The sequence below is a fragment of the Aegilops tauschii genome, chromosome 7 (genome assembly GCF_002575655.3).
Source record: "Aegilops tauschii subsp. strangulata cultivar AL8/78 chromosome 7, Aet v6.0, whole genome shotgun sequence".
Lineage (NCBI taxonomy): Eukaryota > Viridiplantae > Streptophyta > Magnoliopsida > Poales > Poaceae > Aegilops > Aegilops tauschii.
The window spans coordinates 331,857,462-331,929,550 of NC_053041.3; the positions used below are offsets into that span (position 1 = coordinate 331,857,462).

The following is a 72,089-nucleotide window of genomic DNA, read 5'->3' on the forward strand; positions in this document are numbered from 1 at the left end:
CATCCTTACTACATCCAATGGTTCAACAACAACGGCAAGGTTAAGGTAACACGTACTGTTCATGTGCATTTTAGTATCTCTACATATGCTGATTATGTTGATTGTGATGTGGTACCTATGCAAGCATGTTCCTTATTACTTGGTAGACCATGGCAATTTGATAAAAATTATGTACACCATGGTAGAAACAATCAGTATACTCTTGTTCATAAGGATAAAAATATTACTTTGCTTCCTATGACTCCTGATTCCATTTTGAAAGATGATATTAATAGAGCTAATAAAGCAAAACAGGAGAAAAAATAAGAGTGAAAATCAGATTGTGGCAAAAGAATTTGAGCAACAAATGAAGCCTAATAATAAACCATCTAGTGTTGCTTCTGAAATTAAATTGAAAAGTGCATGTTTACTTGCCACCAAGTCTGATATTGATCAGCTAGATTTTAGCAAATCTGTTTGCTATGCTTTTGTGTGCAAAGAGGCATTATTTTCATTCGAGGATGTGCCTTCCTCTTTGCCCCCTGTTGTCAGTAACATTTTGCAGGAGTTCGCTGACGTCTTCCCACAAGACGTGCCACCGGGATTACCACCTATTCGAGGGATTGAGCATCAAATTGAGTTAATTCCCGGTGCATCGCTACCCAACCGTGCACCATACCGTACCAATCCAGAGGAGACGAAGGAGATTATGCGTCAAGTACAAGAGCTGCTCGACAAAGGTTATATACGCGAATCTCTTAGTCCTTGTGTTGTTCCTATTATACTAGTGCCTAAAAAAGATGGTACGTCGCGTATGTGTGTTGATTGTAGAGGCATTAATAATATTACTATTCATTATCGTCATCCTATTCCTCGGCTAGATGATATGCTTGATGAATTGAGTGGCTCTACAATAATCTCCAAAGTTGATTTGCGTAGTGGATACCATCAAATTCGTATGAAATTGGGAGATGAATGGAAAACAACATTTAAAACTATGTTTGGTTTATATGAGTAGTTATTCATGCCTTTTGGGTTAACTAATGCACCTAGTACTTTCATGAGACTAATGAACGAAGTTTTACGTGCTTTCATTGGACGATTTGTGGTAATCTATTTTGATGATATACTGATTTATAGCAAATCTTTGGAAGAACATTTGGAACATTTACGTGCTGTTTTTATTGCTCTACATGATGCACGTTTGTTTGGTAACCTTGGGAAGTGCACCTTTTTCACCGACCGAGTGTCTTTTCTTGGCTATGTTGTTACTCCACAGGGAATTGAAGTTGATAAGGCCAAGATTGAAGCTATTGAGAGTTGGCCGCAGCCCAAAACAGTCACACAAGTGAGGAGTTTTCTTGGACTCGCTGGTTTCTATAGGCGTTTTGTGAGAGATTTTAGCACCATTGTTGCACCTCTCAATGAGCTTACAAAGAAGGATGTGCCTTTTGTTTGGGGTACCGCACAGGAAGAAGCCTTCATGGTGTTGAAAGATAAGTTGACACATGCTCCTTTACTCCAACTTCCTGATTTTAATAAGACTTTTGAGCTTGAATGTGACGCTAGTGGAATTGGATTAGGAGGCGTGCTATTACAAGATTGCAAACCTGTTGCATACTTTTCTGAAAAATTGAGTGGGCCTAGTCTGAACTATTCTACTTATGATAAAGAATTATATGCTCTTGTTCGGACCTTAGAAACATGGCAACATTATTTATGGCCCAAAGAATTTGTTATACATTCTGATCATGAATCTTTGAAACACATTAAAAGTCAAGCAAAACTGAACCGTAGACATGCTAAATGGGTTGAATTCATTGAGACTTTCCCTTATGTCATTAAACACAAGAAGGGTAAAGAAAATGTTATTGCTGATGCATTGTCTCGTCGTTATACTATGCTTTCACAACTTGACTTTAAAATATTTGGTTTGGAGACCATCAAAGATCAATATGTGCATGATGCTTAATTTAAAGATGTATTGCAGAATTGTAAAGAAGGTAGAACATGGAACAAGTTCGTCATTAACGATGGGTTTGTGTTTCGTGCTAACAAGCTATGCATTCCAGCTAGCTCCATTCGTCTTTTGTTGTTGCAGGAGGCGCATGGAGGAGGACTAATGGGACACTTTGGCGTGAAGAAGACGGAGGATATACTTGCTACACATCTCTTTTGGCCAAAGATGAGACGGGATGTTGAGCGTTTTGTTACTCGCTACACTACATGTCAAAAAGCTAAGTCACGACTCAATCCTCATGGTTTATATATGCCTTTGCCTGTACCTAGTGTTCCTTGGGAGGATATATCTATGGACTTTGTTTTAGGTTTACCTCGAACAAAGAAGGGGAGGGATAGCATATTTGTTGTCGTGGATAGATTCTCTAAAATGGCACACTTTATACCATGTCATAAAAGCGATGATGCTATTAATGTTGCTGATTTGTTCTTTCGTGAAATTATTCGCTTGCATGGTGTGTCAAATACTCTCGTTTCAGTTCGTGATACTAAATTTCTTAGCCACTTTTGGAGATGTTTATGGGCTAAGTTGGGGACTAAACTGCTTTTTAGTACTACATGTCACCCCCCAACTGTTGGACAAACTGAAGTAGTCAATAGAACATTGTCTACTATGCTTAGGGTTGTTTTGAAGAATAATAAGAAAATGTGGGAAGAATGCTTGCCTCATATTGAATTTTCTTATAATTGTTCTTTGCATTCTACTACTAAGATGTGCCCTTTTGAAATTGTGTATGGTTTCCTACCTCGTGCACCTATTGATTTGTTGCCTCTTCCATCTTCGGAGAAGGTTAATTTTGATGCTAAACAACGTGCTGAATTGATTTTAAAAATGCATGAGTTAACTAAGGAAAACATTGAGCGTATGAATGCTAGATATAAACTTGCGGGAGATAAGGGTAGTAAACATGTTGTGTTTGCACCTGGAGATCTTGTTTGGTTAAATTTGCGTAAGGATAGATTTCTCGATTTGCGCAAATCAAAGCTAATGCCACGTGCTGCTAGTCCTTTTAAGGTGTTAAAGAAAATCAATGATAATGCATATAAATTTGAGCTACCTGCAGATTTTGGGGTTAGTCCCACTTTTAACATTGCAGATTTGAAGCCTTATTTGGGTGAGGAAGATGAGCTTCTGTCGAGGACGACTTCATTTCAAGAAGGGGAGGATGATGAGGACATCAATACCATTGTTACCCCCACAACCCCTACTGTTACATATACCGGACCAATTACTAGAGCTCGCGCATGCCAATTAAATTACCAGGTACTTTCGTTTCTTGGCAATGATTCTAATGTTCATGAGAATATGATGCTGCCTAAATTGGATACATTTGTTTTGCTTACAAATGAAGGGCCTAGCTTGGAGAAGGATGAACATTGGAGCAAGAACAAGCATGGAGTTGATGGCATGCGCAAGGGGAACAAGAACGGAGTTACAAGTGATGATTTCAGGACTTTGAAGCCACCATAAGGAGTGCATGAAGCCTTGGACGAAATATACAAGATCCCACTTCATAAATTTCGTCTAGATGCTATTCTAGGTGTTGTGTCACCTTATTATTGGGCCAGGCCCATGTAATTTCGAAATACATAAGTATAGGCTGTTTTTAGAGTCCGTATGTGTGGGGAAACAAGAGATAGGGTTGGTTACGGACCCCTTCCCCAGGGGCCACGAAATTTCCCCCTCTTCCTCCATATATACAGCCCTTAGGGCACCGTTTAGACTTTGGGTTTTGTTTAGATTAAAGTTCTCCATAGCTGCAACTTCGCGTACTTCGTTTGTGTTCAACGACCAGACAAAGGCGTCACAGAACCCCACCTTGATCAATAAAGCTTTCCTCTTCTATTCGCAATATCCAGATTGCAATCTTAGTTTCTTGCTTGTTCTTCGTTTGCCTGCAGGAAACAGACCTTCGTGGTCAGGTTGATCGTGCTCCAGCGTGGTCAATAACCTGTCGGAGCTGGTTTAGCGATTGCTAAGGCACGACGTCCTCGCACATTCATAGTCGAATCGTCAAAGTCGAGTTCCTCCAAAACGATAGCCACCATCTCATCAAAAGACGGGACACCTTTGCCTCTATCAGTTTCACAGCACAAATTTGTATTCCTGTCAGGAATTTTAGGAATTAGCTTTTGAGTTTTATATAGACAGATTCTCTTGTTGCAGCAGCAGAATGGTCGTTGCCATTGACACGCAAAGAGAAAACTTGAGAAGTGTAATTGTACTCAAGTGTGGAGCACACATCATCATTATTTTGAGCTGGTTGAACCTTTGTTTTAGACTATCTTTTTTCTGGTTTTATTCCATGACGCTACTGTTTGTGTCGTTCCGTTATCTTTTGATAGTGAAACCATATACACTCTAGGTCATACAAAAAAAACACAGCATCATCAGTTTGGACTAAGATGAGCAATACAAATCTTTCATGAGATCGTGTGCTGCTCAAACAAATGTACATACATCAGACAACAACATTGGGTACTCATACAGGCATACACCATGTGTAACTATTAACAAATGGGAGTGTAGTGCTCCAATTCCGTAAGAAGCGAAGGCTGTAAGTTACAGAAAGTTGGCAGTGATTTAGTCCAATCATCCAGAAATGAACTAAATCATTATTAGGTACATATAATGAGAAGAACAAAAAAAATTGTAACAATTAAGTATTAACACGAGGGTATAAAAATCCAAGAACTAACAGCTCTCTTGGGCCATTGCCAGATTATTAGTTTGTTCTAGAGTATTTTCAGATTTGTCGGCACGACCTTGGGCCATTATCATATCCTGACCTTGTTGTGTTTAATGCCTACATTTAGGTTATCGTCTGAAATCAGTCACCAGCAACAAGGCTACAAAAGGCTCTGCATTGGGGTATCATCAATTTTCACAAGAAAACCTAGAAAAAATAGAGTTTGTAAACAGAGCAGTCTGTCGATAAATGTTCGATAGTGATCAAGAATGCATAGTTAGGAGAGTTCCAAGAGGAAACAGAGTCCTGGAAATTTGCAAGGCTCTCTGTAGTTTGGGACAACAAAAACAAAACATATGCCTCTCATATAATTTGTTTTGTTCAATTTAAAAATGTTTCTTCAATCATGGAAATAGATAAACTGTCATAGGCATACTCCCAAACTATGTGTGCCCCACAGAAAAGGCTCGAGAGAAGTCAAAACATATGAATAACGATGACCGGAGCATCTGCATGATTTTAATAGAAGGCACGAGAATAGAAAGTATAGCTCTGCATTTACCATGCATGATGATGCCACACAATTAATACAAATTAACTGAATTATAAAAATCAAGGCAACATATTTCTTTCAGTGGTTGTAGCATACACATTGGGGTTGGTCTCTAACAGAGCACGTGAACTGAACTAACAAAGTTGAAATAAGATGAAGTCAATTAGCAAAACCATGTTTTATTAGGGTGATAATAAAGATACAAATTTGACCTCAACGATGATGTAAGCCCTCACATATTTTTTATGGTAGTTTAGTATTATGTTTCCCTTCTGGGATAATGGCAGGTAAATATCTTGTCCCGGTATTATGCATACATCCAGTATGACTCTCAGCCATGCTTTTCTCATGAACAGATTGTTGCTAGATAATATCCAAGTCTAGACTCTAGATTTAGGAGATGAAACAGAGGTAGAAGTTGTCAGGACCCCAATCCTAAGTCACACCGATCTAGCATGTAACACATCATATCACTTTGCGGCCTCACGCACGGTATTCCCACGGGTGCCACCTTACCTGGCCCGGGACCGTTTGCGCCTTTTGGCTCACGTATATGATAGTGTCGCTAGCATCCATATGACAAAGAACCCGGGCCGACATGACTAGTCGTAAACCCAAAGTGGCACTAACTTACAGGGACAGGCATACATGACCCAGCAACGAACGTGTCGGTCATCAGCGAGTGAATCCGGGCTGTAGCAGCTGGGCTAACAGGACTCCGGAGAATCCGGGCTGTAGCAGGCTAACAGGACTCTGGTAGACACCGCGTGACATTTCCCCGAAGGGTCAGACACAGGAACGAAGAAGGACACATGCCGGCCAGCCTAGGTGTTCCGGAGCAGTAGCAAGCTACCATGGCTCAGTGGAAGCACTAGGAGACATTTCCCAGTAAGAGAGGCTACCAAGGATAAACAACTAGGTTGCCGGATCCCACACATACCAAGCATTTCAAATCATACACACAATATGCTCGATATGTGCAAATACAACATGGAATCACAACAAAACTCTACAACTCAAAGTATTTATTCGTTAGGCTCCGAGGAGCCAAGTATTACAAACATGGGTCTCATGACCCAACATACAGAGCATACAAGCAACAAGTGGAAGCATAACATGTCTGAGTACAGACACCTACAAATGAAAAAGGCCGAGAAGCCTGACTATCTACAAGACCCTGCCGAGGGCACAAGATCGTAGCTGAGGTAACCAGCTAAACGTTAAAGTCCACGCGGAACTACTAGCAAGACTGAAGTCTCTCTGCAAAAACATAAATTAAGCAAATGTGAGTACAAATGTACCCATCAAGACTTACATCAGAACAAACTACATATGCATCGGTATCAACAACGGGGGTGGTGGAGTTTAACTGCAGCAAGCCAGCTTTGACTCGGTGGCTATCCTAAACTACGACTGCAAGTAACTCTTTTGAGGTGGCGCACACGAGTCCACATATTCACCATATCAATACACCACTATGGATCCGCTCCTGTCTCCCTACGAGAATGCCATCCATAGCACTCACGCTTATCTTGCGCATTTTAGAGTATCCACTTTCACTTGTCTATGAACTGTATAGGCAACCCAGAGGTCCTTTACCGCGGACGCGGCTATTCGAATAGATGATGTTAACCCTGCAGGGGTGTACTTCTTCACACATGCTCTCACCACTTATCGCCGTCTACACGACATGTACTCGGCAACCTTCAAGCGGAAGCCCAGCGAGGGTGTCGGCCACGACTTGACTAACCACACAAGTCCCTAGTCCAGGTTTATCGCCTATTCAGGTTACATCCGTAGGGAGTCCGGCCGAGGTTTCCACATACGGCCCCGAACGATGTGTGCAGGGTTCCCGAGACACCAAACGGGCGCTCGGTACACCATGCACGAGCCTACCGCGTCACAGCCCAGCCCTCGGGTCAGCGCTGCGCACGGCCTCCAGCATAGTACAAACACTAGAAACTACTTGCAACTCCCGGACAGAGGACAGGGGCGGTTAATAAGTCGAGAGGGTCCATTGGTTTCGGGCCCAACGCGTGGTAGTAGATGTTCATGGATCACAAACACAGAACTCAGTTCCTGAGGACGGTTTCAATGAGACAACCCACCATGTACTCCTACATGGCCGCCCACCGCTACCTTTACCAAATCGTGTTCACAAACTTAGCTCACACACAGTAAGACATGTTCATCACCATTTCAATTCATCCCCGATTAATTAGACCTGACTCAACTCTAAGCAGTAGCAGGCATGAAAAACAAGCATGAATGAGTAGGCACATCAGGGCTCAAACAACTCCTACTCATGCTAGTGGGTTTCATCTATTTACTGTGGCAATGACAGGTCATGCAGAGGAAAGGGGTTCAACTACCGCATCATGTAACAGTTGAATCGTTGTTGTCCTAATGCAGTAAAAGAGAGCAGGAGCGAGAGAGTGGGATTGTATCGGAATGAACAAGGGTGTTTTGCTTGCCTGGCACTTCTGAAGATAGTATAGCTCTTCATCGGTGTCATCGAACTCATCGTCAGAACACGTCTTCTCGAGAGGGAACAACCACCAGCAACAGAGAAGGAACACAATCAATGCAATGCCACAATATGATGCATGAATGTGACATGGCAAAATGCTGTTATTTGAGCTAATGTAGTTAGCAACGATTTAAATGGAGGTGGTTTGAACACTAGATTCAAATTCAAACTGTCTTATACAAATTGTCTTATACAGTAACTTTAAGTTGTTCAAACATGCATGAAAATGGTACATATGGATAGATTGGGTTTTTCTGATCATTTTTCATATATGATTTATTTCATTTGGAGTTACAGATTATTTTCTATGATTTTTAGAAGTTTTGGATATTTTCTGAAATAAATAAATCATTTCTGATTTATTATAAATCCCAGAGAATATCTACTGCGTCAGCTTGACGTCACTGTGATGTCAGCAGGTGAACGGGGCGGTCCAGGTCAAACTGACCAGTGGGTCCCGTGTGTCAGATTCTAACTAAACTAACCTAATTTAGTTAGCAGGGCGGCCCCACCTGTCACTGACCCAGGGGAGGTCAAACCCCTGGTCAACCGAGGCTAAATGGCCGGCGGCTCGACGCCGGTGAAGCCAGACGCGGCGGCGAGGTGCGGGATTCCTCCTACGATGACCAAATGGCCGGCGGAGGGCATCTACGTGACGCGGGCACTCGTCCGCGTCGAGTGGTGGCGGTGGTTGGGCCTGGGGTGGCCGGAGTCGTCGCTGGCGTCGACCTTGGCGGTCGCCGGAGCTCGGGTGAGCTCGGGGTCGACGCTACGGCGGCCGGGGCAGCTCGTGCGGGGCACCTACATGCTCTACGTGGCGCGGGGAGGAAGCTGAGCACGGCGGCGGCGAGCACAGGCGGCGGCGCATGCGGGCGAGCAAGATGCGGTGGCTATGGCGCACGAGAGCGAGAACGGAGAGGGGGAGAAGGGTCAGTGGCTCATGGCGAGTGCAGGGGAGCGAACGGCGAGCTCGGGGACGGGCTGGAGACATGGTGAGGTCGCAGGCGATCTCGGCGGCCGAGCGGGGAAGAAGTCGCCGGGGCGGCGATGCAGGACGAACGAGCGCTCGGGGCTCGGTCGAGGCGAAGCGGCAGACGACGGCGGAGATCGTGGTAACACGGGGAGGCGAGGGGAGCATGGTAGGCGCGGGTTCGATGGCAGCGAGCGAACGGCGGCTTCGGCCATGGCGGGGAGAGGGCGAGGGAGAAAGCAGGGGAGGAAAAGAGAGGGCCGGATCGATCGGGACGGCACCGAGGAGAGGATCCACGGCGTCGCGCTGTCCCGGGGCTGCAGGCAGGCAGCTCACGTGGCGCGCTGTGCGTGCGCGCGCGTCGGGCACGCGCTCGGTGTCACATCCTAGCTAGTTCATGCATTAGAGTGTTGCATCATGTCTCTTTTCCAGAAACTTGAAATGGGGAAGACAGAAACCCCCAGCACCCCCTCTGAAAACAACTAGGGTTTAGTAAAATTATCTGAAATGCCCTTCTAAAAAGTCCACCCTTTTTGTCTTGGGTTAGGACCTCTGACAAAATGGGTTCACAATTTTCTACGACACATAAGGTCACTGGATTAATTCTTTATCTATTTGCATTTGGGCATTTAAATGCTATAAAATAATTCAAATGCCCAAATAATTCTGGATTTAAGTGAGGGCTGTTAGGAATAATCCCAACAGAGCCCACAATTATTTGCAGGATTTTTGGAAACGTTTTAGTATTTTTAATAAAGCCTCGCAGTTACAGAAAAAAATAGGAAAAACAAAACAGAATAAAGAGAGGGAGAGAATCTTACCTGGCAGCCCACTGGCCGGCCCAGCACTGTGCTGGCCCGCGCCAGTCAGCTGCTTCCTCTCGCCAGAGCAGGCAGAGAGGTGACGCCGGTGTGCGCGAGCTCGCCATGGCGCCACCTGCTTGCCGCCCACGCCGCTGGACGCGCTGGTCGACCTCCACGTCGCCCGCTCGACCGCCCCGACACCCCCATTCGCCCGCTGCACCTCTCCCTCGCTCTCTCTCGCCATGGCCGAAGCAGCCGCCGTCGTCCCGCCGACGTAGCCGCGCCCACCGTCGTCCTCGCGCCGCTCCACCGTGTCCACAAGCTCCGCCTTCGTCCGCTGCGCCGAGCCAGCCGAGCCCCGAGCGCTTGCACGCTCTGCACCGCCTCCACCGACCCCGTCTTCGTCGATCACCGCCGGAGATCCATCTCGCCGTCGCCGCCGCAGCAGCTCGTCCCCGACCTCGCCGTCTGCTCCGTCGCAACCACTGTGAGCCTGGCCACCTCCCTATCCTCTCCATTCTCCCTCTCGAGCCCCGTAGCAACTGCACGTAGCTCACCCGCACGCGCCGCCGCCGAGCTCGTCGCCGACGAGGCTCCGGCCATCCAACGGTCGCACCACTATGGTCGTTAGCTTCACCGCATCGCCAGGAGCCCGTAGCACCATCGCACGCCCCTCGCCGCGCTCTCTAGCTACGGGTTCGACTACACCCGTACCCCGGCAGCCGCACAGCTCGTCGCCGGCGTCGATTCCGGCTACCCCGAGCTCCACCACCACCACCAATCGATGCGGCTCGTTCCCAGCTGCGTATAGATGCTCTCCGCCGCCCATTTGGTCGCCGGAGCACGGATCCCGCACCCCACTGCCGCGTCTGGCCTCGCCGGCGGCTAAACGCCGGCGAGTTGACCCCGTTTGACCCAGGCTGACCCCCTCCCCTGAGTCAATGACAAGTGGGGCCCGCCTGCTAACTAACCTGGATTAACTTTTAATTAATTCTAAATTAGTTAGTTAACTAATAGTGACACTGACGTGTGGACCCCACACGTCAGGTTTGACCTGGACGACCCCGCTGACCAGCTGACGTCACCCTGACGCAATGCTGACGCATTAATTTAATCACTGGAATTATTTTTATACAGGAAATTCCAGAAAATACCACAAACTTCAAAAAATCATAGAAAATAATCTATAGCTCAGAATGAAAATATTTATATATGAAATATGATCAGAAAAATCCAATCTATCCATCTGCACTGGTTTCATGCATGCTTAAGCAAATTAACCTGCTGTTTAGTGCAGAACAAGATAAAGCACTATTAAGGGCCATTTACGAGCTTGGAATTTGAATCTTTGATTCAAAATGGTTCAAACCCATCTGGTCTTAGTTGCATTAGCCCAATACATTCATTTTTCCATCTCTCATGCATGCATCATATTGTTGCACTTTGGTTGGTGTTGATTGTGTTTCGATGTGCTCTTCGTGGTAGGTTCTGCCTCCGGGGATATTCGTGAGTATCCAACTGAAGGGCAGTATTCCACTACCACTCCGTCAGGCAAGCAACCCACTGATCATTTTGATACAAACCCAACTTCTCGCTTCTGCTCTCGTTTACTGCATTAAGACAACGCGTTTCAAACTGCTGTGTGTTGCGGTAGTTGAACCCACTTCCTCTGCATGACCTATCATTGCCACAGTAACTAGATGAAACCCACTAGCATGTGTAGGAGTTGATTGAGCCATGTTTGTCTTTCCTACCATGCTATGCTTGCTATGCTTAGAGTCGTGTCAGGTCTGGCTCATCGGGGTGATGAACTAGAGTGAAAGGTTGTGTCGGCAATGAGAGTGAAGTGTTGAATACAATTTGGTAAAGGTATCGATGAGAGGCCATGTAGGAGTACATGGTGGGTTGTTTCATTGACCGTCCTTAAGAACTGAGATCTGTATGTGTGATTTAAGATCAGCTACTACCACGCATTGGGCCCGAAACCAATGGACCCTCTCGGCTTCTTAATCACCCTTGTCCTCTGTCCAGGAGTTGCAAGTAGTTTCTGGTGTTTGTAGTAAGCTGGAGGCCGTGGACAGCGCTGACCCGAGGGGTGGGCTGTGATGCGGTAGGCTCGTGGCCCGGTGTACCGAGTCGCCCGTTTGGTGTCTCGGGAACCCTGCACACATCGTTCGGGGCCGTATGTGGAAACCTCGGCCGGACTCCCTGCGGGTGGAACCTGAATAGGCGATAAACCTGGACTAGAGACTTGAGTGTTTAGGTAGGCTATGGCCGACACCCTCGCTGGGCTTCCGCTTGAAGGTTGCCGAGTACATGTCGTATAAACGACGGTAAGTGGTGAGAGCGTGTGTGACGAAGTACACCCCTGCAGGGTATTGAACTATTCAAATAGTCGCGTCCGCGGTAAAGGACTACTTGGTCGCTTATGCAGTTCATAGACAAGTTAATGGTTACTACTAAAAGACTCAAGATAAGTGTGAGTACCGCGGATGGCCCTCTCGTGGGATGACGAGGGAGGATCCACGGTGGGGTATTGAGATGGTGATTAGTGGACTCGTGTGCGAAAACTATTTTACAAGTGGTGTCTCGTAGGATAGCTTAGCCAAGAGTCAAAGCTGGCTTGCTGCAATAACTCCACTACCTTCTTGAGAATGTGCATGTATAATAGGATATGTTGTAAGACTTGCTGAGTACCTTTGTACTCATGTTGCTTTAATTACTGTTTTCGGACGACAACACCGCCCCCTCCGATGGGTTCTATGTAGATCTCGACGTTGACGAGTGATTTGCCACCCAGGTGGTGATCTGAGCTTGTGAAGGGCCTATGTAGATAGACAGGCTTCGTCAAGCCTTCTTTCTTTCTAGTTGTCTGTACTCAAACAAGTTTGCTTCCGCATGTGCTTGTATGTTTGTATGACTCGAGTGTTGGGTCATGTGACCCCTATCTGTATGAACATGTTATGTATGGCTCTCCGGAGCCTTTAAATAAAGTACTTTGAGTTGTAGAGTTTTGTTGTGATGCCATGTTGTATTTACACATATCGAGCATATTGTGTGTATGATTGAAATGCTTGGTATGTGTGGGATCCGACAATCTAGTTGTTTATCCTTGGCAGCCTCTCTTATGGGGAAATGTAGTCTATGGCTTCCATGAGCCATAGTAGTCCGCTACAGCCCGGTTCACCGGAGTCCTGCTAGCCCAGCACTACTGCTCCGGACACTTGACTAGCCGGCATGTGTTTCACTTCGTTCCTGTGTCTGTCCCTTCGGGGAAATGTCACGCGGTGACATCCGGAGTCCTGCCTAGCCTGCTACAGCCCAGTTCACCGGAGTCCTGTTAGCCCAGTGCTACAGCCCGGATTCACACGCTGCTGACCGACATGTTCGATGTTGATTCATGTATGCCTGTCCCCATACGTTAGTGCCGCTTTGGGTTCACGACTAGCCATGTCGGCCCGGGTTCTCTGTCATATGGATGCTAGCGACACTGTCATATACGTGAGCCAAAAGGCGCAAACGGTCCCGGGCCATGGTAAGGCGACACCCGTGGGAGTACCGTGCGTGAGGCCGCAAAGTGATATGAGGTGTTACAGGCTAGATCGGTGTGACTTAGAATCGGGGTCCTGACACTCGGCGTCCGACTGGCGCTGGGTTGAAGATGACTGGCAAGTCGCCAGGTGGGCTGGGCCTCTTCTGCCAGGTAAGGCCCAGGTGAGGTTTCTCTTCTCTCTTCCTTTTTTGTTTTTGTTTTTGTTTTCTTTTTCTACTGTTGTTTTTTATTAGCATAAATGCCAAACCATTTTATAAAATGCTGAAAATATTTATGGGCACCTCTGAAATTAATTCCAACAGCCCAAAAATACTTTCAAAATTATTTGGACATTTAAAAAATATTTATAGCATTTAAATGTCCAAATGCAAATACTTTATGATTTAATTCAAAGATCCAAAGTGTCCTAGAAAAGTGAGCACCATTTTTGGAAGAGGTTCTGGACCAAGGCAAAGATGATGAGCATTTTAGAAGGGCATTTCAGGTTCATTGAAAAGATTTAATTTTAAACCTAGTTGAATTCATTTGCTGCTAGGGTTTAACAGTACCCATTTCAAATTCATTTGAATTTTAAACATGATGACATGATGATCAAGTAAAGACAACAGGGGCTGAGCTAGGGCTGTGACAACTCACCCCCCACTAAACAAGAATCTCGTCCCGAGATTCAAGACATGACATAAGAAGACAGAGGGAATACGGAACTGACACATTCTTCACGATCCATTGCATTTCTCGAAGATGTTGATTCATTGCTTCAAATTGATCTTGACATCTTTGCTTTTGCGAACTTCATCCAACATGATGACGACAGAAAGAAAATCTACAGGAATCGATCTCCTCGAAGGTGGAGCACTCAGGATCAACTCATGGAGTTAGACGTTGAAACATCTCTTGAGCTGAGAAAGAAAACACACATCTAGGGCAATGGCAAGAGGTATATGACAACGGTTCGATTGGGTAGGCAAAAATACCATGCTTAAGATGATGGTGCATGGTTTCAAGATAGCGAGGAAATAATTGCCATGATTCCATAACGGGACACCTTGGGGGAGGTGACTCGTAGAAATATTCCCTTGAGTGGCAAAAGAATTACTTTTGATATAGAAATCATTGAAATTCTCTAAACCATCCCAAGGAAAATCACCAACGATCGTTTGAAGGAGTTCGGAGAAATGGCATACTCAGTTTGGAAAGAAAACTAGAGTTATAAGACAACCTAGCAAACGGAAAGCACATTCCAGATGGTGCCGAGGATATAACCTAGTGACTGAGCGGGCTCTCAACAAATTGAGCATTTCCTTACTCATCAAGGTCTTACCAACATTCGTGCCAAGATGTTGGTGACACCTCGTACTACCATGATGGGTGGAGGATGCAGATGCAAAGGAAGATAACACCTTCTCAGATTTCACCTTAGCGAGGCCAAGGAAACAAAATCTAGATGATCGACCGAGAGACATTTAGCACTCTGCTTCTAATGTTCTCCTTGATGTGCTAGCGTAACCCATTTATAGATATGGTTTTGTATCTAGAACATCAAGTAAACGGTCGGACTTCGGGAGCACAAGAATCCATAAGGAACAACTACTAGAGTAAATCCTACGAAATCCTTATGGGGAGGTGGCCAACTTCCTCAATCAAGATACTACAATAGTAGGTCTTCCGGCTGGGTGTGTTGGCCACGACATCCACTTTACCGGTTACAGAGAGACCAATATTATAATTCTTGGAATATGTTCCAATCATTACATCTGCCTGAGATTCAGATCTGGTTGGCGTCAGGATATTCCAGACTCATCAAGTCTAGAAAGAAAAATGTAAGTTTGCAACACAAATCGACGAGATGGCGTTGCGAGATTCTCAGGGAGTGAACTACGATATCAAGCTCCAAAACATGAGCTGGTTCTGCTACATACATGTGAACACGTTGTCCAAGACAAGCATGACCATATAGTAGTCTTACAACGAAACACTACCGAGTTCTGATTGAGAACCATCATTGCGGAGAGCGAAGTCCTGCGCATGTACCTTTGGGTCCTTAAGGATTAGCACTTAAGAAGTTCTTTTCCTTGAACAAATCAATCAGTGGCTTGGTGTGCTAGGGATTCATATAGAATGAAGGTTGCAAGTCTCCAGACCACATAATACTTCGCACGTATGCATGACTGACTTGGGATGTTTCCAGAGGAAGCAAAACAGACTTTTCAAATTCACGGCGTCAACTTGCATCATATGCATGTGAATTAGAGGAAGTCACCTTTTCCATCAAAACATAAACTTCATGAGCTAGCACGAAGAAAATGCTTTCAAAAGTTTCCAACGCTAACTTAGATGTTCAACACGAATCATGGACAAGATGAAATGTTGTCAATGGGCTCAACAACAAACCATCCAGGCTTCCATATAGATGGAATTCCACAATTAAGTGAAGACGGTGATAGCATTGGTCAGACCAAAGGATGTAATGGTGTATGCCTGATGGATCAACCACGAGTAAGACAACATTACGAACATCGTTGGTTCTGATTTGATTTGAGGATAGCCCACACTCAAATCAAAGTTTGGACAAGACAATAAATCCAATAACTGATCACGAGGACCAATTGATGAAGATATCATCTTTCTTCAACACACACACACACAAAGATATCCCTTAACATGAACTAAGTCAGAGAAGCTTTTATCTTCCAACTCTCCAAGTTGTTGTTTAGCTTAACCAACTAGCTCAGGGATATCCAACACAGATTCTTGGAGGATGGGTGGTTTAGAGGAAAACTAACTTCATGAGCTCAACATAACGGCCAGGGAACAACCTGGTGATACTTCCGTGAAGATATCCGGAAAATCACGAACCACCGATATGTTACTAAGCTCGAGAACAATCTTGCCTTTCAAGGCAAGACGATATGATCAAATGAGCGAGAGATTGGCACAATCCCAACTCATTGATCGAAGTGTGCAACTGGAATAAGGACTAGGTAGCACGATCAATCTTAGAATGATGGTTTAGTAACCAACACGCTATGAATGAATTTATCTTCCATTAACTACCAAGCAACGGGGTTGCTAGGAGTATTAATTTCACACATCATAGTTCACTTATCGGCATTCCGGTTACAATAACACAAAGACCGAGGAATGAATGATAATGGTGAGAAGTATCACAATATCAAGAGTTCATAAGACGTTGTGCAATTCCTATGATATTCTTGACATAAAGAGGGTAATACTCCAAGGTAGAACACAACAAAAGCTGGATTGGCATTTTGGTCTACGGAATACATCAACTTTGACCCAATCCTAGATATGGATGAGGCACTGGAGTTTGTTTCTCCTTGTCATTCCAAAATAGAATGGCTTGACGGACCACAAGAATATGAGGTATCGATGAGCATGAATGCATGACATGCTCTTGACTATCAAATGATAGATGGAGGTCAGAATACCACTGAAGAGGGACAAATCAAAGGAACATATAGTTTTCTAAGTTGTGGATGCATAGATTAGCATGTCGAACGAGTTCAACATATTTCTTTCGGATAACCCATGCAGAAAGGTAGAACTGGCAGAGTCACAACATAGAATCGAGAACCCATCAAGAGCACTCTGGTTGTGATCTTTCGGTTCAACGAGGAACTTCTGCCATAAGTAGTTAATTCATGGTATTTGGAAGAGGGAAATACCACGGACCTCGAGGACTATCCCAAAGGTTACTAATATCCTAAGGGAACTAGCAAACACTATCAACATGAAGTAAGTAGGGTGAATCTCGGGTTCAAGAACCCAGGAATAGAATGCCTACTAATTAAATGGCATCACAGGATGCTTTCGAGAATGGCGGCCAGAATCATCGCACAGGGAATATAGAGCAATGCTAGATTAGTGGGTGGTTCTCTAGGATGCCTAGGGTCATAATAATGGCTTCAACATATATGTCGAGGCAATGAAGTACCTCAACTCGACGATTAGTGTGGTTAATCTGGCCCAAAGGAACATCGAGAACGGAAAGAAGGGATTTGCAAATGCATCAGACTATTTAGAAACCTGGGATGACTCAGACAGCAAAACGGCTGTAAATGCTCAAAATTATTTGAGACATCCTGCAAAATGGTGGCATAACCACTCAACATCACTGTATCAAGGTTCTGAGACCAACTATTAACACACAGAAGTACTAGTAACTGAACTGAGGCTTGAATCCATCAATCCTATAAGTCTACAGATTAGTAACACGTTCTCCTGATAGAAAGATGAGAAGCCTAGTTCTTAATCCCCGTAGAAGAGAAGAGGGCGACCCGGATCAGAAGGGCATAAGGTAAAGGAGTAAAAAGAGCCTTACGTTCCCATCCACAAAAAATTCCCTTATATAACTAAAGCATTTCTAGACTCAACTTCGACCAGTTTGGCTTGGTAATCCTACAGGCAGTCAGGCTCTGATACGAAAGCTGTCAGTACCCTGATCCTAAGCCACACCGATCTAGCATGTAACACATCATATCAGTTTGCGGCCTCACGCACGGTATTCCCACGGGTGCCACCTTACCTGGCCCGGGACCGTTTGCGCCTTTTGGCTCACGTATATGATAGTGTCGCTAGCACATATGACAAAGAACCCGGGTCGACATGACTAGTCGTAAACCCAAAGTGGCACTAACTTATAGGGACAGGCATACATGACCCAGCAACGAACGTGTCGGTCATCAACGAGTGAATCCGGGCTGTAGCAGCTGGGCTAACAGGACTCCGGAGAATCCGGGCTGTAGCAGGCTAACAGGACTCCGGTAGACACCGCGTGACATTTCCCCAAAGGGACAGACACAGGAACGAAGGACACATGCCGGCCAGCCTAGGTGTTCCGGAGGAGTAGCAAGTTACCATGGCTCAGTGGAAGCACTAGGAGACATTTCCCGGTAAGAGAGGCTACCAAGGATAAACAACTAGGTTGTCGGATCCCACACATACCAAGCATTTCAAATCGTACACTCAATATGCTCGATATGTGCAAATACAACATGGCATCACAACAAAACTCTACAACTCAATGTATTTATTCGTTAGGCTGCGAGGAGCCAAGTATTACAACATGGGTCTCATGACCCAACATACAGAGCATACAAGCAACAAGCGGAAGCATAACATGTCTGAGTACAGACAGCTACAATTGAAAAAGACCGAGAAGCCTGACTATCTACAAGACCCTGCCGAGGGCACAAGATCGTAGCTGAGGTAACCAGCTAAACGTCGAAGTCCACGCGGAACTACTAGCAAGACTGGAGTCTCTCTGCAAAAACATAAATTAAGCAAACGTGAGTACAAATGTACCCAGCAAGACTTACATCAGAACTAACTACATATGCATCGGTATCAACAAAGGGGGTGGTGGAGTTTAACTGCAGCAAGCCAGCTTTGACTCGGTGGCTATCCTAAACTACGACTGCAAGTAACTCTTTTGAGGTGGCGCACACGAGTCCACATATTCACCATATCAATACACCACTATGGATCCACTCCCGTCTCCCTACGAGAACGCCATCCATAGCACTCACGCTTATCTTGCGCATTTTAGAGTATCCACTTTCAGTTGTCTATGAACTCTATAGGCAACCCAGAGGTCCTTTACCGCGGACGCGGCTATTCAAATAGATGATGTTAACCCTGCAGGGATGTACTTCTTCACACACGCTCTCACCACTTATCGCCGTTTACACGGCATGTACTCGGCAACCTTCAAGCGGAAGCCCAGCGAGGGTGTCGGCCACGACCTGACTAACCACACAAGTCCCTAGTCCAGGTTTATCGCCTATTCAGGTCCCATCCGCAGGGAGTCCGGCCGAGGTTTCCACATACGGCCTCGAACGATGTGTGCAGGGTTCCCGAGACACCAAATGGGCGCCCGGAACACCGTGCCACGTGCCTACCGCATCACAGCCCACCCCTCGGGTCAGCGCTGCGCACGACCTCCAGCATACTACAAACACTAGAATCTACTTGCAACTCCCGGACAGAGGACAGGGGCGGTTAATAAGTTGAGAGGGTCCATTGGTTTTGGGCCCAACGCGTGGTAGTAGATTTTCATGGATCACAAACATAGAACTCATTTCCTGAGGACAGTTTCAATGAGACAACCCACCATGTACTCCTACATGGCCTCTCACCGCTACCTTTACCAAATCGTGTTCACACACTTAGCTCACACACAGTAGGACATGTTCATCACCATTCCAATTCATCCCCGATGAATTAGACCTGACTCAACTCTAAGCAGTAGCAGGCATGACAAACAAGCATGAATGAGTAGGCACATCAGGTCTCAAACAACTCCTACTCATGCTAGTGGGTTTCATCTATTTACTGTGGCAATGACAGGTCATGCAGAGGAAAGGGGTTCAACTACCGCATCATGTAACGGTTGCATCGTTGTTGTCCTAATGTAGTAAAAGAGAGCAGGAGCGAGAGAGTGGGATTGTATCGGAATGAACAAGGGGGTTTTGCTTGCCTGGCACTTCTGAAGATAGTATAGCTCTTCATCGATGTCATCGAACTCATCGTCGGAACAGGTCTTATCGAGAGGGAACAACCACCGGCAACAGAGAAGGAACACAATCAATGCAATGACACAATATGATGCATGAATGTGACATGGCAAAATGCTGTGATTTGAGCTAATGCAGTTAGCAACGATTTAAATGGAGGTGGTTTGAACACTAGATACAAATTAAAACTCCACATAAGGCATTTCAAATGCCATTAATTCAAATTGTCTTATACAGCAACTTTAAGTTGTTCAAACATGCATGAAAATGGTACAGATGGATAGATGAAATTTTTCAGCTCATTTTTCATATATGATTTATTTCATTTGGAGTTACAGATTATTTGCTATGATTTTTAGAAGTTTTGGATATTTTCTGAAATAAATAAATCATTTCTGAATTATTATAAATCCCAGAGAATATTTATTGCATCAGCTTGACGTCACTGTGATGTCAGCAGGTCAACGGGGCGGTCCAGGTCAAACTGACCAGTGGGTCCTGCGTGTCAGATTCTAACTAAACTAACATAATTTAGTTACCACTAACCTAACTTAATTAGCAGGGCGGCCCCACCTGTCACTGACCCAGTGGAGGTCAAACCCCTGGTCAACCGAGGTAAATGGTCGGCGGCTCGACGCCGGCGAAGTCAGACGTGGCAGCGAGGTGCGGGATTCCTCCTCCGGCGACCAAATGGCCGGTGGAGGGCATCTACATGATGCGGGCACTCGTCCGCGTCGAGTGGTGGCGGTGGTTGGGCCTGGGGTGGCCGGAGTCGTCGGCGGCGTCGACCTTGGCGGTCGCCGGAGCTCGGGTGAGCTCGGGGTCGACGCTACGGCGGCCGGGGCAGCTCGTGCGGGGCACCTACGTGCTCTACGCGGAGCGGGGAGGAAGCTGAGCACGACGGCCGGACCAAAGAGGAACCTTCCTCCCCGGACAGATTTTTGTGTTCGGCAGCTTTGTACTGCAGGCCAACTCGCTCAGCCATCTGGACTAGGTTGATAGCTACGCCCCTGGCCATCAGGTCAGATTTGGAAGCTTGAACTACGTCGCGGATATCCGTGGAGACTTGATCTTCAATGGATTAAAGACCGCGGTGATCGCTCCCCCTCGCTCCAATGAACACGACTTAAATTTGTCATCGGATCACATCCAGGAGATGGTTCCTGTTGCTGCAACGACCTTAAAACCAGAGCAGATCATGCCATCCCAAGTCATAGAGTCCGCGGCGTTGGAGCCGCACACGGACTCAACACCCTGCAATATTTGCGTCAACGGAACTTCGGACTCGTCCCCGGCTATAAGTTCCGGACCGTGTACGCCTGCAGACACCGAGCTTGATCAGTTATCGATCTTCAAATTCAGCGCCGCAGACGTTTTCCAGCACTCGCCTTTGGAGGACGTGCTGAACTCTTTAAAGAATTTGTCCTTGGAGAAGGACTCGCAGCCGAACTATGTTCGGTTCGAGTTAGAGGCTGATGATGGGGAATTTTGCTTCCCACCCGCCACCCACTTCATAGCTACCGTCGAGGACTTAACCGACGAGCTCGATTATGGCTCCGAAGACATCCATGGTATGGACGATGATGCCAACAAGGGGCAAGGTCAAGACCCGCCATTCACTGGACGTTGGACGGCCAACTCTTCGTACGACGTGTACATGGTTGATACATCTAAAGGACCTGGCGACGACAAAGAAGAGCCTGATGCGAATAAACCCTCTGAGACACTGTCCAAGCGCCGGCGCCCTAAACGCCGCTCTAAGCCTCGTCGCTCAAAAGATGGCAACACTGGCACTGGAGAAAATAGTACTCCGGGCGACGCCGAAAACAATGAAGGCCCTGTTGGAGCTGCATCCGAACAGGAGGAGCAAGACAACGAGCAAGTTAACCCTGATAAACAGGCCACGCCCAATGACCCGGATGACGATAGTTATCGTCCACCCTCCGAGGATGACGAGAGCCTTGGCAATGAGGACTTCATCGTGCCTGAGGCACCCCTCGAGCAGGGGCGCTTTAAGCGCCAGCTCATAGCTACTGCAAGAAGCCTAAAGAAAAAGCAGCAACAGCTCCAAGCAGATCAAGACCTACTCATCGATAGATGGACCGATGTCCTGGCAGCCGAAGAATACAGCCTCAAGCGCCCAGCCAAGAGTTACCCAAAACGCAGACTGCTACCTCAGTTCGATGAGGAGGCACCAGATTCCATACCTCCCTCGCGCAATGCGGACTGACCACCACGCGGTCGAGATAAAACGGTAACTCAGGCCGAACAACAGCCCGCTCCACCGCCTCGCAAACACAGGGACAGACCAGCTCGGGATCATACATACGACCTTCGGCAGGAATTGGACAGTAGAGCAGGACACACCAGATCAATCTACGGATCGCGAGGACGCTTCCCTACTCGGGATGATAACTACCTATTCGGACGTGACAAACTTAATCACACCAGGGCCGATAACCGCAGACGGACTTCATCGGAGGTGCGCCGTGACGCGGCCCGCTATAGAGGCGCCGCACACCCTCTCTGCTTCACAGATGAGGTGCTGGATCACGAATCCCTGAGGGGTTCAAGCCCGTCAATATTGAATCATACGACGGAACAACCGATCCCGCAGTGTGGATTGAAGATTTTATTCTCCACATCCACATGGCCCGAGGAGACGACCTCCACGCTATCAAATACCTCCCATTAAAGCTGAAAGGACCAGCTCGACACTGGCTAAATAGTCTGCCTGAGAACTCCATCAGCAGCTGGGAGGACTTGGAAGAGGCTTTCCTTGATAACTTCCAAGGAACTTATGTCCGGCCAGCGGATGCCGACGACTTAAGCCACATATTTCAACAACCTAGAGAATCAGCCAGAAAATTCTAGACTAGGTTCCTAACTAAAAAGAACCAGATCGTTGACTGTTCGGATGCCGAGGCCCTAGCAGCCTTAAAACACAGCATCCGTAACGAATGGCTAGCGCGCCACCTCGGCCAAGAAAAGCCGAGGTCTATGGCAGCCCTTACGGCACTCATGATCCACTTTTGCGCGGGTGAGGACAGCTGGATGGCTCGTAGCAAAAACACAGCCAGCGAGGCAGGCCCCTCCGAGGCCAAGAACAGCACCCGCAAGCTCCGGCGCAATAGACACAAACGCCAAAGCAATGGCGACAACACCGATGACACCACAGTTAACGCCGGATTCAGCGGCTCCAAGTCCGGCCAACGGAAGAAGCCCTACAAAAGAAACAATGAAGGACCTTCCAGCCTGGACCGCATACTCAACCGTCCGTGCCAGATACATGGCACCCCAGACAAACAAGCCAATCATACCAACAGGGATTGTTGGGTTTTCAAACAGGCTGGCAAGTTAAATGTCGAAAACAAGGAAAAGGGATCACAAAGTAAGGACGAGGACGAAGAGCCCCGGCAGCCAAACACTGGGGGGCAGAAGAAATTTCCCCCTCAAGTCAAAACGGTGAACATTATATATGCTACACACATCCCCAAAAGGGAGCGTAAGCGAGCACTTCGGGACGTCTACGCGGCAGAGCCAGTCGCCCCAAAATTCAATCCGTAGTCGTCATTCCCGATCACCTTCGATCATCGAGATCACCCAACTAGTATCCGGCATGGCGATTCAGCGGCACTGGTCCTCGACCCAATCATCGACGGATTTCACCTAACACGAGTCCTAATGGACGGTGGTAGCAGCCTCAACCTGCTCTATCAGGATATAGTGCGGAAGATGGGCATTAATCCCTCATGAATCAAACCCACAAAGACTACCTTTAAAGGAGTCATACCAGGCGTAGAGGCCCGCTGTACTCAATCACGCTGGAGGTAGTCTTCGGTTCTCCGGACAACTTCCGAAGCGAAGAGTTAATCTTCGATATCGTCCCCTTCCGCAGCGGCTACCATGCACTGCTCGGACGAACCGCGTTTGCCAGATTCAACGCGGTGCCACACTATGCTTATCTCAAGCTCAAGATGCCCGGTCCACGCGGCGTCATAACAGTCAATGGCAATACTGAACGCTCCCTCCGAACAGAGGAGCATACCGCCGCCCTAGCAGCAGAGGTACAGAGCGGCCTTCTCAAGCAGCACCACAATACGGCTGCCGAGCCCCTGGACATCATTAAGAGGTTCCGGACTACACTGCAACAGGACAGCGCGGCTCGTCAAAAGCTCGATTAGCAATCCAGCCTCCATCCCAGTCCTGATGAAGTAGTGGCATTCGTACCACGCATACATAATTACGCACTCAAAATCGCATGGACATCGACGGAGGCACAAGCAAGCCCGGAATCTACAGTTTGGCTAGACCGATCCCGGACACACATATAACTTTACTATTTCCCTTTTCCCTTTTTCGCAGGTTTGTCTTAGGCGGGCCTCTTTTGACGGCCTGAGTTATGATCCTGTCAAAGGACAAATACACCGGATCGACATGGAGCACGGGCGTACAGGGGCTGCCCTAGAGGCCCACCCAACGATTACTCTATTTGTTTTCAGGACCCACGCGCAGCTCGCCCTTAGTTGAGGCATGTGAAATAGCGGGTTGCTTATGGCATTACTTTGTACCAATGCCCTTTGATGCATTAATCCAACTATAATGGAAACAGTTCATGGTCCAAGTTCCAGGGCCCCAGATACCATCTCTATTGTCCTTCTGTTTTCCTTTCAATTACTTATTTCCTAGCAACCATACACTCTGGTACGTTTTATATTTGCCAGGGGCTCCTGATCGCCCCATAACACGACAACAAAGTCCGAACACTTCTTATAGAGAAGTTCGGCACCCCGAATTTAGCATTATATGCATTGGCTCCGAATCATGTCTTTGGTCAATAGTTGGGTTGCCCGGCTCCTGTGCTTGCTACCCTACGTTCCGCTAAATCGGCTAGGGTAGTAAAGGGAGAACTACTGCGATTGTGCCCTGGCCTTGACCAGATGAGCGCCTCAGTAGAGAAAGCTGAAAATTGACTGTCATGATACGGCAAGAGCCGGTCAGCTGTTCGAGGGTTCCAAATCGTTGGAGATTTTTTCCGCATTATGCGAAAGATCGGCACTTTCCGATCAGTTGCTGACAACACTCGGGTTTGAACCAGGGGCTGCGCCCATGCTTTAATATAAAACTCCTATGGCTAAGTGAGGGCGTTTAAGCCGTATAGTCTGATTTCCTTGTTCGTTGCGCTAAACAACTCCTTCAAGGACCATACTATTGGATCAAGATTGTTTAGATTCCATCCTGAACACCTCCGTACTACCTACGTGAGGGCAGAAGACGACGACTGGCCAACCCTCAGATTACATACAACACGGTCGCACAGGAGGAAACAATTAAAAGCATAACAAAATTACATTACAAAACAGGCTTTGTTCTCATAATACAAGGCAAGGGCAACAAGAATGTTTTCATTCGAAAATAATGTCCTACCCACACTCAGCTGCTGCAAGCCGAGACCCTTCTATGACATCCGCAAAATATCGCTCGGGTGTGCGATGCTCCTTGCCCTCTGGCGGCCCTCTGGCCACTTCAACGGCGTTCATCTTCGCCCACCACATCTTGCAACAGGCAAAGGCCATGCGGGCACCTTCAATACAGGCAGAGCGCTTGACGACGTCCAGCCGCGGATAGGCGTTCACCATTCGCCTCACGAGTCCGAAGTAGCTGCCGGGGATAGCTTCGACTGGCCATAGCCGGATTATCAAATCCTTCATGGCTAGTTCGGCCACCCTATGCAGCTCCACCAGTTGTTTCAGTTGATCGGTGAAGGACACAGGAGGCTCTGGCACCGCATATTGCGACCAGAATAGCTTCTCCGTAGAACCCCCTCATTCGGCTCAGTAGAACTCCACGGCGTCCGATACACTGCGTGGCAAATCCGCAAAAGCCCATGGGGAACTCCGAACCCGGGTTAGTAAAAGGTACTGCTTCTCCGCATACTTGCTTTGCATCTTAAATGCCTTACCCGCCGTGATCTTCTTGGCCTCCTGGATCTCCTGCAGGGCGGCTTGGGCCTCATTCCGTGCGGCCTCCGCGCTTTGACGAGCCTTGGCGAGTTCGGTCCCTTGAACCGACGCATCATGCTCCAAAGCCTCGCATTTCTTCACCGCATCCTGGAGCTCCTGCTGGACTTCTTTGACCCGGGCGTTGAGCTTCTTACGAGCGGCTTCCTGCTGGACAGCCTTCTCCTCGGCCTCGCCCAGGGACTTCCTCAGGGCCTCGACCTCGGTCGCGGCTCCCGCACATATTATGACACTACAGTCAATATACAGCGCCTATGCTTTTCGAGCACACAGCAAGTCGTTACTCACCTAGCTTCTCCTGGAGTCGAACCTTAACCTCGCCGAGCTCGCTCTCCGTCCGCTCCAGCCTCTGCCTCAGTTCAAAGACTTCGGCAGCATGCGAGGTTGCGGCCAACAGCGACGCCTGCTTATGCATACATATTACATTAGTCTGCTACAATAAAAGATTGATCCTCTGTCCGGTTCTTCTCGCCGAACACCGGACAGTGTCTCAGGGGCTACTGACTACATGGGGTTTTTCTCTTTCTATGTCACTTACCTCGAAACCTGTCAACAGGTTGCTACAGGCTTCGTTCAGTCCACTCTTGGTGGACTGAACCTTCTCGATCACCGCACCCGTGAGGACACGGTGCTCGTCCATAACGAAGGCGCCTCGTAGCGCCTCCATCAAGTTATCCGGCATCCCTGGATGGACAGGGGCCACCGGTGGAAGCGGCGCACCCCCTCCTTCAAAGGGGGCTGCTCGCCCGACTCCGGAGCCATATGGGTCTCCGGAATCGTATTCGGCTGAGGGCCGAACTGGATGCGGCCCTCTTCGCCAATCTCCATGGGTATCGGCTCCCCCACGTGTCCGGCAGTGGAGGTCTTGCCTTGTGGCGCCTCCCGGACAGCGTCCTGGGCTCCTCCCCGGTTTGGAGCGGCCCTCCGGGACAACACTTCGGTGTCGTCCTTGGCCCCGGGGGAATAAGCAGGCGGTGGCGACATGCTCGCAACCTCCGACAGAGCCAACGAACCTCCAGATGAGGATCGCTGGATAAGGTCGCGGGCCGGACTGCAATAGTACAGTTAACCATGTCAAGATAATAAAGAGAAAGGGCCGGATGTGCACATGAGCAAGCCATGTCACTTACGATGCGGCCTGGGGCTTAGTGCGGAGGCGTCGTTCCGGACTGCTGTCAACGTCCCACGCGGTGTTGACCGCTGGGACGCCCTTCCCCTTCTTGGGCGTTTCCGCCTCCAGATGCGCCGAAGCTGCCCTCTTTTTCTTCTTTTCCTCGGGGGGAGGGTTGTTTTCCTCCTCCTCTTCCTCATCATTGTCCTCAGGGATAGAGGAATGGGCTTCGTCGTCCTCGGACATCACGTCCGAAGTGCCCTTGCGACGGGGGCCACTCTTGGCCCCCTTGGCCTTCTTCTTGGCCTTCTTCTCCGGCGCCTTATATGGGGCCGACACCAGCATCTTCGCTAGACGCGGGATGACCGGCTCTTTAGGCAGCGGAGCCGGACACTGGATCCGCTTCGCCCTCTCCATCCAGTCCTGGAAAAGCAATGATGAACTCAGACATCATCTTCAAAACAATTAAGTTGGGGATACGTCAGAAATAACATACCTCGCTGGCGGGGTGTTTACAATCGTGACCCCGGTCTGAGTCCGTGGCCGGTGACTTCTCGTTGCCCTTAAAGAGCAACTTCCAGGCACCTTCGTGAGTAGTCTCGAAGAGCCTTATCAAGGTTTGGTGTTTCTTCGAATTGAACTCCCACAGAGGGCGGCTTCGGCGCTGGCACGGAAGAATCCGGCGAACTAGCATCACCTGGATTACGTCAACGAGCTTGACATTCTTGGTCACCATGCTTTGAACGCGCGTCTGCAGCACTATCAGCTCGTCAGGTGAACACCAGTCCGGACTCTTCTCGACCCAGGAGGTGAGTCGCATGGGAGCACCAGAGCGGAATTCGGTAGCTGCGGCCCAGGTGGTGCTGCGAAGTTCCGTGATGTAGAACCACTGCTTCTGCCACTCCTTTACTGTCTCCACAATAGTGCCTTTGGGCCAGGAGACGTTGGATAGCTTGCTCACCATGGCTCCCCCGCACACCGCGTGTTGGCCATCCACCACCTCCAGCTTCACGTTGACTTTGAGCCACAGCCCGAAGTGGGGTTGGATGCGGAGGAAGGCCTCACACACGACGATAAACGCCGAGATGTTGAGGAAGGAATTCGGGGACAGATCATGGAAATCTATCCCGTAATAATACATCAGCCCACGGACGAAAGGGTGGAGTGGTGTAGGATCGAAAGTATGTCTAGAGGGGGGGTGATTAGACTACTTGACAAAATAAAAATGCCTTTTCCCAATTTTATTTCTTGGCAGATTTTAGTAACTTAGCACAAGTCAAGCAATCAACCTACACATGCAATTCTAAGAGTATAGCAGCGGAATGTAAAACAATTGCATATGAAGGTAAAGGGATGAGTTTGAGGGAGCAAACGCAATGTTGACACGGAGATTTTATTTCTTGATAGGTGGTGCTATCGTACATCCACGTTGATGGAGACTTCAACCCACGAAGGGTAACGGTTGCGCGAGTCCACGGAGGGCTACACCCACGAAGGGTCCACGAAGAAGCAACCTTGTCTATCCCACCATGGCCGTCGCCCTCGAAGGACTTGCCTCACTAGGGTAGATCTTCACGAAGTAGGCGATCTTCTTGCCCTTACAAACTCCTTGGTTCAACTCCACAATCTTGTCGGAGGCTCCCAAGTGACACCTAGCTAATCTAGGAGACACCACTCTCCACGAAGTAACAAATGGTGTGTTGATGATGAACTCCTTGCTCTTGTGCTTCAAATGATAGTCTCCCCAACACTCAACTCTCTCTCATAGGATTGGATTTGGTAGAAAGAAGATTTGAGTGGAAAGCAACTTGGGGAAGGCTAGAGATCAAGATTTATGTGGTTGGAATGGGATGTCTTGACCTCAACACAAGTGTAGGTGGTTCTCTCTCAAAAAATATGTATTGGAAGTGTAGGCATGTTCTGATGGCTCTCTCCACGAATGAAGAGTGGATGGAGGGGTATATATAGCCTCCACACAAAATCTAACCGTTACACACAAATCACCAAACTCGGTGGGACCGATTCAGAGAACTCGGTCAGACCGATTTGGTTCATAATGTGACCCTTAGGTGTTTCGGTGGGACCGACACGTCAACTCGGCGGGACCGATATCACTAGGGTTAGGGCATAACGTAATCTCGATGAGACCGATTACACAGACTCGGTGGGACCGATTTTGGTAATAGTCAAACAGAGAGTTGGTCAGGCAAACTCGGTGGGACCGATTCGCTCATCTCGGTTGGACCGAAACATTACGAAAAGGAAACAGAGTGTTTGCATTGCAATCTCGGTGGGACCGATCGCTCATCTCGGTTTGACCGAAACGTTACGAAGGGAAACAGAGAGATTACAATCCCATCTCGGTGAGACCGAGATCCCTATCGGTGAGACCGAAAAGACTAGGGTTTCTGGCAATGGCTATGTCAACTGAACTCGGTGGCGCCGGATAGAAAGAATCGGTGGGGCCGAGTTAGACTTGTGGTTTGGGACATATGTGGATATGAGAAAGTAGTGGAGGGTTTTGGAGCATATCACTAAGAATTTTGAGCAAGCACCTCATTAAGCAACACCTCATCTCTTCTTAATAGTATTGGCTTTTCCTATAGACTCAATGTGATCTTGGATCACTAAAATAGAAAAAAGTAGTCTTGTGCTTTGAGCTTGAGCCAATCTTTTGTCCTTAGCATTTTGAAGGGTCCACTTTCTAATCCATGCCATGCCAATCATTGAGCTTTCTTGAAATATTTATCTTGAAATAGCATTAGCTCAATGAGCTATATGTTGTTAGGAATTACCAAAACCACCCAGGGATAGTTGCACTTTCAAGTGGAAACCCTAGCCCGTGGAAGAAATGGGGGGATGAACACTACCCTCTCGCTGGGCTTCGGCATGGGGACGACTTGTCCCTCGGTCGGCAGACGGTGGGCGATCTCCTTCGCCAAATATCCGGCCGCCCGAAGCTCAGTAATGTCCTCCTCCTTGACGGAGGAGACCATTGATACGTCTCCAACGTATCTATAATTTATGAAGTATTCATGCTATTATATTATCCATCTTGGATGTTTTATGGGCTTTACTATGCACTTTTATATTATTTTTGGGACTAACCTATTGACCCAGAGCCCAGTGCCAGTTCCTGTTTTTTCCTTGTTTCAGTGTTTCGAAGAAAAGGAATATCAAACGGAGTCGAAACAGAATGAAACCTTCTGGAGAAGTTATTTTTGGAAGAAAAGCAACCCGGGAGACTTGGAGTCCACGTCAAGAAAGCAACGAGGAAGGCACGAGGCAGGGGGGCACGCCCACCCCCTGGGCGCGCCCTCCACCCTCGTGGGCCCCTCGTGGCTCCCCTGACGTACTTCTTTCACCTATATATACCCATATACCCTAAAACGATCGGGGAACAGAATAGATCTGGAGTTCCGCCGCCGTAAGCCTCTGTAGCCACCAAAAACCAATCGGGACCCTATTCCGGCACCCTGCCGGAGGGGGGAACCCTCACCGGTGGCCATCTTCATCATCCCGGCGCTCTCCATGACGAGGAGGGGGTAGTTCACCCTCGGGGCTGAGGGTATGTACCAGTAGCTATGTGTTTGATCTCTCTCTCTCGTGTTCTTGATTTGGCACGATCTTGATGTATCGCGAGCTTTGCTATTATAGTTGGATCTTATGTTGCTTCTCCCCCTCTACTCTCTTGTAATGGATTGAGGTTTCCCTTTGAAGTAATCTTATCGGATTGAGTCTTTAATGATTTGAGAACACTTGATGTATGTCTTGCCGTGCGTATCTGTGGTGACAATGGGATATCACATGATTCACTTGATGTATGTTTTGGTGATCAACTTGCGGGTTCCGCCCATGAACCTATGCATAGGGGTTGGCACACGTTTTCGTCTTGATTCTCCGGTAGAAACTTTGGGGCACTCTTTGAGGTTCTATGTGTTGGTTGAATAGATGAATCTGAGATTGTGTGATGCATATCGTATAATCATACCCGCGGATACTTGAGGTGGCATTGGAGTATCTAGGTGACATTAGGGTTTTGGTTGATTTGTGTCTTAAGGTGTTATTCTAGTACGAACTCTAGGGCTGTTTGTGACACTTATAGGAATAGCCCAACGGATTGATTGGAAAGAATAACTTTGAGGTGGTTTCATACCCTACCATAATCTCTTCGTTTGTTCTCCACTGTTAGTGACTTTGGAGTGAATCTTTGTTGCATGTTGAGGGATAGTTATATGATCCAATTATGTTATTATTGTTGAGAGAACTTGCAGTAGTGAAAGTATGAACCCTAGGCCTTGTTTCCTAGCATTGCAATACCGTTTACGCTCACTTTTACCACTTGTTACCTTGCTGTTTTTATATTTTCAGATTACAAAAACCTATATCTACCATCCATATTGCACTTGTATCACCATCTCTTCGCCGAACTAGTGCGCCTATACAATTTACCATTGTATTGGATGTGTTGGGGACACAAGAGACTCTTTGTTATTTGGTTGCAGGGTTGCTTGAGAGAGACCATCTTCATCCTACGCCTCCCACGGATTGATAAACCTTAGGTCATCCACTTGAGGGAAATTTGCTACTGTCCTATAAACCTCTGCACTTGGAGTCCCAACAACGTCTACAAGAACAAGGTTGCGTAGTAGACATCAAGCAGTTTCTGGCGCCGTTGCCGGGGAGGTTAGTGCTTGAAGGTATATCTTTAGATCTTGCAATCGAATCTTTTAGTTTCTTGTTTTATCACTAGTTTAGTCTATAAAAGAAAACTACCAAAAAAATGGAATTGAGTTTGTCTCATACGCTTCATCTTTTTAATATCTTTCGTGAGAATGATAGGAAGGAAAATTATGCCAAAGTGTTAGAAGAAGAATGCATTAAAATGTTTGGCACTAAATCTTTGAATGATGAGCATGATTGCAATTTTGTTAGTATGAACTCTTTGAATATCCATAGTACTAATGATGATTGCACTAGTCATGATGAAAATGTTTCCTATAAGCATGTCAATTTTTGTGGAGTGCATTGGGTTTGCAAGTACACATCAAATAGAGAAGATAGATATTGCAAGAGGCATAAGCATTTAGAAACTAAATTGTTGCAAGAAAGGCTAGATGTTTGTGCTGAAAATTTAAATTTTCTTGGCCGTACTTGTGAACTTTGCAATGAACGGGGTCATTTAACTATCCGATGCAAATTGCTTCATGATCTAATCGTGTCCAAAAATTGTGATGACTTGATTTCCCTTGCACATTATAATGAACTTAGTTTGCTTATGGGCTACGAAGAAATGAAACGTATGAGTAATTATCTTCCAGAATTTGCCCGTTATAAACTTCTTGAATTTGATCTAGAGGAAATTTATATGTATTGTGCGGTGAATTGCATTGAAAATCCTTATATTGCCAATTACATAAAAAAACAAATAGAAGATGAAGAGAATACTAATGAAAGGGAAGAGACTTCCCAATATCATCCTATTATTTCTTATGATGAATCAGGTAACGAGGAGGAGCCTTCTATTCAACCAATCTCATTAATAAGGAGCTCCAGAAAGAGGATTGAACCCACACATGATGAGGTGAAGAAGAAGAAAAGAAAAAGGAAGAGAGGTAAAAAGATATCTCTCCCAAATAAAGTTGCTCCTATTATTGTTGTGCCTCATGAAAATGAATCAAAAATAATCGTGGAAGATGATGCACTTGATGATGATCTCGTTATGCCTATTGCTTGTTGTGATGATTATGATTGGGAAGATAATGATACTTCTTATGATCTTGAAAATCTTTTTGGCACTTGCTTGGAAGAATATGATAATTGCTATATTATTGGTGCTATCCATACTATTAATGATGAGAGTGATTATGCTTATGATATGAAAAGGCCCAAGCTTGGGGATGCTATGTTTGATGAAGATGATGTTTTTGAGAATATATTTGCTGCAATTAATGTTTGTCCCAAGCTTGGGGATGCTACGTTTAATGAAGATGACATTTTTAGTCTCCCAAGTTTTGATATGCAAAGTTGTTATGATGATAGCATGCCTTCTACCTATGATAATTATATTGATGAAAGTGTGTTTGGAAGAGTGTCAACTTTAGGAAGTAATGATCCCACTATTTTGGAGGATTTTGAATCTTATAATATTTATGAAAGTGGATTTGGAGAGGTCATGACTTTATTTAGTGATGTGTCCACTATCTTGGAAGAGGTTTCAATCGATTATGATGAGAACAAAGTTGCTACTTATGATGATTATTGTGATGAAACTTATGCTATAAAAAGTAGTGATGATTATATTTATAAAACTTTTCATGATTATGATTACCCTTTTCTGAACATTACTCTTTTAATGTGAAAGCAATTTATAGTATTCAAGTCTCTTATGATACTCCCACTATTCCGAATGAGAAGAATTTTGCTTATGTGGAGAGTAGTAAATTTTCTATGCAAGTAGATCATGAAAAGAATGCTTTAGGTGCTGGCTATATTGTTGAATTCATTCATGATGCTACTGAAAATTATTATGAGGGAGGAATATATGCTTGTAGGAATTGCAATAATGTCAAGTTTCCTCTCTATGTGTTGAAAATCTTGAAGATTTGCTTGTTTTACCTTCCTATGCTAGTCGTTTCATGTTCCCATAAGTTATTTGCTCACAAAATCCCTATGCATAGGAAGTGGGTTAGACTTAAATGTGCTAGTCATATTCTTCATGATGCTCTATTTATGTTTCAATTCTTATCTTTTATGTGAGCATCATTGAAATCATCATGCCTAGCTAGGGGCGTTAAACGATAGCGCTTGTTGGGAGGCAACCCAATTTTATTTTAGTTTCTTGCTTTTTGGTTCTGTTTAGGAATAAATAATCCATTTAGCTTCTGTTTAGATGTGGTTTTGTGTTTTAATTAGTGTTTGTGCCAAGTAGAACCTTTGGGAAGACTTGGGTGAAGTCTTTATAATCATGCTGTAAAAAAAACAGAAACTTTAGCGCTCACGAGATTAGCTAAAAAATTTTACTGGAGAGTGCTATTTAGTTGATTCTTTTTGAAGATGATTACTAGACAAATTCCTCAGGTCCACCAATTTAGTTTAGAATTTTTGGAGTTTCATAGGTTTGCGTTAGTTACAGATTACTACAGACTGTTTTATTTTTGACAGATTCTGTTTTTCGTGTGTTGTTTGCTTATTTTGATGACTCTATGGCTAGTAAATAGTTTATAAACCATAGAGAAGTTGGAATACAGTAGGTTAAACACCAATATAAATAAAGAATGATTTCATTACAGTACCATGAAGTGGTGTTTTGTTTTCTTTCGCTAACGGAGCTCACGAGATTTTCTGTTAAATTTTGTGTTGTGAAGTTTTCAAGTTTTGGGTAAAGATTCGATGGACTATGGAATAAGGAGTGGCAAGAGCCTAAGCTTGGGGATGCCCAAGTCACCCCAAGGTAATATTCAATGACAAACAAGAGCCTAAGCTTGGGGATGCGCCGGATGGCATCCCCTCTTTCGTCTTCATTCATCGGTAACTTTACTTGGAGCTATATTTTTATTCACCACATGATATGTGTTTTGCTTGGAGCATCATTTTATTTCTTTAGCTTTGCTTGCTGTTTGAATAAAATACCAAGATCTGAAATTATTAAATGAGAGAGATTCTTCACATAGCTACATAATTATTTAACTACTCATTGATCTTCACTTATATCTTTTTGGAGTAGTTTGTCATTTGCTCGTGTGCTTCACTCATATCTTATGAGTAAATGGTTGAATGATTTGAATGTCATAAATCTGAAATTATATATGTTTCATATGCCTTTCCTATGGGGAGTAATACCTTCACATATAATAAGTAGAGGTGGTAAATTTATTGAAGGTTAGCAAACATTGTATTGGTCACTTGAACAATTCATGAAAGAATATTGAAGGAAAAGAGATTTCACATATAATACTATCTTGGACATCTTCTATGATTGTGAGTCCCATTAATTATTTTTAAACCTGAGCAAATTAGTTGAAGTTGGACAAGGAAGACAACATAATGAGTTATGCTTGGGTATATTTGTATAAGTTATATTGTTTTGGATCTTCTAACATGTGGTGCTTGCTATTTAGAATCCTTTGCTAGCCAAAATATCTGTACTAAACGAGAATACTGCTTGTGCATCCAAATTCCTTGAATCAAGTTTCTTCCATGAGTGTCCACCATATCTACCTATATGCGGTATTTACCTGCCGTTCCAAGTAAATTTGCATGTGCCAAACTCTAAACCTTCAAATAATAATCTGTTTTGTATGCCCGAATCGCTCATGTAGCGACTACGGGTTAGCAGTATCTTCCATGCTAGGTGGGTTATTCTCACGATGAGTGGACTCCGCTCATCATTCACGAGAAAATGGCTGGTAACTGGGATGCCCAGTCCCATGATCAAAAGATCGAAATCAAATCAAAAATAATTGCAAACAAAACTCCCCCAGGTTTGATGTTAGTTGGAGGCACCCGTTGTTTCGGGCAAGCCATGGATTGATGATTGTTGGTGGAGGCGAGTAAAAATCTTTACCTTTCTATTTGGGAACCACCTATAATGTATGTAGTATGAAAGATATTGGGGACTCTTGATCGTTATGTTGACAATGAAACCATACCTCTCAAAATTATTTTCATCTCTGTTTTTGCTTCGAGCTCTGGCACCCCTGCAAATCCCTGCTTCCCTCTGCGAAGGGCCTATCTTTTACTTTTATGCAAGAGTCAGTAGTATTCCTTCTCATTCCAACCTACTCTTTAGTTGGCAAGCATCATGTGATGGAAAGATCTAAGCATATATGGCCATTCAAATATATTTGATCATGAATTATTATTGTTGACAATTATCTATATGATAAATAAGTTGGGAGGCGAAACAATAAGCCCCTATCTTTCTCTGTGTTCGATGAATACTATTTGTTCTAAAAATATGCTTTGAGTGGTAGCAATCATGAAAGACTATATGATAGTTGAATATGTGGGATTTGCTAAATCAAAGCTCTGACATAGACTCTTCCTGAAAATAAGATGAATTGTAATTGTTTGATGACTAATAACACAGTTTGTTAGTTTTTAAGGAAGTTTATGATATATACTTTAACATGTGAATAGCTTGTTACTTGATCATGAAAAGTTCTATGAGTTGAGCTACTGTTATGACAAATGATGATGCTAGAAAAGGTGATTGAAATTATTATTAATCAAACTTGTGCACCTGCTAGCATTCACACTTCATAAATTCTTTCTTTTATCATTTACCTACTCGAGGACGAGCAGGAATTAAGCTTGGGGATGCTGATACGTCTCCAGCGTATCTATAATTTATGAAGTATTCATGCTATTATATTATCCATCTTGGATGTTTTATGGGCTTTACTATGCACTTTTATATTATTTTTGGAACTAACCTATTGACCCAGAGCCCAGTGCGAGTTCCTGTTTTTTCCCTTGTTTCAGTTTCGAAGAAAATTAATATCAAACGGAGTCGAAACGGAATGAAACCTTCTGGAGAAGTTATTTTTGGAAGAAAAGCAACCCGGGAGACTTGGAGTCCACGTCAAGAAAGCAACGAGGAAGGCACGAGGCAGGGGAGCACGCCCACCCCCCCTGGGCGCGCCCTCCACCCTCGTGGGCCCCTCGTGGCTCCCCTGACGTACTTCTTTCACCTATATATACCCATATACCCTAAAACGATCGGGGAACAGAATAGATCTGGAGTTCCGCCGCCGTAAGCCTCTGTAGCCACCAAAAACCAATCGGGACCCTATTCCGGCACCCTGCCGGAGGGGGGAACCCTCACCGGTGGCCATCTTCATCATCCCGGCGCTCTCCATGACGAGGAGGGAGTAGTTCACCCTCGGGGCTGAGGGTATGTACCAGTAGCTATGTGTTTGATATCTCTCTCTCTCTCTCGTGTTCTTGGTTTGGCACGATCTTGATGTATCGCGAGCTTTGCTATTATAGTTGGATCTTATGTTGCTTCTCCCCCTCTACTCTCTTGTAATGGATTGAGGTTTCCCTTTGAAGTAATCTTATCGGATTGAGTCTTTAATGATTTGAGAACACTTGATGTATGTCTTGCCATGCGTATCTGTGGTGACAATGGGATATCACGTGATTCACTTGATGTATGTTTTGGTGATCAACTTGCGGGTTCCGCCCATGAACCTATGCATAGGGGTTGGCACACGTTTTCGTCTTGATTCTCCGGTAGAAACTTTGGGGCACTCTTTGAGGTTCTATGTGTTGGTTGAATAGATGAATCTGAGATTGTGTGATGCATATCGTATAATCATACCCGCGGATACTTGAGGTGACATTGGAGTATCTAGGTGACATTAGGGTTTTGGTTGATTTGTGTCTTAAGGTGTTATTCTAATATGAACTTTAGGGCTGTTTGTGACACTTATAGGAATAGCCCAATGGATTGATTGGAAAGAATAACTTTGAGGTGATTTCATACCCTACCATAATCTCTTCGTTTGTTCTCCACTATTAGTGACTTTGGAGTGACTCTTTGTTGCATGTTGAGGGATAGTTATATGATCCAATTATGTTATTATTGTTGAGAGAACTTGCACTAGTGAAAGTATGAACCCTAGGCCTTGTTTCCTAGCATTGCAATACCGTTTACGCTCACTTTTACCCCTTGTTACCTTGTTGTTTTTATATTTTTCAGATTACAAAACCCTACATCTACCATCCATATTGCACTTGTATCACCATCTCTTTGCCGCACTAGTGTACCTATACAATTTACCATTGTATTGGGTGTGTTCGGGACACAAGAGACTCTTTGTTATTTGGTTGCAGGGTTGCTTGAGAGAGACCATCTTCATCCTACGCCTCCCACGGATTGATAAACCTTAGGTCATCCACTTCAGGAAAATTTGCTACTGTCCTACAAACCTCTGTACTTGGAGGCCCAACAACGTCTACAAGAAGAAGGTTGCGTAGTAGACATCAACCATCCACTTGCCCTGACCTCTGGATCCGGACATGGTTGCTTTAGTGGAAAGGAGATGAGTACTTGGGCGCTGGAGCTTGAGATTGGAAAGGCGGAGATAGAGAGAGGGCGTGAGAGAGGAAGAGGGAGTCCTTATCCCCTTATAAAGGCAGCGAATATTAAACGCCTCCTCACTCGCCTTAAGACTCGCCTATTCCCAAGGGTTGTATAAACGGCACGGTTGGGTTACCCATGCCCGCATTGATGAGACTCCCGCGATAAGGGGACACGATCTCTGCTTTGACAAGACGTGCCAATGGCAACCGCGCCTCGAGACGTGGGGCGTTGAACACAAAGGCGGTTTGAAATTATGTCCGGTCAGACGTAATGTCGTGCTGCAAGAAAGCTGTCAGCGGATAGAACTCGTGTAAAAATATATATTCTCTCTGCGGTTATGTATGGTGTGTGTGTGACAGGTCCGGATACTATCATCGCATCCAAAGACTATCTTGGAGTTCGGAAAGGGGAACCTGCATTGCAATGGCGAAGACAATCGGCGCGCCGGACTCCTCGTCATTGAAGCCAGGTTCAGGGGCTAGTGAGGGAGTCCTGGACTAAGGGATCCTTGGGCGTCCGGCCTGTTATCCATGGGCCGCACTGATGAGTTGTGAAGACATGAAGGCCGAATATTGTACCCGTGTCCGGATTGGACTCTACTTGGCGTGGAAGGAAAGCTTGACGACCAATTATGAAGATTCCTTTTTATGTAACCGACTCTATGTAAACCCTAGATTCCCCCCGGTGTCTATATAAACCGGAGGGGTTAGTCCGGAAAGGATATACACATTACCATAGTCATACAGGCTAGACTTCTAAGGTTTAGCCATTACGATCTCATGGTAGATCAACTCTTGTAACAATCATATTCATCAAGATCAATCAAGCAGGAAGTAGGGTGTTACCTCCATAAAGAGGGCCCGAACCTGGGTAAACATCGTGTCCCCCGTCTCCTGTTACCATCGATCCTAGACGCACAGTTCAGGACCCCTACCTGAGATCCACCGGTTTTGACACCGACATTGGTGCTTTCATTGAGAGTTCCACTGTGCCGTCGACAAAAGGTTCGATGGCCCCTTCAATCGTCGATAATGATGATGTCCAAAGAGGAATCTTTCTTCCCGGACAGATTTTTGCGTTCGGCGGCTTCGTACTGCGGGCCAACTCGGTCGGTCATCTGGAGCAGGTCGATAGCTACGCCCCCGGCCATCAGGTCAGATTTGGAAGCTTGAACTACGTCACGGATATCCGTGGAGACTTGATCTTCAATGGATTAGAGACTGCGGCGATCGCTCCGATGAACACGACTTAAATCTGTCATCGGATCACATCCAGGAGATGGTTCCTGTTGCTGCAACGGCCTTAGAACCAAAGCAGATCGTGCCATCCAAACCATAGAGTCCGCGGCGTTGGAGCCGCACACGGACTCAACACCCTGCAATATTTGTGTCAACGGAACTTCGGACTCGTCTCCGGCTATAAGTTCCGGACCGTGTACGCCTGCAGACACCGAGCTAGATTGGTTATCGATCTTCGAATTCAGCGCCACAGACGTTTTCCAGCACTCACCTTTGGGCGACGTGCTGAACTCTTTAAAGAATTTGTCCTTGGAGAAGTACTCGTAGCCGAACTATGTTCGGTTCGAGTTAGAGGCTGATGATGGGGAATTTTGCTTCCCACCCGCCACCCACTTCATAGCTACCGTCGAGGACTTAACCGACGAGCTCGATTATGGCTCCGAAGACATCGACGGTATGGACGATGATGCCAACAAGGAGCAAGGCCAAGACCCGCCATTCACTGGACGTTGGACGGCCACCTCTTCGTACAACGTGTACATGGTTGATACACCTAAAGGACCTGGCGACGACAAAGAAGAGCCTGATGCGAATAAACCCTTTGAGACACAGTCCAAGCGTCGGCGCCCTAAACGCCGCTCTAAGCCTCGTCGCTCAAAAGATGGCAACACTGGCACTGGAGAAAATAGTACTCCGGGCGACGCCGAAAACAATGAAGACCCTGTTGGAGCTGCATCCGAACAGGAGGAGCAAGACAACGAGCAAGTTAACCCTGATAAACAGGCCACGCCCAATGACCCGCATGACGATAGTTATCGTCCACCCTCCGAGGATGACGAGAGCCTTGGCAATGAGGAGTTCATCGTGCCTGAGGCACCCCTCAAGCAGGGGCGCTTTAAGCGCCAGCTCATAGCTACTTCAAGAAGCCTAAAGAAAAAGCAGCAACAGCTCCAAGCAGATCAAGACCTACTCATCGATAGATGGACCGATGTCCTGGCAGCCGAAGAATACGGCCTCAAACGCCCAGCCAAGAGTTACCCAAAACGCAGACTGCTACCTCAGTTCGATGAGGAGGCACCAGATCCCATACCTCCCTCGCGCAATGCGGACCGACCACCACGTGGTCGGGATAGTGCGGCAGACCGACCACCCCGCGGTCGGTATAAAACGGCAACTCAGGCCGAACAACAGCCCGCCCCACCGCCTCGCAAACACAGGGACAGACCAGCTCGGGACCATACATACGACCTTCGGCAGGAATTGAACAGTAGAGCAGGACACACCAGATCAATCTACGGATCGCAAGGACGCTTCCCTACTCGGGATGACAGCTACCTATTCGGACGTGACAAACTTAATCACACCAGGGCCGATAACCGCAGACGGACTTCATCGGAGGTGCGCCGTGACGCGGCCCGCTATAGAGGCACCGCACACCCTCCCTGCTTCACAGATGAGGTGCTGGATCACGAATTCCCCGAGGGGTTCAAGCCCGTCAATATTGAATCATACGACGGAACAATCGATCCCGCGGTGTGGATTGAAGATTTTATTCTCCACATCCACATGGCCCGAGGAGACGACCTCCACGCTATCAAATACCTCCCATTAAAGCTCAAAAGACCAGCTCAACACTGGCTAAATAGTCTGCCTGAGAACTCCATCGGCAGCTGGGAGGACTTGGAAGAGGCTTTCCTTGATAACTTCCAAGGAACTTATGTCCGGCCACCGGATGCCGACGACTTAAGCCACATAGTTCAACAACCTGGAGAATCAGCCAGAAAATTCTGGACTAGGTTCCTAACTAAAACAATTAGATCGTTGACTGTCCGGATGCCGAGGCCCTAGCAGCCTTCAAACACAGCATCCGTGACGAATGGCTAGCGCGCCACCTCGACACAGAAGAGCTAAGGTCTATGGCAGCCCTTACGGCACTCTTGACCCACTTTTGCGTGGGTGAGGACAGCTGGCTGGCTCGTAGCAACAACACAGCCAGCGAGGCAGGCCCCTCCGAGGCCAAGAACAGCACCGGCAAGCTCCGGCGCAATAGACACAAACGCCGAAGCAATGGCGACAACACCGATGACACCACAGTTAACGCCGGATTCAGCGGCTCCAAGTCCGGCCAACGGAAGAAGCCCTACAAAAGAAACAATGAAGGACCTTCCAGCCTGGACCGCATACTCGACCGTCCGTGCGAGATACACGGCACCCCAGACAAACAAGCCAATCATACCAACAGGGATTGTTGGGTTTTCAAACAGGCTGGCAAGTTAAATATCGAAAACAAGGAAAAAGGATCACAAAGTGAGGACGAGGACGAAGAGCCCCGACAGTCGAACACTGGGGGGCAGAAGAAATTTCCCCCTCAAGTCAAAATGGTGAACATGATATACGCTACGCACATCCCCAAAAGGGAGCGTAAGCGAGCACTTCGGGACGTCTACGCGGTAGAGCCAGTCGCCCCAAAATTCGATCTGTGGTCGTCATTCCCGATCACCTTCGATCGTCGAGATCACCCAACTAGTATCCGGCATGATGGTTCAGCCGCACTGGTCCTCGACCCAATCATCGACGGATTTCACCTAACACGAGTCCTAATGGACGGTGGTAGCAGCCTCAACCTGCTCTATCAGGTTACAGTGCGGAAGATGGGCATTAATCCCTCACGAATCAAACCCACAAAGACTACCTTTAAAGGAGTCATACCAGGCGTAGAGGCCCGCTGTACGGGCTCAATCACGCTGGAGGTAGTCTTCGGTTCTCCGGACAACTTCCGAAGCGAAGAGTTAATCTTCGATATCGTCCCCTTCCGCAGCGGCTACCATGCACTGCTCGGACGAACCGCGTTTGCTAGATTCAACGCGGTGCCACACTATGCTTATCTCAAGCTCAAGATGCCCGGTCCACGCGGCGTCATAACATTCAATGGAAATACTGAACGCTCCCTCCGAACAGAGGAGCATACCGCCGCCCTAGCAGCAGAGGTACAGAGCGGCCTTCTCAAGCAGCACCATAATACGGCTGCCGAGCCCCTGGACATCATTAAGAGGTTCTGGACTACACTGCAACAGGATATCGCGGCTCGTCAAGAGCTCGATTAGCAATCCAGCCTCCGTCCCAGTCCCGATGAAGTAGTGGCATTCGTACCACGCGTAGATAATTACGTAGTCAAAATCCCATGGACATCGATGGAGGCACAAGCAAGCCCGGGATCTACAGTTCGGCTAGACCGATCCCGGACACACATATAACTTTACTATTTCCCTTTTCCCTTTTCCGCAGGTTTCTTAGGCGGGTCTCTTTTGACGGCCTGAGTTATGATCCTGTCAAAGGACAAATACACCGGATCAACATGGAGCACGGGCGTACAGGGGCAGCCCTAGAGGCCCACCCAACGATTACTCTATCTGTTTTCAGGACCCACGCGAAGCTCGCCCTTAGTTGAGGCATGTCAAATAGCCGGTTGCTTATGGCATTACTTTGTACTGATGCGCTTTGACGCATTAATCCAACTATAATGGAAACAGTTCATGGTCCAAGTTCCAGGGCCCCAGATACCATCTCTATTGTCCTTCTGTTTTCCTTTCAATTACTTATTTCCTAGCAACCGTACACTCTGGTACGTTTTATATTTGCCAGGGGCTCCTGATCGCCCCATAACACGGCAACAAAGTCCGAACACTTCTTATAGAGAAGTTCGGCACCCCAAATTTAGCATTATATGCATTGGCTCTGAATCATGTCTTTGGTCAATAGTTGGGTTGCCCGGCTCCTGTGCTTGCTACCCTACGTTCCGCTAAATCGGCTAGGGTAGTAAAGGGATAACTACTGCGATTGTGCCCTGGCCTTGACCAGATGAGCGCCTCAGTAGAGAAAGCCGAAAACTGACTGTCATGATACGGCGAGAGCCGGTCAGCTGTTCGAGGGTTCCAAATCGTTGGAGATTTTTTCCGCATTATGCGAAAGATCGGCACTTCCCGATCAGTTGTTGACAGCACTCCGGTTTGAACCAGGGGCTGCACCCATGCTTTATTACAAAACTCCTATGGCTAAGTGAAGGCGTTTAAGCCGTATAGTCTGATTGCCTTGTTCGTTGCGCTAAACAACTCCTTCAAGGACCATGCAATTGGATCAAAATTGTTTAGATTCCATCCCGAACACCTCCGTACTACCTACGTGAGGGCAGAAGCCGACGACTGGCCAACCCTCAGATTACATACAACACGGCCGCACAAGAGGAAACAATTAAAAGCATAACAAAATTACATTACAAAACAGGCTTTGTTCTCATAATACAAGGCAAGGGCAACAAGAATGTTTTCATTCGAAAATAATGTCCTGCCCGCACTCAGCTGCTGCAAGCCGAGACCCTTCTATGACATCCGCAAAATATCGCTCGGGTGTGCGATGCTCCTTGCCCTCTGGCGGCCCTCTGGCCACTTCAACGGCGTTCATCTTCGCCCACCACATCTTGCAACGGGCAAAGGCCATGCGGGCACCTTCAATACAGGCAGAGCGCTTGACGACGTCCAGCCGAGGACAGGCGTTCACCATTCGCCTCACGAGTCCGAAGTAGCTGCCAGGGATAGCTTCGGCAGGCCATAGCCGGATTATCAAATCCTTCATGGCTAGTTCGGCCACCCTATGCAGCTCCACCAGCTGTTTCAGCTGATCTGTGAAGGACATGGGAGGCTCTGGCACCGCATATTGCAACCAGAATAGCTTCTCCGTAGAACCCCCTCCTTCGTCTCGGTAGAACTCCACAGCGTCCGATACGCTGCGTGGTGAATCCGCAAAAGCCCCTGGGAACTCCGAACCCGGGTTAGTAAAAGGTACTGCTTCTCCGCATACTTGCTTTGCATCTTAAATTCCTTACCCGCCGCGATCTTCTTGGCCTCCTGGATCTCCTGGAGGGCGGCCTGGGCCTCATTCTGTGCGGCCTCCGCGCTCTGACGAGCCTTGGCGAGTTCGGTCCCTTGAACCGACACATCATGCTCCAAGGCCTTGCATTTCTTCACCGCATCCTGGAGCTCCTGCTGGACTTCTTTGACCCGGGCCTTGAGCTTCTTACGATCGGCTTGCTCCTGGACAACCTTCTCCTCGGCCTCGCCCAGGGACTTCCTCAGGGCCTTGACCTCGGTCGCGGCTCCTGCACATATTACGACACTACAGTCAATATACAGCGCCTATGCTTTCCGAGCACATAGCAAGTCGTTACTCACCTTGCTTCTCCTGGAGCCGAACCTTAACCTCGCCGAGCTCGCTCTCGGTCCGCTCCAGCCTCTGCCTCAGTTCAGAGACTTTGGCAGCATGCGAGGTTGCGGCCAACAACAACGCCTGCTTATGCATACATATTATGTTAGTCTCCTACAATAAAAGATTGATCCTCTGTCCGGTTCTTCTCGCCGAACACCAGACAGTGTCTCAGGGGCTACTGACTACATGGGGTTTTTCTCTTTCTATGTCACTTACCTCGAAACCTTTCAACAGGTTGCTGCAGGCTTCGTTCAGTCCACTCTTGGCGGACTGAACCTTCTCGATCACCGCACCCATAAGGACACGGTGCTCGTCCATAACGGAGGCGCCTCGTAGCGCCTCCATCAGGTTATCTCGCGTCCCTGGATGGATAGGGGCCACCGATGGAAGCGGCGCACCCCCCTCCTTCAAAGGGGGCTGCTCGCCCGACTCCGGAGCTATATGGGTCTCCGAAATCGTATTCGGCTGAGGGCCGAACTGGATGCGGCCCTCTTCGCCAATCTCCATGGGGATCGGATCCCCCATGTGTCTGGCAGTGGAGGTCTTGCATTGTGGCGCCTCCCGAACAGCGTCCTGGGCTCCTCCCCGGTTTGGAGCGGCCCTCCGGGACAACACTTCCGTGTCGTCCCTGGCCCCGGGGGAATAAGCAGGCGGTGGCGACATGCTCGCCATCTCCGACGGAGCCAACGAACCTCCAGATGAGGATCACTGGATAAGGTCGCGGGCCGGACTGCAATAGTACAGTTAACCATGTCAAGATAATAAAGAGAAAGGGCCGGATGTGCACATGAGCCAGCCATGTCACTTACGATGCGGCCTGGGGCTTAGTGCGGGGGCGTCGTTCCGGACTGTTGTCAACATCCCACGCGATGTTGACCGCTGGGACCCCCTTCCCCTTCTTGGGCATTTCCGCCTCTAGATGCGCTGAAGCCGCCCTCTTTTTCTTCTTTTCCTCGGGGGGAGGGTTGTTTTCCTCCTCCTCCTCCGCTTCCTCATCATTGTCCTCAGGGACAGAGGAATGGGCTTCGTCGTCTTCGGACGTCACGTCCGAAGTGCCCTGGCGACGGGGCCACTCTTGGCCCCCTTGGCCTTCTTCTCCGGTGCCTTATATGGCGCTGGCACCAGCATCTTCGCTAGACGCGGGATGACCGATCTTCAGGCAGCGGAGCCGGACACTGGATCCGCTTCGCCCTCTCCATCCAGTCCTGGAAAAGCAATGATGAACTCAGACGTCATCTTCAAAACAATTAAGTTGGGGATATGTCAGAAATAACATACCTCGCTGGCGGGGTGTTTACAATCGTGACCACGGTCTGAGTCCGTGGCCGGTGGCTTCTCGTTGCCCTTAAAGAGCAACTTCCAGGCACCTTCGTGAGCAGTCTCGAAGAGCCTTATCAAGGTCTGGTGTTTCTTCGAATTGAACTCCCACAGAGGGCGGCTTCGGCGCTGGCATGGAAGAATCCGGTGAACTAGCATCACCTGGATTATGTCAACGAGCTTGACATTCTTGGTCACCATGCTTTGAACGCACGTCTGCAGCGCTATCAGCTCGTCAGGTGAACACCAGTCCGGACTCTTCTCGACCCAGGAGGTGAGTCGCATGGGAGCACCGAAGCGGAATTCGGCAGCTGCGGCCCAAGTGGTGCCGCGAGTTCCGTGATGTAGAACCACTGCTTCTGCCACTCCTTTACTGTCTCCACAAAAGTGCCTTTGGGCCAGGAGACGTTGGATAGCTTGCTCACCATGGCTCCCCCGCACTCCACGTGCTGGCCATCCACCACCTGCGGCTTCACGTAGAAGACTTTGAGCCATAGCCCAAAGTGGTGTTGGATGCGGAGGAAGGCCTCACACACGACGATAAACGCCGAGATGTTGAGGAAGAAATTCAGGGACAGATCATGGAAATTTTACCCGTAATAATACATCAGCCCGCGGACGAAAGGGTGGAGTGGAAACCCTAGCCCGCGGACGAAATGGGGGATGAATACTACCCTCTCTATGGGCTTCGGCGTGGGGACGACTTGTCCCTCGGCCGACAGACGGTGGGCGATCTCCTTCGCCAAATATCCTGCCGCCCAAAGCTCAGTAATGTCATCCTCCTTGACGGAGGAGACCATCCACTTGCCTTGACCTCTGGATCTGGACATGGTTGCTTGAGTGAAAAGGAGACGAGTACTTGGGCGCTGGAGCTCGAGATTGGAAAGGCGGAGACAGAGAGAGGGCGTGAGAGAGGAAGAGGGAGTCCTTATCCCCTTATAAAGGCAGCGAATATTAAACGCCTCCTCACTCGCCTTAAGACTCGCCTATTCCCAAGGGCTATATAAACGGCACGGTTGGGTTACCCATGCCCGCATTGATGAGAATCTCACGATAAGGGGACACGATCTCTGCTTTGACAAGATGTGCCAATGGCAACCGCGCCTCGTGACGTGGGGCATTGAACACAAAGGCGGTTTGGAATTATGACCGGTCAGACGTAATGTCGTGCTGCAATAAAGCTGTCAGCGGATAGAACTCGTGTAAAAATATATATATTCTCTCTGCGGTTATGTATGGTGTGTGTGTGACAGGTCCGGATACTATCATCGCATCCTAAGACTATCTTGGAGTTCGGAAAGGGGAACCTGCCTTGCAATGCCGAAGACAATCTGCGCGCCGGACTCCTCGTCATTGAAGCCAGGTTGAGGGGCTACTGAGGGACTCCTGGACTAAGGGGTCCTCGGGCGTCCGGCCTGTGATCCATGGGCCAGACTGATGGGCTGTGAAGACATGAAGGCCGAAGACTGTACCTGTATCCGGATTGGACTCTACTTGGCGTGGAAGGCAAGCTTGACGACCAATTATGAAGATTCCTTCTTATGTAACCGACTCTATGTAAACCCTAGATTCCCCCCGGTGTCTATATAAACCGGAGGGGTTAGTCCGAAAAGGATATACACATTACCATAGTCATACAGGCTAGACTTCTAGGGTTTAGCCACTACGATCTCGTGGTAGATCAACTCTTGTAACACTCATATTCATCAAGATCAATCAAGCAGGAAGTAGGGTATTACCTCCATAAAGAGGGCCCGAACCTGGGTAAACATCGTGTCCTCCGTCTCCTGTTACCATCGATCCTAGACGCACAGTTCAGGACCCCCTACCCGAGATCCACCAGTTTTGACACCGACAGCCCCACCTGTCATTGACCCAGGGGAGGTCAAACCCTGGTCAACCGAGGCTAAATGGCCGGCGGCTCGACGCCGGCGAAGCCAGACGCGGCGGCGAGGTGCGGGATTCCTCCTCCGGCGACCAAATGGCCGGTGGAGGGCATCTACATGACACGGGCACTCGTCCGCGTCGAGTGGTGGCGGTGGTTGGGCCTGGGGTGGCCGGAGTCATCGCCGGCGTCGACCTTGGCGGTCGCTGGAGCTCGGTTGAGCTCTGGGTCGACGCTAAGGCAGTTGGGGCAGCTCGTGCGGGGCACCTACGTGCTCTACGCGGCGCGGGGAGGAAGCTGAGCACGACGGCCGGACCGTTAGGTGGCCGGGGACACGTCGGCGGCGAGCACAGGCGGCTGCGCGTGCTGGCGAGCAAGGTGCGGTGGCTACAATGCACGAGAGCGAGAACAGAGAGGGCAGAAGGGTCAGTGGCTCACGACGAGTGCAGGGGAGCGAACGGCGAGCTCGGGGACGGGCTGGAGACGTCGTGAGGTCGCCGGCGATCTCGACGGCCGAGCAGGGAAGAAGTCGACGGGGTGGCGATGCAGGGCAAACGAGCGCTCGGGGCTCGGTCGAGGCAAAGCGGAAGACGACGGCGGAGATCGTGGCAGCACGGGGAGGCGAGGGGAGCACGGTAGGCGCGGGTTCGACGCCGGTGACCTAATGTCGGCTTCGGCCATGGCGGGGAGAGGGCGAGGGAGAAAGTAGGGGAGGAAAAGAGAGGGCCGGATCGATCGGGACGACACCGAGGAGAGGATCCGCGACGTCACGTTGTCCCGGGGACGCAGGCAGGCAGCTCACGTGGCGCGCTGTGCGTGCGCGTCCGACTGGCGCTGGGTTGAAGATGACTGGCAAGTCGCCAGGTGGGTTGGGCCTCTTCTGCCAGGTAAGGCCCAGGTGAGGTTTCTCTCCTCTCTGCCTTTTCTGTTTTTGTTTTTGTTTTCTTTTTCTGCTGTTGTTTTTTATTTAGCATAAATGCCAAACCATTTTATAAAATGCTGAAAATATTTATGGGCACCTCTGAAATTAATTCCAACAGCCCAAAAATACTTTCAAGATTATTTGGACATTTAAAAAATATTTATAGCATTTAAATTTCCAAATGCAAATACTTTATGATTTAATTCAAAGATCCAAAGTGTCCTAGAAAAGTGAGCACCATTTTTAGCAGAGGTTCTCGACCAAGGCAAAGATGATGGGCATTTTAGAAGGGCATTTCAAGTTCATTGAAAAGATTTAATTTTGACCCTAGTTGAATTCATTTGCTGCTAGGGTTTAACAGTCCCCATTTCAAATTCATTTGAATTTTAAACATGATGGCATGATGACCAAGCAAAGACAACAGGGGCTGAGCTAGGGTTGTGATAGAAATAGTAGGAAATGCTTTTGACAGTTCACACCAACAAGGATTCATGTACACCATGGTTGCTTATAAACTGATTCATACCATAGTCCACCCAATTGCAGATATAGAAAAAATCTTGGAATTGTTGTAACTCGAGTGACAGTTCAACTGACATAGACATACCTTGCCTGGACACCGAGACTGTCGGGATAGATGAGAAGAGGGCAGTGACAAATGTCAAGGATGTGAACAATTGCTGCTTGCAAGGCACATGGATGGTGGGCGTCGAGATTGTAGGCCATGCTTGTGTTCAACTCACATCACAGTGTTGCACCTTCCTTGATCAACCTGTATGACACATCTGCAATGCAACACAAATTGATATGACATGAGATAGCGGAAAAACAATCAATCGCTAGTTCAAAAATCCTAGAAGAATTCAAGCACGGCACCTACATCTTTCTTGCCGATCTTCATGGTCTTCTCCTGCAACACGCTGAGGTCATTGACGCTCCACCGCATAAACTGTGGGATGGCGAATAGCGACATCATCATGAAAAAAGACTCCAGGCAACAACATGGTCGTGGTCGTTCCATCGGGGGCATTGCTGAGGACATGATATCACAGCAACTGGTACTACACTGTTCGTAAAAAAGTTTGGTAGCACACTTTGTTGAGAATCATGTATCAACACAAATCTTATCAGTATAGGAGCCGAGGTGGAAGATCATATATGTATCTATGATTGTGTATATCTAACATTACCTACAATGGAAGTGCATCCAATGAGGCATAGACGAAAACCTGGGTGTCGTGCCTGTCGAGAAAGGCGGTGGGGGCTGGAAGTTGCCGAGCTAACTACAGAAAATTTGGATGGTATTAACTGGCAGACATCATCAAATGGTTGATTTATTGAAGAAAAGAAGTTCACAAAAATCATATTAGTGGTGGTTACCTGTCTAGGCTCCGGGGTCCTCAACAGCGGGCAGTGCTGTGCGGCTGCACTCTGACAGGGCACTCGGCGTAGCACAGCTCATCGGACCAGGCAACATGCATGGTAGGCGAGCTCTTTCTCCAGTTCTGAAAATAGACACCCTCATGGAACCTTTTTCTTCTCTGAAATAAATGGTGCATCAATATTATACTCTCTCTGGAAACATTGTAAAACTGAATCTATGGTCTACGCCGTCAGTCAAAAAATGTTGTAAATTGTGTCAGCCGTGCGCATCAATCCAAGCAAACAAAGACCTTCCCTAAAAAAGGCAAACAAAGACCTTAAGAGCAATGAAACTCTTCATTGTCTAAAATCGAAAGACTGAAGCTGCCCTGCATCGTGATTTATTTTGAACTGTACTAAAGAATCATACAGAGGACTTGTCCTTGCAACATGGCTTTTAAAGTTGGAATCCTTGCAGCACATCTAATTAATCCCAGACTAGAGTGAACAACAGTACAAATTGGTGAGACCTAATAACATCTAGAAATTTTATCTCTCCTGCAATGTCTACGGCGCTTTCATTCGCTATCAATTCCAGGAGTACACACTGCAGTGGTCAATGGGCTGTAACATGAGAGACCTTTGCGTTGAAATGATCCTTGTCTAGTTGAACCAAGTCACTGAATTCTCTGAAACACGTCATCCCAGAGTTCCCATGCATACTACCAAAATTAAGAACAACTGGGAAATATAAAGTATTGAGAGCTGCAAATTTCTTTACCCAGCAAAAATCTAGATACTGTATATTTTATAACAGACAACCATGCTAGCGTTACAAAGTACAGCCACCATACAAATGAAATATGGACAGTGAACAGTATCATCTCCAAGAAAAATCTACAGTCAGCTACTTCACCATGTTTTTGTTTCAGTGGGTTATGTTTACTCATTACTTTCATATTGCCGAGAAACCAAAGTAAGAAATGTTCTCTTGGTAGAATAACGATTTTCCAGATACCATACTTGAGTTGATAACAATATGTGACAAGTGAGATGCCTTGAGGCCAAAACAGAGTCAAGCAGAGCAAGTTTGCATCAACAAGAGAGAAACATAAGCAATCAGGCCAAGGCGAATCAGCAAGGACAAATTTCAATCTAGGCCAATAATGGTAGACGAGGCGGCGGAGAGGGAGCGAATCGAGGCTCTCACCATGGCCCAACAGTTTGATGCAGATTGGTAGCACCTGCGTGACAGGACAAGTTTCTGGTGAATCCGACGACACAGGCGGGCACAGAAAAACAAAGGCAGCCAATTCAGTGAGGCCGCCCACCCAGCAAAACGCACCAAAGAACCAATCTTTCTTAACCAGAAAGAAGAAGGCGAGACCCAATCTCAGCCGCCATCCGTCCTTACCTGCCTATGGCCCTCCCGGGAGATAAGCAGTCGTCCACGCTGTGCAGGCCATCCATCAAGCGTCGCACCACGGGCCCCGCCGCTCGGTCCCCAGCCCTCACGGCTGCACGGGACTCCCGCACCGGCGGCAGCCCCAAGTGGCCTCCAAGTCGATGCTCGACCCGACACGGAGGATGGGCTGGCCCCGAGGAGCGGGGAGCCAGCGAATCCGTCGGCCAGGAGTTGGGCGGCGCCCTCAACCATCGCTGTCGTTTGGGGAGGGACGCGGTCCCGATCGAGGCGGTGTGGGGCGGGCGGCGCGGGGCAGGAGGTGGCGGCGGGAAGGAGCTGGAGATGGGATCAAGGGGCAGGGTCATGCGAGGTGTTGGTGGCTTTTTTTCTTCTTTTCTCTCCTCTGTTCGGGTCTGACTTATGAGGGGACTGCGGGTGCAATTTCTAAAATATAGGAGGGCCTATTTGCAAAAAGGGTGCAACGGTGAACCCGACAAAGTCAATCGTGTTTTATTATTATTATTATTATTATTAGGGAAAGATTTGAATTTTCTCTGAATTCTTTTATGCATGATTTGATATCTTCGTATTTCTCTTCGAATTATCGGTTTGGTTTGGCCAACTAGATTGGTTTTTCTTGCAATGGGAGAGGTGCTTAGTTTTGGGTTCAATTTTGCGTGATTTCACCCAGTGACAAAGTACGGGTAGCGAGACACGTATTGTATTGTTGCCATCAAGGGTAAAAAGATGGGGTTTTCATCATATTGCTTGAGTTTATCCCTCTACATCATGTCATCTTGCTTAAGGCGTTACTCCGTTCTTTATGAACTTAATACTCTAAATGCATGCTGGATAGCGGTTGATGTGTGGAGTAATTGTAGTAGATGCAGGCAAGAGTCGGTCAACTTGACACGGACGTGATGCCTATATTCATAATCACTGCCTTGGATATCGTCATAACTTTGCGCTTTTCTATCAATTGCTCGACAGTAATTTGTTCAACCACCGTATTATTTGCCTTCAAGAGACAAGCCTCTAGTGAAACCTATGACCCCGGGTCTATTTTCCTTCATATATTTTCAGATCTATATACCAAAAATACCTTGCTGCAATTTATTTACTTTATTTATTTTTACATTTTAGTAATCTTTTATATCTATATCAGATCTCACATTTGCGAGTGACCGTGAAGGGATTGACAACCCGTTTTTCGCGTTGGGCGCAAGTGTTTGATTGTTTGTGTAGGTGCATATATTGGCGACTTGCGTGTTTCTCCTACTGGATTGATACCTTGGTTCATAACTGAGGGAAATACTTATCTCTACTTTTGTGCATCACCCTTTCCTCTTCAAGGGAAAAACCAACGCAAGCTCAAGAAGTAGCAGGAAGAATTTCTGGCGCCGTTGCCGGGGAGATCTACTTCAAACCTACCAAGTACCCATCATAAACTCTCATCTCTTGCATTACATTATTTTCCATTTGCCTCTCGTTTTCCTCTCCCCCACTTCTAAAATGTTTTCAAAAAAATACAAGAATATTTGCCTTTTTATTCGACCTTCTTTCGTTCGTCTTTTCGATTGCTTTTTGTTTGCTTGTGTGTTAGTTTGTTTGCTTGCCTTTATGGCTCAGCCCAAGAACTTTGATCCTTACTATAGGAAGTTGGAACAAATTGAAAATAATGCTAGGAGGTTCATGTCCTTACAATTTGAGCATAATAGTTTCTTTAGGAACGAGCTCAAGGAGCAGAAAACTTTGATGGAGTATATGAATAAAGAGCTCGATGATATGTCTAAAGAATTTTATGGTCCAAAATCTCAATTTTCTCATCTTGAAAATCTAGTAGGCCAAATATCCGATAAACAAACCACTTTGGTAAATAAGATGGCCGCTAAACCGGAGTTTTGCAAAAATAATGATGAAGATCTTAAAGTGATTGACGTGACTCCTATCGAATCTTTGTTTTCTAATATAAATCTTGATAAAAGTGGGATTGGAGATGTCAAAACTTGAAGTAGCGATGAACCCACTCTTTTGGATTTCAAGGATTATAATTATGATAATTGTCCTTTGATTGATTGTATTTTCTTGTTGCAATCCATGTTAAATTCTCCTCATACTTATAATCAAAATAAAGCTTTTACTAAACATATCGTTGATGCTATGATGAAATCTTTTGAAGAAAAGCTAGAATTGGAAGTTTTTATCCCTAGAAAGCATTATGATGAGTGGGAACCTACTATTAAGATTAAGATTAAAGATTATGAGTGCCATGTTTTGTGTGATTTGGGTGCTATCATTTCCACGATTCCAAAAACTTTATGTCATGTGTTAGGTTTCCGTGAATTTGATGATTTTTCTTTAAATTTGCATATAGCGGATTCCACTATTAAGAAACCTACGGGAAGAATTAATGATGTTCTTATTGTTGCAAATAGGAATTATGTGCTCGTAGATTTCATTGTTCTTGATATAGATTGCAATCCTACATGTCTTATTCTTGATAGACCTTTCCTTAGAACGATTGATGCAATTATTGATATGAAAGAAGGAAACGTTAGATTTCAATTTCCGTTAAGGAAGGGCATGGAACACTTTCCTAGAAAGAAAATTAGGTTACCATATGAATCTATTATGAGAGCTACTTATGGATTGCATACCAAAGATGACAATACCTAGATCTATATTTTATGCCTATCTAGGGGCGTTAAACAATAGCGCTTGTTGGGAGGCAACCCAATTTATTTTGTGTTCTTGCTTTTTTGGTTCTTTTTTCAATAATATTGTCATCTAGCCTTTTGTTAGATGTGTTTTTATATTTTAATTAGTGTTTGAGCCAAGTAAGACCTTTGGGATGGCTTACGATGATAGTTGATTTGATCTTGCTGAAAAACAGAAACTTTTCGCTAGTAAATGTTTTTTTACAAATCACGGAGGCGTGGAAAAACTCTGAATTTTTTACACAAGATCGATTTACAAATTTCCCAAGTTGTCCTAATTTTTCAGAATTTTTGGAGTTACAAAAGTATTTGAAGTTTTCAGATTGCTATAGACTGTTCTGTTTTATGTAGATTCTATTTTCTATGTGTTGTTTGCTTATTTTGATGAATCTATGGGTAGTATCGGGGGGGTATGAACCATGGAGAAGTTGGAATATAGTAGATATTACACCAATATAAATAAACAATAAGTTGACAACAGTACCAAAAAGTGGTGATTTATTTTCTTATACTAACGGATCTCATGAGTTTTCTGTTGAGTTTTGTGTTGTGAAGTTTTCAAGTTTTGGGTAAAGATTTGATGGACTACGGAATAAGGAGTGGAAAGAGCCTAAGCTTGGGTATGCCCAAGGAAGGTAATATTCAAGGACAACCAAGCATCTAAGCTTGGGGATACCCCAGATGGCATCCCCTCTTTCGTCTTCGTCTATCGGTAAATTTACTTGAGGCTATATTTTTATTCACCACATGATATGTGTTTTGCTTGGAGCGTCTTGTATGATATGAGTCTTTGCACTTTAGTTTTCCACAATCATCCTTGTTTTACACACCTTTTGAGAGGGACACACATGGATCGTGAATTTATTAGAATGCTCTATGTGCTTCACTTATATCTTTTGAGTTAGGCAATTTTGCTCTAGTGCTTCACTTATATCTTTTTAGAGCACGGCGGCGGCTTTATTTTACATAAATTGATGAACTCTCATGCTTCACTTTATTATTTTGAGACTCTCTCTAAAAAGCATGGTAATTTGCTTTGGTTATGAATTTAGTCCTAATATGATAGGCATCCAAGAGGGATATAATAATATTTTTTCATATAAAGTGCATTGAATACTATGTGAAGTTTGATTCATTTTGATTGTTTTGAGATATAAAGATGGTGATATTAGAGTCATGCTAGTGAGTAATTGTGGATTGGTAGAAATACTTGTGTTAAAGTTTGTGATTCCCGTAGCATGCACGTATGGTGAACCGTTATGTGATGAAGTCGAAGCATGATTTATTTATTCATTGTCTTCCTTATGAGTGGCGGTCGGGGACGAGCGATGGTCTTTTCCTACCAATCTATCCCCTAGGAGCATGCGCGTAGTACTTTGTTTCAATGACTAATAGACTTTTGCAGCAAGTATGTGAGTTCTTTATGACTAATGTTGAGTCCATGGATTATACACACTCTCACCCTTCCACCATTGCGAGCCTCTCTATTACCACGCAACTTTCACCGGTGCCTTACACCCACCATATACCTTCCTCAAAACAGCCACCATACCTACCTATTATGGCATTTCCATAGCCACTCCGAGATATATTGCCATGCAACTTCCACCGTTCCATTTTATTATGACACGCTCCATCATTGTTGATGCGGAGCATCCCAAGGCCATCCCCATGGACCTACCTACATCTCCCACGACACCACTTGGACCAATGACAAGAGCCCGTGCGAGAGCCATCGAGAACGAGGTTAACTCTCTCCTTGTTGAACTTCCCTTTGACCCACGTGAGACATGGCTACTAACTCAAACGGAGATGCTTTGTGTGCTTAGGTACCATGTAAGCAACCAAGGAGAAGGAATGGTGCAAGATGGACACCAAGAGCATGGACAGGGATTTTCCCAGCGCAGATATAGAGGTACTATCGGTCAACTACCGCCCAACTACCGGTCGGCCGGTACAACCGCCCAACTACCGGTCAAGCTTCTGTGATGAGATCGGTGCAAGGCCGGAATAGCACCGGAACAACCGCTATATCCGCTAAAACCGGTACTACCGGCCCCATGACCGGTACTACCGCCCTGCCTGCGTGCAGTTGAAGGGGTTTCACCCCATGTATCCCCCCAACTTACCCCTTGGACTATATATACTTGTCCCTTAGCTCCGTACTAGGGTTAGCATTGGTTTAGCTCATATGTGAGATAGAGCGTTGCTCATCCATTACGGATCTACTCCACGAGAGAGACCGCGGCCCCTCTACGGAGAAGATCCCCTTGGACTCAAGACCCCCTCTCGGGTGGCCCCATCAAGACCTCCTCACGGAGAAGAACCGGTTACCTATGTATCGTCCCTTGTTGGATTTGGACCGGGTGATCTCTATGTGTTCTTGGATCTAGCATATGTGTGACTATCTCTTGTTGGTTTGAGAGTTCCTCTTGTGTTTTCCCTCGTGATTCCCCTCGTGTTCTTCGTGTTCTTAGTTGGGATCCGCTCCTTTCGTGAAAGATTGGCCGTTTAGGGTTCCACCCCGTATCAATTGTCATATTGCTTTGCATGATCGTAAGATAGCTAGCATGATGTTTTCATGGCTTGTCCATTTTTTGATGTCATTTGCTATGCTAGACCATTGCACATCCCAGTACACCGCCAGAGGCATTCATATAGATTCATATTTTGTTCTAAGTATCGAGTTGTAATTCTTGAATTGTAAGTAAATAAAAGTGTGATGATCATCATCATTAGAGCATTGTCCCATGTGAGGAAAGGATGATGGACGCTATGATTCCCTCACAAGTTGGGATGAGTCTCCTAACTTTATAAAAAATAAAAGAGGCCAAAGAAGCCCACAAAAGAATAAAAGAGGCCAAAGAAGCCCACAAAAAATGAGAGAAAAGAGAGAAGGGACAATGTTACTATCCTTTTTCCACACTTGTGCTTCAAAGTAGCACCATGATCTTCATGATAGAGAGTCTCCTATGTTGTCACTTTCATATACTAGTGGGAATTTTTCGTTATATAACTTGGCTTGTATATTCCAATGATGGGCTTCCTCAAATTGCCCTAGGTCTTCGTGAGCAAGCGAGTTGGATGCACACCCACTTGGTTTCTTTTTGAGCTTTCATAAACTTATAGCTCTAGTGCATCCGTTGCATGGCAATCCCTACTCACTCACATTGATATCTATTGATGGGCATCTCCATAGCCCGTTGATACGCCTAGTTTATGTGAGACTATCTCCTTCTTTCTCGTCTTCTCCACAACCACCATATTCTATTCCACCTATAGTGCTATATCCATGGCTCACGCTCATGTATTGCGTGGAAGTTGAAAAAGTTTGAGAACATCAAAAGTATGAAACAATTGCTTGGCTTGTCATCGGGCTTGTGCATGATTTAATACTTTGTGTGATGAAGATGGAGCATAGCCAGACTATATGATTTTGTAGGGATAACTTTCTTTGGCCATGTTATTTTGAGAAGACATGATTGCTTCATTAGTATGCTTGAAGTATTATTGTTTTTATGTGATATTAAATTTTTGTTTTGAATCTTATGGATCTGAACATTCATGCCACAATAAGAAAATTACATGGATAAATATGTTAGGTAGCATTCCACATCAAAAATTCTGTTTTTATCATTTACCTACTCGAGGACGAGTAGGAATTAAGTTTGGGGGTGCTTGATACGTCTCTAGCATATCTATAATTTTTTATTGTTCCATGCTATTATATTATCTGTTTTGGATGTTTTATATGCATTAATATGCTATTTTATATTATTTTTGGGACTAACTTATTAACCTAGATCCCAATGCCAGTTTCCGTTTTTTCCTTGTTTTTGAGTTTTACAGAAAAGGAATATCAAACGAAGTCCAAACGGAATTAAACTTTATGATGATTTTTTCTTGGACCAGAAGACATCCACGAAGCTTGGAGGCCAAGTCAGAAGAGTCCCGAAGACTCCACAAGCCTCCAGGGCGCGCCCTAGGGGGAGCGCCCGTGGCTTGTGGGCCCCTTGGGTGTCCACCGACCTCCCTCTGAGTTCTATAAATCCCCAAATATTCCATTATCAATAGAAGTGTCCACCAAAATACTTTTTTGCCGCCGTAACCTTCTGTTCCCGTGAGATCCCATCTTGGGGCCTTTTTCGGCATCCTGCCGGAGGGGGATTCGTTCACGGAGGGCATCTACATCAACCCTATTGCCCTTCCGATGAAGAGTGAGTAGTTTACCACAGAACTACGGGTCCAGAGCTAGTAGCTAGATGGCTTCTTCTTTCTCTTTGATTCTCAATACCATGTTCTCTTCGATGTTCTTGGAGATCTATCCGATGTAATCTTCTTTTGAGGTGTGTTTGTCGAGATCGATGAATTGTGGATTTATGATCAGCTTATCTATGAATATGTCGGTGCAACAAACCCTGGGTCCGTTGCCCAGACTGTGCACAGGCACAAGAACAAGATCACAGCACCAAGATTAGATTAGAGCACAAGGGATCAGTTCTTCGAAGGACCAACGTGCAGATCAAGAGGACCAAGACTAGCTAGAGAGTCAAGATATCGCTAAGGGAAAAGACCTCCCTTGTCGGGCAGGCGAGCCTGGCAAGGATGGAGTGACCCCCGGAAGCAAGCCTTTGGATCGTCCCGGAAGGCCTGCCGGGGCTTACGGAGGCAAGCCACTCCACCGCACCACCTCATCACGACGCACGTCGTCGATCAGTGCGGTGTCAAACTCCAAAGTGACTAAATGGCTGCCATTTGCCACATGGCGGCCACTTCCTACAGAAGATATCTCCAGGCGACACCCATCCTGAGACGTGTCAAGCAAGCAGGTGCGAAGCTGGCAAAACAGCCCGGCAGGGCCTGCAGGGCGAGCTGTGATGTGACGTTGAGCGGCGCATTTAATGCGCCCTGCCAGCCTGCAGAGTTAGGTATGATAGCACTGTTTGCTGTCTAATCAGTGCGTAATGACTGATTTGCCACTGTGGTGACCCCTTGATCTATAAAAGGAGGCCCAAGGCAACCATAGAAAGGGTTGGCTGATCCACACCCTCACACACTCGCACATGCATAGCCGTTCTCGCCCCAAGGCAACCCTGGCGGGCAAACGTGCTGCGCTCACCACCATATTTTCCACCATCAATCCACCAAAGCAGGAGTAGGGTTTTACGCCTCACGGCGGCCCGAACCTGGTTAAATACTGCCCATGTGATCTTTGTCGTGTTGTTCCACGCTCTTCCGCTCTTTGTGCAACGTGCCATCCCCCTGCCGAACCAGAAAGGGGCTCTTGGTCCCATAGGTGGCCATGGTTTCCCACGACATCTCTAGCACGCCAGGTAGGGGGAGCACTTGCGCGAACCCGAAAGCGTGAGCAGCGCATCATCTTGATCGCTATTTTCATCATCCACGGCTCCATCGACTATGGCGCCCAAGAAGAAGTCCGGTGCCGCAGCTCACCCGTTCACTTCGAAGGCCCCGCCGCCCGCGGCCGCCGTCGCCGCGGGGAATGCGGGGGCGCACGAGGATGTGGGCGATGCAGGGGACGTGGTCGGTGCAGGTGGCGTTGTTACCACCTCCCCCATGGCCGAAGCAGGAGTGGGAGGCACTGGAGAAGAGCAGCATCAGCAACATCCCAGCGGTCATACTCCACGAGGTATGAACGAAGGGGTTATTCCGTCTGTACCTCTTCCCCTCACCGAAGGGCATAGCCGCAGTGGTGGCACCCGGTCTGGGGCGAATCGCCACCATCCATCCGCCCCCGCCACGGGCGCGACCGCAGGGCGCGCGCCTCCCCCCGAGCGGGCTGACCCATCCACTGTGCCCAATGGAGCCGCTGGCCCTCAAGCGCCTCCACCGCGTCACCATGCCATCCAAGCGGTTGGTTCGCAACAGCGAAAGCACGCTGCGGTCACCGCCGACACCATTAGAAGCCGGGCGATGACGCGGTCTACATCGTCATCACCAATGCCAAGCACCGCTACAGAGGCCATGGCGCGGGCCCAGCTGCTGTTGAGGTTCCACCGGTAGCTGATCAGATGGATGAGTGGAGAGCCACCATTCAGAGTCTGATTGGTTTCGCCAAGGTTCGGGGCTCGCAGCGAGTTGGCCCACTGCGGCCTCACCAGACGACGACGGTGGCTCGTGCTGCTGGCCGTATGGAAGAGGCCACCCTCACAGTGCAGTCCCCACCACGGCAGTCAGCGCGGGAGCCGCGAAATCAAGAACCCGACGACGGCTCGATGGCCTCTCCCCACCCTCGAGCACGTCAAGGCCAACAGCGAGCCCGGGAGGTCAGGCGGAGGGAAGGCGCGCGCGTTATCGTCGAGCGATGCTGCTACGACCACCGCCGGACTAACGGGTGCGATGGCCCCGATGTTGATGAGCCCGCGCTCGAGGATGGCGGGCGCCTGCCTTTCTGGTTGGGTGCCCTGCCTTTACTCGTGAGCTGCAGAAAGTCTGTTGGTCGTCCGCTCGCACGTTCAAGCCAGAGATGCCTGAGAAGTATGATGGGAGGCTGAACCCAGCAGAGTTCTTGAGCATCTACACCATCGTTGTTCAAGATGCCGGGGGAAGAGATGAGAAGGTGTTCACCAACTACTTCCCTTTGGCACTCAAGTCCAATGTGAGGTCTTGGCTGATGCACCTGCCGGAGAACTCTATTTCAACATGGGCTGACCTGTGCCATGAGTTCATTGGCGCCTTCACGGGCGGCCATCAAGAACCAGGACGGCCCAACGACTTGCAGCTTCTCCAGCAGAAAGAAGTAGAGACTCTATGGAAGTATTTGCATAGATTCAACAGAGTCCACAGAAATATCCCAGATATCCACCCGGCAGCTGTGATAGCTGCCTTCCAATCCAATGTCCGCAACCATAGGATACGTTCCAAGATGAACGCTCGGTTTCCCAAGACTGTGAAGGAGCTTTACACCTTAGTGGACAAATGCACTCGGGTGGAGGAGGGGAGGAAACTCCTTGGAGAGGAAGATTGCGTCAACATCGACTCAGAGGTTGACGACGAGACCACCGGTCAGAAGAAGAAGAGCAAGAAGCGTAACAAGAGGCACAAGGATAAGGCAGTGATGACCGTCGAAGGATCGGGCACGCCTAGTACCGGGAAGAAGGCAAAGGCCGAAGCCCCCGGCAAGGAAGCTGCCGCGTGCGCTGACTGCCGGGAGGCTGTGGCTACCAAGAAGGCTGGGAAAGGTGATGGGCCGTATTGCAAGATTCATCGGACCAAAGGCCATGATCTTCCAGAGTGTCATCAGGTTGAACAGCTCATCAAGAGGCAGAGGGCTGAATATGAGAAGCGTGATAAGGAAAAAGGTCAGAATGGCGCTGGCGGGAAGGGCCGAGGTGGTGAAGAAAATCGCCCCAGCAAGGCTCTTCGGAACCAAGGAAAACCCGCCAGGGGCTGAGACAAGGAGAATTGCAATGATGAGAGTGATGGAGGGGATGAAGAGGAAACCAGTGAGCAGGAATTCCAGAAGGCTACTGACGCCCTGTGCATTGACGGGGGTGCATCTCTGCACTCCTCTCACCACCAACTTAAATGGTGGGCGCGTGAGGTCAATGCCGTGGAGCCAGTGGCAGAGTCTAGGAAGCCGCTCAAAATGGTCACGCGCGCCCATCATCTTTGACAAAGAGGACCATCCTGACTGCACCACCGCGGTAGGATGCTTGCCGTTGTTGGTCTCGCCAACAATCCGCAACCTCAAGGTCACAAAGCTGTTGGTAGACGGCGGGGCCGGGTTGAATCTGATTTCCCTAAAGGTTATCAACAAGCTTCAGATACCAGGGGAAGAACTGAAGGTCACGGGCACGTTTCAAGGAGTCAATCCCGCCAGGAGTCATCCCAAGGGAAAGATCACGTTGCAAGTGACATTTGGGGGAGAATTTAACTACCGGACTGAGAAGGTTGTGTTTGATGTGGTCAACCTCCCCCTGCCGTACAATGGAATCCTTGGACGCCCGGCACTGGAAAAATTCATGGCGGCATCACACTATGCCTACAACACTTTGAAGATGCCAGGGCCGGTAGGAGTCATTTCCATTCCGTCAGACGAGAAAGACGCAATTATTTGCGTGGATAAGATGTATCGGGACGTAGACGCGGCAGAGGCCGCGACAGCAGCAGTCCCCCGCCAAGGACAACAAAGGAGAGAAGAAGGATAGCTGGGACATCGCCAAGGAATCTGGGAAGCGCACATCTTTGGAGTGCACTACGCCTGTTGATGACTTGCCGAAAAGCTCCAACAGCAAGAGATCCAAGGCTGCTGCACCACATGTGAAAAAGATCCTCACAGGGCTGGCTGGCGTTGATGGTGCCTTTACTATCAGCGCCACCCTTGATGACAAATAGGAAAGCGCACTCATTGCCTTCCTATGTGTGAATATCGATGTGTTTGCCTGGCAACCATCTGATATCCCCGGTGTTCCCAGGGAGGTAATCGAGCACCACCTTGCTGTCTGCCCACATGCCCGACCCGTCAAGCAGAAGGTTCGAAAGCAAGCCTTGGAGAGGCAGCAGTTGATTGCCGAGGAGATTAAGAAGCTTGAGGCAGCTGGTCTGGTCAGAGGAGTACTGCATCCAGCATGGTTAGCAAATCCAGTAGTCGTTCGCAAGGCTAACATGAAATGGAGGCTTTGCACGGATTCCATAGATCTCAACAAGGCTTGCCCGAAGGACCCATTTTCCTTGCCGCGCGTCGACTAGATTGTGGACTCCCCTTCAGGTTGTGATTTGCTCTCTTTTCTGGATGCATACTATGGATATCATCATATCTTCATGTCCAAGGAAGATGAAGAGAAGACCTCATTCATCACCCCATGTGGTATGTACTGCTTTGTGCGCATGCCTTTCGGGTTAAAGAGTGTCGGGTCCACTTTTGCAAGAGCAGTCCAGATTGGTTTTGAACCATAGTTGCACAGAAACATTAAGGCTTATATGGATGATATTGTGGTCAAGACCAATGACAGATCAACCCTCATCCAGGATTTGGAGGAGACATTTGCTAATCTGCGCAAGATCAACTTATAGCTAAATCCGGAGAAGTGTATGTTTGGCGTTCCCTCCGGCAAGCTACTTGGGTTCTTCGTATCCCATCATGGGATCGAAGCCAACCCCAATAAGATCAAGGCCATCGAGCAGATCCAGGCACCCAGGACAGTTAAAGATGTGAGGCGTCTGGCAGGGTGCGTTGCCGCACTTAGCAGATTCATCTCCAAGTCTGCCAGCGCGCCTTGCCGTTCTTCAAAATTTTGAAGAAGGCATGGCCCATGAAGTGGACCCTGGAAGTAGACGCTGCATTACAAGACTTGAAGGCCTACTTGTCCTCTGTGCCCACTTTGATTGCTCCCAAACCACAAGAGCCATTGTTGTTATACTTAGTGGCAACTAATCAAGTGGTTAGTGCAGCCCTAGTGGCACAGCGGGAAGTAGAAGAAGCAGAAAGTGAGCAAAGCCCGGCAGGGCCAGATGAAGATCAGGACAAAGAGGAGCACGACAACAGGGGCAACCCCAAGGACGCGGCAAGGAAGAAAGTGGTGCAGCGCCCAGTATACTTTGTCAACTCCCTGTTACAGGGGGCTAGATCGAGGTACTCTGGTGTGCGAAAGTTGATTTTTGGCCTCATCATGGCCTCAAGGAAACTGCGCCACTACTTCCAAGCCCATGAGATCACGATTATAACCCGCTTTCCATTGCAAAGGATACTCCGAAATCCTGAGGCTACCGGCAAAATAGTGGAGTGGGCGTTGGAGTTATCCAGCTTTGGCCTGAAATTTGAGAGCACATCAACAATTCAGAGCAGGGCATTGGCAGAGTTTATTGCAGAATGGACGCCAACCCCTGATGAAGAAGTGCTGGAAACAGTTATCCCCGGCAAGGAAGCACCCCAAGAATGGATTTCGATGGTGCATTCTCCCTACAAGGTGCAGGGGCTGGCGTACTTCTCGTTGCTCCCATTGGAGAGCACCTGAAGTACATCGTCGAGATGCATTTTCCCCGGGAGGAGGCAACCAACAATAGAACAGAGTATGAAGGGCTCCTTGCCGGGCTCAGGATTACCACAGAATTGGGAATCAAGAAACTGATCATTTGAGGAGGTTCACAACTTGTGGTGAGACAAGTCAACAAATATTACCAAAGTCCATTGATGGAGGCATACGTTGAGGGAGTGAGAAGACTGGAGGAACGCTTTGACGGATTGCAAACAGATCACGTACCTCGTGCGGAAAACAACATAGCTGATCATCTGTCAAAGTGTGCCGCGCAAAAACTTCCTGTGGAACAAGGAACTTTTGTTCTCCATCTTACTCAGCCATCCGTATCCCCAGCAACAATGGCCAGAAAGAGGAGGAAATTGGACTCCAGTAAGCCTCTCCCGGTAGAGCCTCTCGGGCTCCTGGCAGGGACCCCTGCCGGAAACAACTCCCTATCGCTTGCCGAGCTGCGCCCTCCTGCCGGGCCACTGGTCCCCGCAGTCGAGGAACGCGCTCCCGCAGATGAGGAGGTGCCGCTAGTCCTTGTTGCCGAACCCCAGGCTCCAGCGTGGGTAATTGCCTAGCAGTAGCGCGGGTGTCTGCGCTACTGCTAGGGCGCTACAACTAACTTTTAGTAGTAGCGCGGGTGGTACCCGCGCTATTGCTACTTCTAGTAGTAGTAGCGCGATTGCCACCCGCGCTACTACTACTTAGTTGTAGCGCGGGTCAGGGCCCCGCACTACTACTAACCAATTGAGAATTAAAAAAATAAATTCCATCCATGGTGGCTGCTTCTGCTAGGTGTCATCGTCCTCTCCATCCATGGCTGCTACTGGTCCTGGAGGGGATGAAGTTGTCCATGGTGATGGTGCTTCCCCACCCAACTTGTGCCCGTACCTCTCTTCTACTGCTGCTACAAAAGAAGAGAAAATTATTAGAAAGAGGAAGAGAGAGATAGAGAGCAGTAGGAGGACGAACTCATCGGTGGCCGCCGGAGTTGGAGCCGACGCCCGAAACCCTAGCTGAAGCCCGGTGACCTGCTGCTGTTTGTCATGGGACCCTTGACCCAGCGAGGAGGTGCAAGTGGCTGCGTCCATGGCGGATCTGGCCACCGCCATGGACGACGCTCTGCTAGTTTCCCTCTCCTTCCAACAGCGGAGAAGGAGGATGGAGGGGAGGGGAGGGGTCTGCAGTGCGAGAGGAGGTTGCCGGATTTGTGAGTGGCACCGAGGTGTGAGGCCGGCAGTGGCGATGGGTGAGGAAGGGAATCACGGCTGGGAGGAGAAAGGTAATCAAAAGAGTGTGGCGGGTTTGGATTTGGGCCTCCGCATGCTATGTGTACACATTTCTTGGTGGGTCGATAGTAGTAGCGCAGGTTTATACCCCTCACTACTACTATGGCATGTCCCGAGTGGTGCACGGTAGAGACCACTTAGTAGTAGCGAGGGTTATAAACCCGCGCTACTACTATCAACTTAGTAGTAGCGAGGGTTTTTAGCCCTCGCTACTACTATGGCATGTCCCAGGGGGGCACGGCAGAGACCACTTAGTAGTAGCGGGGGTTATAAACCTGCGCTACTACTATCAACTTTGTAGTAGCGGGGGTTAAAAACCTGCGCTACTAGTAAGTAGCAGTAGCGAGGGGTATAAACCCGCGCTACTAGTAAGCATCTGCCTATAAGCTTTTCCCTAGTAGTGAAGGACACAGTCCATTTCCTCCAAACTGGAGAACTTCCCGATGAGCAAGAGGAAGCTGAAAGAGTAGCCCGGAGGGCCAGTATGTATCAGTTTGTCGATGACACTCTGTACAGAAGGAGGCCCAACGGTGTGAAATTGAAGTGCATTTGCCAGGAAGAAGGAAAGGAACTGCTGGCAGAAATACACAAAGGCATTTGCGGCTCCCACATTGGATCAAGGGCATTAGTTGGGAAAGCATTCCGGCAAGGATTCTATTGGCCCACAGACCTACAAGATGCGGTCGAGCTAGTCACCAAGTGTGAAGCCTGCCAGTTCCATTCCAAGAACATCCATCTGCCTGCACAAGCTCTTCAGACAATCCCTTTGTCATGGCCGTTTTTGGTGTGGGAGCTCGATATCCTCGGCCCTTTCCCCCGAACTGTCGGGGGCTTTGAATTCTTGTTCATTGCCATCGACAAGTTTACAAAGTGGTCGGAAGTAGATGCCGTGAGAAAGGTGACTGCTCAGTCAGCTATGAAGTTCTTGAAAGGATTAGCGTGCCGCTTCGGGGTCCCTGCCAGGATCATCACCGACAACGGCACCTAGTTCACGAGCCGCGCCTTCATGCAATACGTTCATGCCCTCGGAAGCAAGATCTCATTTTCCTCTGTTGCACATCTGATAAGCAATGGGCAAGCTAAGAGGGCAAACGCTGAAGTGTTGTGAGGACTCAAGACAAGAACATTTGATACGCTGCAGAAGTGCACCAGGCGATGGATCGATGAGATGCCAGTAGTTCTCTGGTCCCTTAGAATGACACCAAATCGAGCTACCGGGCAGACTCCCTTCTCCCTACTTTACGGGGCAGAAGCAGTTATCCCCACGAAACACATTTACGGGTTGCCTCGAGTGCTTGCCTACAATGAAGTAGCGCAAGATCAGCACCGGCGTGAAGACGCTGTGCTACTCGAGGAGAACCGTCTCCGGGCTGCTACGCGTGCTGCACGCTACCAGCAAGCCTTGCGTTGCTATCACAGCCTCAGGGTTCATGCCCTGTGTTTTGAGGAAGGCGACCTTGTCCTTAGGCGCATTCAGTCCGCCAAGGGTGCAAACAAGTTGACGCCAAAGTGGGAAGGCCCTACCGGGTAGTACGATTCACCAGAACTGGCGCAGTCTGTGTGGAGATCATAGATGCCATTCAATTGCAAAACTCATGGAATATTGAGCATCTCAGCAAGTTCTACCCGTAAGGCGTGGCTATCGGGCCCTGCCCGACAGCCACCCTTTTGTACAGGCTTTGCCTCAGTTGCATGTAACCCCTTGTGCAAAGCCAGGCGCAGACCCTGAGCAACAGAGAAATTAATGAAGCGCTGGGGGCCCTCGACAAGTTGCATGCATGCATAAGCATTTCATGAACATCGCATGTTCATGTAGATAAGGTCGCATCTGGCATCATTTTCATCTCCATGAACTGCAGGCCCTTGTCGAAGACTTGGCCTCCAAGAAGAGATGGAAAGACGAGCCAACGTTGCGATCTCCGGCAAGCCAAATAGATAAGTTCTATCTCTTATCCATACATGTTCTGTAAGTAAAGACTTGTGCATAAGAAAAAATCGCCACTTTTTGAAACTTAGGTGCTCCCATCCATTGACTCAAACATTGCTTCGGTCAGGATGGTCACAGTGGCCTTTGATGAAAAAAGGATTGGCGGGGGGGCTGGTCCCTCGTCACAGTTTGTGCTCGATAGGCCTAACTCCCCGGCAACAAAATAGAGGGTACCGGCAGGATAGCCTGCCGGGGAAAACTCGTTTATTTAAAAATATAGAGGCATTCCACCTCTGCATGGACATATACATGCACGAGTCCCCGAGAAGGTTCATCTTTTTCATTAATGTGTTGATCAAACAAGTACTAACCTTACAGGACACAAACATGGATTCAAGAGACTACATTATTTGAACTAAAATTTGGCAAGTGCCTACAGATTTAAGATCGAAAAAAGATAAGTGCCCCGTAATGCACTTTCTTGTCCCTCTCCTCCTAGGCACCACGGCGGGATGGCAAGAGGGCAAAAGGAGCGCCTGGGCAGAAGCCCAGCCTGACCCTGTCGGGCTCCAGGACAGGTAGCCTGACGGGGGTGGGAGGGCACCGACAAAGGCGACGATGAAGAGCTTGGCGGAGGCAACCCGTCAACCGCCAACACCAGGGCCAGCAGGATGCAATAGGGCTAACAGAGCTGCAGCCCGTGAGGAAGCCTGCCGGGGTCCAGCTGGAAGGCTACTGGAGGAGCCGGGGGCACCACCCTCACCTCTGCTCCCAACTCCCCGGCAAATCACCTTGCCGGAGAGGTGCAGATGCAGATGGTGCCGCCGTCGCCTGACGGTGACGGTCCGGCTGATTCTCAGCCGGAGTCAGAGGCATCGCCCTCCCGATCGGTGCCGTCGTCATCACCGTCACTGTCCTCCTCGTCGCTATCACTCGAGGAGGAGCTTTCGTCGTCGGTCGAGCTCTCCGCGCAACACCCTAAGCGAGCACCCGATCTCCCAAAAACATTGATGGAAAGGAGACCGTCCTCCATTAACTTAAAATGGAGGACATGCCCTTCCGACAAGCTATGGCACAAGCAAAAGTCTTCCAGCCTCGACGGAAGTAAATGACACGAGGGGCGAGGAAATCTACATCCACCTGTATGCTGCCATTTCCGCACCCCCTCATGTGCAGCCTCAACGCTCGTGGTTGTTCGAGCTCCATCACCCTTGCGAATGGAGTAGGAAGGCGGAGACGGCCGTGCGGAGGCTTGTATTGCCGAATGAAGAAGTCCCGAGGCTGGTCTCCAACATGACCTTCCAGCGGAAGAGGAGCATCCGGCGGGGGCGCAATCAGAGCACTGCCCCGTCCTCTTCCTCCTCGGGCGCCAGGACGACCACGACCTCGTCCCCTCCCTCCTCCTCCCATGGCGGGTTCCACCTCCACGCTGTCCGGAGGAGGAGGGATACGCTGTCGAGCAGAAGCTCTCGTCGCCGCCACTGGAGCGCCACCACGTCCACGCCCTCTCGCCATAGCGAGCGGGAGAAGTTGGAAAGGGGAGAAGGGAAGTGTGTGAGCAAACACACCGTCCCTGCCCCCCTTTTATAGAGGGACGATGTAGGGGGCAGGCCTCTCTCCTAAGAAGCAACCGCCCTGCTCCTCCAATAGGGCCTGCCTGCGCCTTCAACGGCTCAGGGAGTCAGAGCCGACCCTCTATGCCAACCAACGACGCCTGGTTTTTCTGCCATGGCGCCCGTCCCCGCGCACTCCGCATCCACCACCTACCATACCCAACGCATGAAGCGCACGTGGCGGATGCGCCCGGGGCGGAAGACAAGTGGGATGGCAGTTTCCACCCCGTGATCGTGGGGCGTGGGCATTCCACGGGCCACGACCTGGTTTTTTCCGTAACACTCGGCACGACACGCGGGAAAACCGGAAACTCGTCCGGACTCAAGTTAATAAAGAAGCGAAGAAGATCTCAAGGGGCCAGCCACTTCTACGCCCCTGCCTATGCACTGGTTAGGGCCTACCCTGACGACGCCCGACAGCGTGTTTGGGCCAAGCCCGGGGGCTCCTGTCGGTGCAACAAACCCTGGTTCCGTTGCCCAGACTGTGCACAAGCACAAGAACAAGATCACAACACCAAGATCAGATTAGAGCACAAGTGATCAGTTCTGCGAAGGACCAACATGGAGATCACGAGGACCAAGACTAGCCAGAGAGGCAAGATATCGCTAAGGGAAAAGACCTCCCTTGTCGGGCAGGCGAGCCTTGCAAGGAGGGAGTTGCCCCCGAAAGCAAGCCTTTGGATCGTCCCGACAGGCCTGCTAGGGCTTACGGAGGCAAGCCGCTCCACCACACCAGCTCATCACGATGCACGTCGTCGATCAGTGCGGTGTCAAACTCCAAAGTGACTAAATGGCTGCCATTTGCCACATGGCGGCCACTTCCTACAGAAGATACCTCCAGGCGACACCCATCCTGAGACGTGTCAAGCAAGCAGGTGCGAAGCTGGCAAAACAGCCCAGCAGGGCCTGCCGGGCGAGCTGTGATGTGACGTTGAGCGGCGCATTTAATGCGCCATGTTAGCCTGCAGAGTTAGGTATGATAGCACTATTTGCTGTCTAATTACTGCGTAATGACTGATTTGCCACTATGGTGACCCCTTGATCTATAAAAGGAGGCCTAAGGCAACCATAGAAAGGGTTGGCTGATCCACACCCTCACACACTCGTACGCGCATAGCCGTTCTCGCCCCGAGGCAACCCTGCCGGGCAAACGTGCTGCGCTCACCACCATATTTTCCACCATCAATCCACCAAAGCAGGAGTAGGGTTTTACGCCTCGCGGTGGCCCAAACCTGGGTAAATACTGCCCGTGTGATCTCTGTCGTGTTGTTCCACACTCTTCCGCTCTTTGTGCAACTTGCCATCCCCTCGCCGAACCAGAAAGGGGCTCTTGGTCCCATAGGTGGCCGTGGTTTCCCACGACATTTATTTGAATCTTCTCTGAATTCTTTTATGCATGATTTGATATCTTTGTAATTCTCTTCAAATTATCAATTTGGTTTGGCCAACTAGATTGGTTTTTCTTGCAATGGTAGAGGTGCTTAGTTTTGGGTTCAATTTTGCGTGATTTCACCTAGTGACAAAGTAGGGGTAGCGAGACATTGTATTGTTGCCATCAAGGGTAAAAAGATGGGGTTTACATCATATTGCTTGAGTTTATCCCTCTACATCATGTCATCTTGCTTAAGGTGTTACTCCATTCTTCATGAACTTAATACCCTAGATGCATGCTGGATAGCCGTCGATGTGTGGAGTAATAGTAGTAGATGCAGGCAGGAGTCAGTCTACTTGACACGGAAGTGATGCCTATATACATAATCATTGCCTTGGATATCGTCATAATTTTGCGCTTTTCTATCAATTGCTCGACAGTAATTTGTTCACCCACCGTATTATTTGCCTTCAAGAGAGAAGCCTCTAGTGAAACCTATGGCCCCCGGGTCTATTTTCCTTCATATATTTTCAGATCTATATACCAAAAATACCTTTCTGCAATTTATTTACTTTTACTTATTTTTACATTCTAGTAATCTTTTATATCTATCTCGATCAGATCTCACCTTTGCAAGTGACCGTGAAGGGATTGACAACCCCTTTTTCGCATTGGGTGCAAGTGTTTGATTGTTTGTGTAGGTGCATATATTGGGGACTTGCGTGTTTCTCCTACTGGATTGATACCATGGTTCTTAACTGAGGGAAATATTTATCTCTACTTTGCTGCATCACCCTTTCCTCTTCAAGGGAAAAACCAACGCAAGCTGAAGAAGTTGCAGTCCCGGATGTGGAGCCCCCCTCACACATCTCAATGGCTTGAGGGTGCTTCATCACCTCCGGTAGGTAGGGGTTGATGACCTTCTCGTGGAAGTTGTCCTTGGAAGAGCTTGGTGGAGCCATGGCGATCTAGATCTGCCAGAAAAATAGCACGAAACAAGAAATATTTCCGCGATGCGGTGGTCAAAACAACCGGGAGTATATATAAAGAATTTTTATCTTGCAAAACAAGTATACCAGAAGAAAACGGTGTCTGGAAGGCTCACGAGGGCCCAATCCTTTTTGTAGCAAAGGACAGTTCGGAACAATCTCTTAAGTAAAACGTTCTCGAGGACACATGGGAATTTCATCTAGTCACTTTCATCATGTTAGTTTGATTCGCGTTCGCTACTTTGATAATTTGATATGTGGGTGGACCGATGCTTGGGTGTTGTTCTTACTTGAACAAGCCTCCCACTTATGATTAACCCCTCTCGCAAGCATCCGCAACTACGAAAGAAGAATTAAGATAATATCTAACCATAGCATTAAACACATGGATCCAAATCAGCCCCTTACGAAATAATGCATAAACTAGGGTTCAAGTTTCTGTCACTCTGGCAACCCATCATCTAATAACTAATCCACAATGCATTCCCTTAGGCCCAAAGATGGTGAAGTGTCATGTAGTCTACGTTCACATAACACCACTAAGAGAATCACAATATACTTAATTATCATCAAAATATTGAACAAATACCAAATTCACATGATTACTTATGACAAGACTTTTCCCATGTCCTCAAGAACAAAAGCAACTACTCATAAATAATATTCACGCTGAAGATCAGAGGGATATTAAATAGAATAATAGATCTGAACATATGATCTTCCACCAAATAAACCAACTAGCATCAACTACGAGATGTAATCAACACCACTAGCAACCCACAGGTACCAATCTAAGGTTTTGATACAAAGGTTGAATACAAGAGATGAACTAGGGTTGAGATGAGATGGTGCTGGTGAAGTTGTTGATGAAGATTGGTCTTCCCACGATGAGAGGGTTGTTAGTGATGACGATGGCTTCGATTTTCCCCTCCCGGAGGGAAGTTTCCATGGC

At 47.8% G+C, this 72,089-nt stretch overlaps 1 protein-coding gene across 16 annotated transcripts; it reads right to left on the reverse strand.

Annotated features, from left to right (window-relative positions):
• Positions 1-4,329: 4,329 nt before the first annotated feature.
• LOC109746277 (uncharacterized) lies at positions 4,330-52,038 on the reverse strand. 16 transcript variants are annotated; one of them, XR_012188792.1, is made up of 8 exons: positions 51,254-51,964; positions 51,050-51,083; positions 49,858-50,018; positions 49,668-49,760; positions 49,358-49,570; positions 49,085-49,262; positions 19,597-19,659; positions 18,069-18,381 (listed from the first exon to the last, which is right to left on the reverse strand). XR_012188792.1 is itself a non-coding variant. In XM_073503288.1 (8 exons), the coding sequence occupies exons 6-8, from the start codon at positions 44,444-44,446 to the stop codon at positions 43,418-43,420; spliced, it is 882 nt and encodes a 293-aa protein (XP_073359389.1). In that variant the 5' UTR covers positions 44,447-49,262; positions 49,358-49,570; positions 49,668-49,756; positions 49,858-50,018; positions 51,050-51,103; positions 51,254-52,038; the 3' UTR covers positions 43,343-43,417. The 16 variants fall into 16 exon arrangements, 12 of the variants coding, with proteins under 12 accessions (XP_073359389.1, XP_073359390.1, XP_073359391.1 ...); XM_073503288.1 differs by lacking the exons at positions 18,069-18,381; positions 19,597-19,659 and adding exons at positions 43,343-43,899; positions 43,974-44,246 and having other exon boundaries at positions 44,320-49,262; positions 49,668-49,756; positions 51,050-51,103; positions 51,254-52,038; XM_073503289.1 differs by lacking the exons at positions 18,069-18,381; positions 19,597-19,659 and adding exons at positions 43,343-43,899; positions 43,974-44,246 and having other exon boundaries at positions 44,320-49,262; positions 49,358-49,543; positions 49,668-49,756; positions 51,254-52,037.
• Positions 52,039-72,089: the final 20,051 nt, after the last annotated feature.

Excerpts from the sequence above, each read along its gene's own strand:
- LOC109746277 (XM_073503288.1), bottom strand. The coding sequence starts at position 44,446 with ATGCATAAGCAGGCGTTGTTGTTGGCCGCAACCTCGCATGCTGCCAAA. Across the intron at positions 44,247-44,319 it reads TCGGCTCCAGGAGAAGCAAG|GAGCCGCGACCGAGGTCAAG; the intron begins GTGAGTAACGAC and ends TAATATGTGCAG. Across the intron at positions 43,900-43,973 it reads GGCCAAGAAGATCGCGGCGG|GGGCTTTTGCGGATTCACCA; the intron begins GTAAGGAATTTA and ends CGGAGTTCCCAG.